This window comes from Sminthopsis crassicaudata, chromosome 1 (genome assembly GCF_048593235.1).
Source record: "Sminthopsis crassicaudata isolate SCR6 chromosome 1, ASM4859323v1, whole genome shotgun sequence".
NCBI classification, from domain to species: Eukaryota; Metazoa; Chordata; class Mammalia; order Dasyuromorphia; family Dasyuridae; genus Sminthopsis; species Sminthopsis crassicaudata.
Window position 1 is genome coordinate 590,067,128 of NC_133617.1, and position 60,948 is coordinate 590,128,075.

The 60,948-nt window shown below is 34.1% G+C and overlaps 1 protein-coding gene and 1 long non-coding RNA gene across 6 annotated transcripts; one reads left to right on the forward strand and one right to left on the reverse strand.

Moving 5' to 3' along the window:
• Window positions 1–2,052: 2,052 nt before the first annotated feature.
• Window positions 2,053–48,838, reverse strand: SREK1 (splicing regulatory glutamic acid and lysine rich protein 1). Of its 5 annotated transcripts, XM_074282378.1 has the most exons (13): window positions 48,472–48,831; window positions 39,668–39,801; window positions 34,121–34,244; window positions 33,720–33,835; window positions 28,743–28,907; window positions 28,437–28,615; window positions 24,786–24,916; window positions 23,811–23,925; window positions 20,761–20,880; window positions 19,119–19,445; window positions 10,690–10,785; window positions 7,708–7,852; window positions 2,053–6,754 (listed from the first exon to the last, which is right to left on the reverse strand). In XM_074282378.1, the coding sequence occupies exons 4-13, from the start codon at window positions 33,780–33,782 to the stop codon at window positions 6,602–6,604; spliced, it is 1,494 nt and encodes a 497-aa protein (XP_074138479.1). In that variant the 5' UTR covers window positions 33,783–33,835; window positions 34,121–34,244; window positions 39,668–39,801; window positions 48,472–48,831; the 3' UTR covers window positions 2,053–6,601. The 5 variants fall into 5 exon arrangements, with proteins under 5 accessions (XP_074138479.1, XP_074138476.1, XP_074138475.1 ...); XM_074282375.1 differs by lacking the exon at window positions 34,121–34,244 and having other exon boundaries at window positions 7,708–7,849; window positions 48,472–48,838; XM_074282374.1 differs by lacking the exon at window positions 34,121–34,244 and having other exon boundaries at window positions 48,472–48,838.
• LOC141551097 (uncharacterized) lies at window positions 47,743–50,506 on the forward strand. The gene is made up of 2 exons (XR_012484780.1): window positions 47,743–48,288; window positions 48,510–50,506. It is a non-coding gene; the product is annotated as an uncharacterized LOC141551097 (long non-coding RNA).
• The last annotated feature ends 10,442 nt before the right edge of the window (window positions 50,507–60,948 follow it).

A 60,948-nucleotide genomic window follows, 5' to 3' on the forward strand; every position in this document is an offset into this window, starting at 1 on the left:
AGTCAAGCATTTAATAGGAGAAAATTAGTAGAAAGCTATTTCCTAGAAGAATAAAGTACTATACATTTCTTTAACTTAAATTTGAAAGAAAAAAAAAAAAAAGCAAACACAATAGAGGGAAGAAAAAATACAAAACAGCATCTTTGGTGACAAAATAAATCTGACTTGGATATAAAACTTCATACTACTTTGACATTAGCAGCCAAATGAGAACTTCCCTCATATTGTGAAATGCAGTAACATATGAAGACAATATGTTCTGAAGAGATGAGATTTATATACTTTCCAAGAAATCAGTCCTTCAGGGTTTTGGTTTCCCCCCAAAATGAGTGATTTTTAAAATAAATTTTGCAGCACTTACATCTTTTTTTTTTTAAATCCCTATAATTTAGACAATTATGGATTATCATACTAATAATTGTCTCTCACATTCTCCCTATTCTTTTGCAGAGCTAAGAGGACGGGATATGAACACTGCATATATTTTTAGATTATTTTGATGTATTTTGTTGTTGATCTTTTTAAAATATTTTTTTGATTTGGAATTGCTCTCTTGAAGGCAAGGAAGAAGTTAATTATAAGTAAAAACAAAAGATCTCAATAACCATTTTAAAAAATACATCTTTAGGACAATGCTAATTGAGATAACCTGTTTGGAAGCTCAGGAACATGCAGCAATAACATTGAAGGAGAATGCTAAACCTTCCAAAGAGTAATAGTGAACTTATTAACCGTCATCTCTACCCCAATGGTCAATTATAGGCCTTTTCTATCTCAATTCCCAGTGTTCAATTGTATCTATGAAGATGAGGTATATCTAGCTCTCTTCATCTAATTCTAGTATCACAGACTGTTAAGATACTTTAGGTGTGAATTATTTTTCCTCCTAATATCAATATTTCACTCAAGAATACAATCATCCGTTCAGTGATTCAAATTCATAATGTATTGTCTCTGGTTTTCCATTCTGCCTCATCTTTCATTCAATCAATTTCCAAGATATATCAATTCTATCTTCACAATCTCATCTCTCCCTATTATTCTCTTCCAGTACATGGTAGCTCTTATAGTTTAAATGTTCATCACCTATCACATGGACAATTGCAATAGCTTCTCAATTAAATTTTTTTAGGGTTAATTTTGTAGTAGTCCTCATGTATTCTATTTCAAACTGGTCTAGTTCTTAGCCCCCAAAATAGAATATTGTCTCTTCTCTTTGCTTTTATAAAGTAGACTAGAATCCCATCTGCACCTTTGCCCGAGTACCCTAATTCCATTTTCAAAGTTCAAGTATTACTTCCTATATGAAGTCTTTCTTGATCCCTCTGTTAATGCCGCCCCCATCTCTAAAATTACTTTTTAAATTATTTTGGATTTCTCTATGTACATGTTGCTGACTTCCTGTGGAATTTTTCATTTTTGTCATTCTACTTCCAGCACTGAAAATGGTCCCTGACAAAGCAGACACAATACTTGTTGAATTGAAAATGACTGACTAGGAATGAGGATTTGAGATGAAGCAGAGATTTAGATTCAGTCTCTTAACCACATGTAAGTGAAAAAAAAGAATTAAGGTGGAGAAAACATTGACTTCCATTAATGCCACCCCATGGCCACCTGTCTAAATGTTTTAAGTTTAAAATAATAAACTAAAATCAATTAAATATGCAACTTGAGTTAATAAGTGAGGCAAAAAATTAGAATACTGTATTTCTGATAAAATATTCCATCAGCCACTGTTAAAAAATAAATGTTCTTTTCATCATAAAAATGTGCCATTTAGTAAAAAAAAGTTTAGCCAAAAAAACGATTTAATTAGCTGGATAATGAGTATAGTTCTTGCCTGTAAAAACAAAAATTTATGTAGTAAATCACTGTTGTGCAAACTATTAGCACTTATATAATGGAGCTATAATATACTTCTGTCATGGAATAAAGATGGTCCAACACTCAACAGCATCAAAAGTAATTTCATGGAAGAGATACTGCTTTCATGTGGTAAGATGATCCATGGACTATGAAAGTAAGAATAAATGTCACAAAGTGATAAGATTTTAGGAATTTAATTTTATTAAAAATATAGCAACATAATAGCAGCATCATTGGACATATCTTTACTAGTACCATTTAATATTGGCTCTACCCACAAATATATACCACCCATGTAGCACATTATTTCTTTAGATGTTTAAATTTTAATCTCTCTGCTTTATAACCAAGAGAATCATGTAACAAGCATTAACACAACTAAATGAGATCAAAATGTGGGATATTATTTAACTATTCAACTGAATTGATTGTATAAGCTACATAGTAAGAGCTAACAAAAAAGTAAACTGCTACAAAAATTAAGAAATTCTTGAGCAGATCCTTCTCTGCTTTACTCCCAGCAGTTAATTATCCACTGGTAGCCTAAAACTGGTGCAAACCAACTTCATTAGTTCTAGATTCTCCAAGTGATTTTCAAGAGTTTGAATTTACACATCCAAAGCTGGAAGTAACTGTTTATGCTTTAAAGCTGCCTTAGAGCTAGCCTGGAGGGACCTAAAAACAATAAGAATATAAGTTCTTCCATTCTTATATAAGTGCCTCAGAAGAAAAATGCATGCAAGGTCATTCAAAATTTGGCAGTTTTTAATTTGAAAATTTATCAAGGTAAGGCGACATTTAAAATATCAGAAGCTAAAATCTATTTAAAAGTCATACAAGTATCATTTAAGACTGATATAAATTGGTAATAGAAATAAAATTCTAGAGCAGAGAATTAAATTAAAATAGAATGACTTCTTATGAGTTAAATTCAATCTAACTGAACACAAAACAAAAAGTATGGTTAGTTTAGTGGCTTCTGCCTTAAAAATTGTTTTAATTCTAAAGCAAGGGCACTTCACCAAAGAAATTATTTTTTGAAAAGATAACTCATTGAGCAGCCCAGGATTAAGAGGACCCATTTCTGCCCCTAAAGGACCAGTAAGGCAGGTTGAGGCACATTTGTTGAATATGTTAGGAACATTTACTCATTTGTGCTGAAGGTGCCTCTCTCCAGAGCTGTCAATTCAGCACCTTTTCAAGAACATTACATAATTTTTGAAGTGTGAAAACAATTTGATTTTAAATTTTCAGATGTTAATTTAGCAGATGTGCATGAAATAGACCCCTTTGAGCTGGTTCCACAAAAAATAACAATTACTGAATGGAAGGGTAGTGCAAAATAAAACTATGGAAATATAGCAAACATTTTGATAAACTTAATCCTATTTGAGATCTCACAGAACTAGAACCATGTTAATGGTACTAAAATTATGAAAGATAAAATTTTTTAAATTTATGGTTTTGGTTTTTAAAAACACCATAAAATGGCTTCGTTTCAACTACTAATTCAGCTGCTAAGACAAGAATTAATTCATACACACAAATACTTCAGTAGACTAAAAAAAAACAAAAAAAAAAAAAAAAAAACAACCTTGCTATTTAATTTCCACAGAAATAATTCATTAATTTATAAGTTCCTTCATTTGAAGATTAAAACCCTAGATTTGTGTGACTGTTGTTTATTCTACTCTAAAAAGACAGGTAACAGTCTGGAAAAAAAAAAAAAAAAAAAAAAAAAACATTAGATACTGATATTTCTGGAAATGGTTAGCACCACAGAAGAATATCTATTATCAAAAGGTATCTTAGATTATTGGTTATTTTAAAATACATGCTGAAATCCAAGACTTTAATATTCCCATCAATAGCAAAGTACTTTAGCTTCTCCAAGAATTGAATTCTGTAACCCAGGGGGAAAAAAGTAAACTACCCAGAAACTATTTACTATGAAGTTAATTTGCATTAGATAAAACAAATTGTACTAGTTGAAACAAGGTACACATTTTTTTTAAAGTTGAGAGACCCAGTTTATTTATTAAACCAAACTAAGAATGGACTAACTTGTTGCTTATCTGTTCAGTATGTAACACTGTTGAATAACGATTGCCAAAAGGAAAGGGCATGTGTTACCTACTATGGTCCCAGAAAAGAATAAACTGTTTATTTAAGCTAAAAGGAAATCTACAAATTAGAGGTATAAAATCTCAAAAAGGTTCTCTCTAAACTCTAAATTCAAAATATTCCTGTCAAATGAGAAGCAAAAGAATGAGGTGATAAAATAGAAAACCAAGTCTTTAAGCAAAGTAAATTAAAATGTAATAGTATAGTAATGTTGAAATGGAAAATACATGTTTTTTAGGACAATAGTGCTATCTTTGAATCTGGAAACCCTTGTTATCAATCAGACTTTCTCACATCATTTAAGAAAATCCCACATTATAATCTAATTTAATTTCCTAGAGCTCTTGGTCAGGTATATAAATCATTTGCTATTCATTTTCCAATTTAAAAAATCAGTACCTTTGATTAAGATTATTTTAAAGGTAAATATCAAGAAAAACCAGCAGCAGCAGCAGAAACCAAATTAATTTTAACTAACACAAGGTTCATTTAATTGAGATCAGAGTTCAACCAAAAAACAGAGCCTTAAATGACTGTTTTATAGACAGTCTAAAAGCATGCACTTTTCAAATGAAAGATGTCTCTACTAAACCAAGTAGAATTAGGGCAGGATTATACTAATATGTTTTTCTGAATGCATAAACAAAAACTTCCCCTCTAAAACACTTGGTTTTATTAGTGAAATGGTATTAAGGATAACAAGGATTCAAACAATTTTTGTTCTACACTACTTACATATCATAAATAAGACAGTTGTTGCAAAACACACAATCCTCTGGTCTTTCCATCCACACAAATTACTCTTTTGAGAATAAGCTGTTTTACCAGCCAACTGAATGTGGCTGAAGCATTAAAAATGACCATCTATACTTTACATAGTAAAGCATTTTACAAAGTTTAATGTACACAGTGGCAAAAAACTATAATTCTGAACATGTGAAGAGTGATTAAGCAGCTTCATAATCAAACCAGGATTCATTACTTGAAATATGGATAACTTTCCATTCTCCACAAAAACTTTAGTTTCAATTGTAATTAACCATTAAAGGAAAATCAAATGTAAAGCAGGTAAGGAGCACACTATTCAACTTTCTAAATTTACAGAACTTCCCATGAGGTAAGGCAACTGAGTAAATTTGATTGTATTATGTTGCATTAAAATAATTATACTTGATTTAGTATTAAGAGCTAATTAAAAGATATGACTTCTTGGGAAAATCTAACAATGATGTAAGGAATTCTGAAAGCATGAGTTGAGCTTTTTGGAAAAAATCTTCATAAATGTCATTCTCCTACATAAGTGCTTTCTTACAAAAAGCTGACCCCAAGAATGACTAATGACTTGTTGTTTAAACTCAAGTAAATTTAACCCTTTGGGGGGAAAAAAAAAGCCATACATACCTTTACCCCTTTCAGGTACAGTTTTTGCACATCACATAACCAGCATTAGAGAAAATGATTGCGAGGTAATGATTAAGGCCATCCAATGTAGAGAATTAAAGGGCTTCCTTTGATTTAGGCAAAATAAGAACATGCTTCACTTTCAGCTAAGAGAGTATAAAACTGATGGTCCCCAAACTATATTTTTGTTTCATGCTATAAACCTGTCCTAAAGTCCTAATCCTCTTTCTTGTATTAGGTGAACTAAGAAGCTGTTCTTCCATACTACTTGCACATTTCTCTATGGGGGTGGGTGGAATAGCTATCTAGGTTCAGTATGAACTGAGAATGACTAGCACATATAAAATACTAGAAAACACTAGAAGGCACTAAAGCTTCAGCTTGTGCTCCCATAGCCTGTTTTGAAAACCAGGTTTCCTTTTGTTAAGAACACCTATGCCATTTGCAGCTGACCAGACACAAAAATAAAATTCAAAATATTAATAAAAGTTAAAAGATATGCTCACTTTGGGGAGGGGGGAAATAAGCATATTAGTATTCAACATGGTTGCTTCTCCTTTTTTTGGAATGGAACAGTTAGCATGCATCTCTAAACTACTTTTTAAAAAAAATCCACACATTTAAGCAATTTTAATCTGGATAAAATTTTAGATAAAGAACTGGTATCCCAAATTGTGAGCAAATGAAAACCTATTAGTAGGTATTTAACACGATCACTGTAAAACCGTGAAGTAATGTCTTATTTCATTTATGGGGTATATTTATATATTTTGCACCATTTTCAAGCACATCATCAAACAATATATATTGAAATTAAAACAAAAAAGCAAAATACAAAATTCAATAACTAGCAGTATTGAACAGCTTCCAATGCATTATCTTCCATTTTTCTGATCATCACAGATACAGATCTTTGTAACAGTTCTTGGCAAACACTAACAAAATCTTTTCACAAGTAGGTCAGCCATCATGGAAATGCATGGATTTTAGATGAGTCAGTTTGAGTAACATCCCTTGTTTTCATAATGTCCATGCTTGGTTTCCTTTCTCTGTAACAAGATGACCATAAAGTCATCTGACAACTGTAAGAGCTGTTCATACATATCTATATTTGACTGGACTGCTTTGCTGTTGGCTTCTTAATGAGAGAATTAAAAGCTTTGGATTCCACTCTACAGCTGAGTGTAGTGGTACACATTTATTGGCCCTATACCGTTTCTGCCTTGGCAGTAAGGTTTTCTTCATTTGGTTGGCAATTTCCATTCTGCTGTACTTTGTTTTCATCAGTCTTTGGAGCTTCCTTGTCATCGTCTATTTTTTCACTTCCTATATCTGGTACTTCCTTATTGTGCTCTTTGTCCTAGAGAGAATGTTAAAGACACAGACATGTATTTTCAAGATTATCTATTTTTGTCATTTTAATACAAAGTTTTTACAAATTAATTAAAAAGGGATTTTTTTCAAACAACTGCAAAGCTACTGCAAAAGCATGTTAGTTTCCTATCTTAATAAGAGCCTCTTGAGATGAAAAACCTTACACTGACATGATTTTAAAATGCAACCATATTTTACCAATATTCTCAGTTAATATATTTCCAAAATACCTTACAAATTTAGGAAAAGTTTAGTCAACTGGCAGAATGTGGCTTAACAAATGACATTTCTAATTCAACTAACTAGATTTTTATTTTACATTACTAAATCAATTATGTACTTATTTTTCATCAGGATGACTAAATTGACTGAAGCAAATATACATTTTTAAACAAAACCAAGTAAAAATAAAGACCCCTAAATAAAAAAACCTTTTAGCATTTATATTTGCTCAAAAATGTTTTATTTCTATGTCTATCACCTTCTTAAAATGAGGCAGCTAGGTGACTCAGTTAACAGTGTCAAGGCCTAGAGTCAGGAAGACCTGAGTTGAAATCTGGCTTCAAACACATCTGTGTGGTGTGACTTCAGGTAAGTCACTTAATTCTGCCTCAATTTACTCAACTATAAAATGAGTTGGAAAAAGAAATGGCAAAGCACTCTAGTATCATTGCCAAGAAAAGCCCAAATGGGATCATGAAGAGTTGGACACAACTAAAAACAAACAGCAATCATTTTAAAATACAGTTTGCAAATTTAACTTCAGATGTTATTCAATTCAACAAACACTTATTAAGCAACTTAGTATGCAAAGTTCATTTTATCTGCACTCTTCCAGAAGCTATTTTTCAAACTGCCAAGAAAACAATTTTGTGGACTAAGTTATAGACATTAACTATTCAATAATTTACTTATAAATATTGGGTGATTATCATTTACCTTCAATGTACTTGTGTTTTTTTCCAATTTGTCCTTCACGTCTTTGTCTTTAAAGCTCTTTTTCTTAGATGTTGAACGTTCTCTCTCTCTTCTTTCTATGTTTTGGTCTTTTTCTTTTTCCTTCTTTTTATCCTTCTTATTTCTGCTTAAGAATGTGATCAAAAACATTAATTTCTAAAAATGATGAAATGATATTTTTGTACATTCTTACAAAATTCCACAAAATGCTAATTGCACCTATAAAGTCATTATTTTTTTAAAAAAATCTTAATGTCTTATTGGTCATATAAGTAAATGTTTAAAACAAATTAATGTATTATTAATTTTAGTAAGTCTAAAAAATAATCACTTTTCTAGATTTGTAATACAGCATACTCAAAAATACTCAAGTATTTTTTATCCTACTGGAAAAAATATGCTCAGACAAGGAAAAAATAATAATAATGTATTAGGCAGAAGCTATGAAAGCACCTTTCAGGGCTTAAGCATTATCAACATAACACAAACTTCAGAGTTAAGCTCAAAAGTCACCTTTTGAAAGAAAAACTTCATCACTATAATCTCAAGACTGGACAGAAGTCCAACAAGCCTCTAAGGACAAATGAATAATGGGAAAAAATTAAATGCCAAATTACTTGTGTGAGCCCCTATGCTTCAAAAACACTGTTCCTTTTTTAACTGATTTGTTCTAATGTTTTCATTTACTTGACTTCAAACAGAAAAAAATTTTAGATATCCTATCTTTCTTTAGAAATGATAATCTTTTTAGGGACAATATCCTTTCATAGTTTAATTCACACAGCATAGAGTTAACAAATCTAAGCAAAATAACTGGAGAAAAATAAGAAGAATCTATATATATATATATATATATATATATATATATTTGAAAATGCTCCTTGTGAGTTAAGTACAAATACAAATCCAAGAAATAAACAAATAGTTCCTACACATCAACAAAAATTTAACTAAAACATGATGAGTAAAATTTTCAAACAGTCCTGAGTTTAAAATGAAATTATCTGCAGCACTGTTTATACTCTAATCAATGCAATGACTAAACTTGATTGTAAGAGACTGATAATATAGGAAAATATGCCTCCCTTTCCCTCAACAGGCAGATGGGTAGGCTACACATAGAGAAAGAGATATATACATTGTCAGATGTGGCCAATTAGTTGTTTTTTTTTTTTTTTTTTTTTTTTTTTTTTTTTTTTTTTGCTTAAAAATACTTTGTTACAAGACAGACTTTGGTTGGTAAAGTCATTGTGAAATGACAAACAAAAAACATCAATAAAACACTTTTAAAGCAGTCATAAGCATAAGACTGTGAGTCGGGGGGCAGCTAGGTGGTATAGTGGATAGAGCACCAGCCCTGAAGTCAGGAGGAACTGAGTTCAAATCTGGTCTCAGACACTTAAGACTTCCTAGTTGTGTGACCCTGGACACAAATCACTTAATCCCGCTTGCCTCAGCAAAAAAAAAAAAAAAAAAAAGACTGAGTCCTTAGGTTGGAATTCTATACCTGAACCTGCCACTAATAATCTTCAAATTTATATCCTATCAATCTATTTATTACCCTTGTAATGATACCATTAGAATAAAATAAAAAACAATTTGAAAGCACCAAAGGAGACATATAATGATTTCATTAGAGAAAAAAGTAAATCTTATATTATTGCTAGTCAGTGAATTATCTCATCAAAAGAAAGATTTGTATTCTCCTTCATTTTCTTTTAAGTCCCACTTAAAATCTTACTTTCAACAAGAAGCCTTTCTCAATTTCCTTTAACGCTAATATCTTTTCCTCTGTGATTATCTCCAATTGGACTATATGTGCATCTGTGTGTGTATACACACACACACACACACACACACACACACACTCATACATCACACTTGTTTCTACCTGTTTATAGTCCTTGATTAGACTGTAAACTCCTTGAGAGTAAGGTCTGATTGTTTTTGTTTTTTTTAATCTTTCCTTTCTATTTCCAGAGCTTAAAACAGTATATAGCATATAGTAAAAAAATAAACACACATTGACTATTCAAAGCATAGTAAAACACTATTTATTGGTAGAGGAAAGTATGAATTGGCCACCTCTCCTGGATAACTTGAAATTAGGTTAAAAACAACTGAACTGCTAATAACCTTTGACTCAGTACTGGGTTATCTCCCCAGGTAGATAAAAGACAGAAAAGAAGTTCCAAAATTTATAAAATTCTAGCAACGAAAAACTGGAAACAAACTAGTTTGTACAATGGAGAATGGCCGAAGAACTTGGAATATGAATGTAAGTAGATAGTAAGAAGAGATGTGAAGTTTTGAAGTGAAGAAGTCCAGGTTCAACTCCTGCCTTTGCCACATAAACTGTATGACAAGTCATTAAACCTTTCTGAGCCCCAGGCAACTTTACTCAAGTTATTAATAAGATGCTGATCTGTATCAGCGATACAACCAGTTTTCCTACATTAATGAAAATATCTGGACCCATCTACCCTTTCCCTGCACGGAACAAGATTAATTATAAGAAATTCAGAGAAACACAGAAGATCTAAATGAACTAATATAACTTGTTGCAAAGTGAGATGAGAACCAGAAGAATTATATATAAAATGATTCCAACAATGCAAATTACAATATCACTAAAAAATAAGTCAAACTTTGAATCTGACAAGAAGTCAAAACTTTTTTGAATTCAAAAAATCATCTAGAGAACAGAGAACAAAACATTTTCCTTCTCCTTTTCACAGAAGCAAGGTAATATGACAGAATATTATGTTAGACATTGGCTACTGTGCTTAATCTTTGTTCCAAAGAGGGCTCAACCTGGGGGTGGAATAAACATCCAGAAGTGACTATTGTTTAAAAAAAAAAAAAAAAGATATCAATAAAACTTTTTTTAAAAAAATCAATTAAATCCACAAATTTCACCCTTACACTCTTCTAGTCTAAATATTCGTTATTATATAAACTTACCTCCGGGGTGATGGAGATCGAGAAGACTTCCTTTTTAGGTTTTTTGATGTTTTTGGTGATTTAGAAGGACTTCTGCTCTTCCTCCTACGTCTTTCTCTGAAAATTTTAAGATTTAGGTATTTTTAAATTAGCAAATAATGCCATTTAAAATTTTGAAAAATTTGATCTGAGGATGTTATATGTACTCTCTAACTTGTTATATATAATAAATTAAACAGATTTATGCCACTGAGAACAATGGAAATAAGGAAATCAAACTTCTAAGTTTATATTCAGTAAAGAAAAATTATCTCCCCCCCCCCCATCACCATTTGGTCTTTTAAAGTAAGAAATTATTCTTCTTGCCTAGAATGTGTTACTATTAAATAATCTCTTATATATACTTTAGCTTCTTGCTGCCCCCACTGTGGAACACTACCTTGTAACAGACAAAATAAGCTTTAATTTCTAAGTTAATTGGAGGGGAGAAAAAAAATTACACACTGAACTTGAAAATTTTTCTTAAATTTTTTCTTAATATCAAGATTGTTTCTGACTTTCTTTACCCCTCCTTATAATTGTTCTAGTAATGGTCAAAAATCAATTAGTAGTGGCATAAGTGTTATTAAAACACGATCAAAATTTAACTTCTAAAGGAGACAAGGTCTATGAATCTACTGTGAAAGAGTCCTAATTTCACCAAAGACTCAATTTTTTCAAAAGCCTAATACCTTTCTCTCTAAATCCTTTTCTTACTGAAAATGAAATAATTTTTACACAAATTTAAAGTCATTCTCAGCAGAGAAACACTGAGTGCTATTTTAACAGCATAAATATTTGTGAATAAAGACCCAATTTATTAGGTTTATATGACTAGATCCCAAAAGACCCAAATTTTAAATTTATTTTCTAACTGTGCTTTGTTTATTAGATCAGTAGCACATTGGTCTATGGGACAAGAAATATGTCTGTTATAGTTGCGTATGTAGAATCATGCACATAGGGATGAATAAATATCATGTGCTGATGGCAGTAAACATAAAATTATTTATACTCAATGGAGTTGTTTTATTCATTGTTATCACTTAGATTCCCCTTTATTGTACTTCTATCAATGAATTACATATTAAATAATTTATAGAATAGCAAGAGACATCTAATTAGTAAATTTTTTTTTTCCTGAGGCAATTAGGATTAAGTGACTTGCCCTGGGACACATAGCTAGGAAAAATGATAAGATATGAAGAAAAGATTGAAATCAAAAGTATTCAAAAGCAATTTTAGGAGCTTAAAATTTAAAATTCTACAATATTAAGCCACCAAGAACTGATGTGGCTAATATTTTTTAGTCCTAATGGTTTTCTGAGACATGATTGTGACAAAACCATTCATTTGTTATCTATTATTAAACGCCTAAGTCCTAAGTAACATGTTTCAAGCAAAACAAGGCAAAAATATTCCTGCCATCTTAGAAAAACTTAAAATCTGAGAAATAAGAGCAAAACAAAATTAAACCAAGAGCCTTGAGGACAGAGACCACATCTTAATTATTTTTATGTTTTCTCCAATGTCTAATAAACAAAAGAAGAAAAGGAAAAGGCTCAAAAGAAAAAAAGTGATAAATCAAATTATAAGAACAGGCAAGAGGAAAAAAAAAAAAAAATCAGGAAAAGTTTCATGAAATAGGTGATCTATTTATCCTTAGCCCTAAAAGCTAGTCAGAATTCCAAGAGACAAGGGGCAGTGAGTGAGGGAAGAAATAATTCAGAACATGAATATAAGGACAGTCAGAAAATTATTTAATTGGAGCAGCTAGGTGGTGCAGTGGATAGAGCACTAGTCCTGAATTCAGGAGGACCTGGGTTCAAATGTGGTCTCAAGACACTTTAACACTCCCTAGCTGTGCAGCCCTTGGCAAGTCACTTACTCCCAACTGCCTCAGCAAAATAAAAAAGAAAAGAGGAAAAAAAAGAAAAAAGAAAAAAAGAAAATGACATAATTTTGTTTAAAAACACTTTCAAATAGATACTACTTAATATAGTAAGTACTAAGACCCTGGAAAGCAGGCTAGAGCCAAAGCTTAAGCTTCAATGATATTAAGCTAAGGAATTTTAAATCACATAGGCAATAAAGAACCATAAGCTTCTAAACAAAGCAGTGAAAGAGACTTAAAAAGAGTCCTGAGTAGGGGTAGGTTTTTGGAGATAATTCTTTAGAATTAGAATAAACAGAGTTTGACAACTGATGGTTTATGAGATTCGAAGAAAGAAGTCAAAGATGTTTCAAAAGTTTTGAGCCCTATGACTAGAATTTTACTTTGAAAACAAAAAAAGATATCAGAAAAATATGGACTTTAGCACAAAGAAGATAAGTTTGAGATTTGAGTCAGAAATGTGAGACTAGTTCTCAGGAGTGACTAGAGTATCAGGAAACACTTGAACTAAACAAATATAGATGACTAGAGAATTAGCTACATAAAAGGTTTATGTGGGAAGTGTCTAAGGGTGCTGAAAGAGAAAACAAAATGAAATCACTAAACTGTTAGGGACAGGACTATGATTAATTCTTACATTTCTGGGGAGTAAAAAAGGTAACAAAGAAGCCAACAGTAAGAAGAGAGAACCAAGATTAAACAGTGTGTCACAGAAGGCAAGGGAAAAGACTGTTTCAAAACACAAGATCTAGAGAAAGACCATTATGCTTTCCTCCCCATTTTATTTAATATTATTTTTTCCCATTTACACATAAAAACAACACATTCTTTTTTTCCCCTTCAGATTTTGAGTTCCAAATTCTCCCCTTCAGATTTTGAGTTCCAAATTCTCTCCCTCCCTCCCCTCTTCCCCCACTAAGAAGGCAAGCAATTTGACATAGATTATACATGAGCAATCATGCAAAACATGTTCACCTAAGTCAACCTCTGAAAGAAAACACAAAAAACAAATATCTCTGATCTGCATTCAGTTTCTTCCAGTTCTCTGTCTGGAAACAGACAGCACCCTTCATCCTAAATCCTCCAAAATTTGTCTTGGATTATTGAATTGCTGTTACTGAGTACAAGATTCTGGTTTTGCTCATTTCACTTTGCTTCAGTTTATTTAAGTCTTTTCATGTTTTCCTGAAAGCATCTTGCTCATCATTTTAAAAAAACACAATAGTATTCCACTACAATCATACATAGCCATTCCCAGTTGGACATCCCCTCAATTTCCAATTCTTTGACACCACTAAAAAGAGTCACTATAAATACTTTTGTTCCTATAGGTCCTTTATCTTTGATTATTTTTCTCTTTGGGAAACAGACCTAGTGGTGTTATTGCTTAGTCAAAGGGTACACATGGTTTTATAGTCCTTTGGACATAGTTCCAAACTGCTGACCAGAATGGTTGAATCAGTCACAATTTCACCAATAGTACATTAGTGTTTTAATTTTCCTATATCACCTCTACTTGTTATTTTCCTCTTGTCATACTGGGCCATCTAACAGGTGTGATGCAGTTTTAAGTTGCATTCTCATCAATGATTTAGAGAACTTTTTTCGTGACTACAAATAGTTCTGATTACTTTGAAAATTACCTATTCATATCCTCTGAAATGGCTCTTGTTTCTATAAATTAGACTCAGTTTTCTATGTTTGAGAAATAAAGAAACTCACTGTAAAAATTTTCACAATAATGATTAGTTTTTCCTATTTATCCTATTCTCTTTCGCCCTTTCCATTCTCAAATGTTTTGCTTCTGACTTTTACTTCCCCCAAAATCAGTTCTCACCATCACCCTCTTATCCCTTCCTAACTTCCTATGGATTAAGAGATTTGTACACTTAACTGAATGTGTATATTATTCCTTCTTTGAGCCAATTCCAGAGAGAGTAAGGTTCATGCACTTCCTTCTCCTTTTCCCAATTTTTCTTTCTCATCTCTTAATTTTATTTTTTTAGATATTCATACCATCACATTCAATTTACTCCTAATTGCCCTAATAATGAAAACATTTTTAAAGAAATATTATTTTCAAGTGTAAACTGTTAGCTTTTTTTGTTTTTCTCCCCAGGTTATTTTTACCTTCTGAATCCAATTCTTCCTTTGCAACAACAACAAAATTCGGTTCTGCACATATATATTGTACCTAGGATATACTATAACATATTTAATATGTATGGGAATGCCTGCCATCTAGGGGAGGGGGTGGAGGGAAGGAAGGGAAATTTTGGAACAGAAGGGAGTCAAAAAATGTTATAATTATAAAATTAATTTAAAAAAATTTTTTTAAATATTATTTTCCCCATAGGAATATAAATAGCTTAACCTTATCAAATCTCTTGTGTTTTTTCTATTTATGCTTCTTTTGCATCTTGTATTTGAAAATCAAATGTTTTCAGCTCATCTTTTCATCAAAAATGTTTGAAAGTTCTCTATTTAAATGAATGTCTATTTTCCCCCCGAAAGGTTTAAACTCAAGTTTAGCTCTTTTGTCTTTCAGAATCTCATATTCCAAGCCAAGGATCCTTTAATGCAGAAGCTGCTAAATCTTACATAATCTTACTTGTGGCTCCACAATATTTTAACTGTTTCTTCTTGGCTGCCTGTAATATTTCCTGCTTGATTTGAAAGGGCTAAAATTTGGTTATAATACTTATGGAAGTTTTCATTTTGTGACTCTTTCAGGAAGTAATCGATGGATTCTTTCAAATATCAAGGGCGGTTTTCCTTGATAATTTCTTGAAAGATGATATGTAGACTTTTCTTTTGAATATGAATTTTAGTAGCGCAATAATTTTTAAATTAACTTTTCTGGACCTATTTTCCAAGTCAGTTTGCTTTTCCAATGAGATATTTCACATTTTATTATCTTTTGTCTGTGTCTTGATTTTTCACAGAGTCATTAGCTTCCTCTTGCCCAATTTTAACTTTTAAGGAATTATTTTCTTCAGTATGCTTTTTTTAAAGGTATTGTTTTCTGCAGCATTTCTGTGCCACCTTTTACCAAGCAGTTTTTTCCCATAATTTTCTTGAATTACTCTTTCCAATTTTTCCCCTACTTTTCTTACTTGATTTTTAAAATCCTTTTTGAACTCGCATTGCCTGAGTCCAATTCCTATTTTTCTGAGGCTTTGGATATAGAAATTTTGATTTTGTTACCATGGTAATTTTTTTTCTGTTTGCTCATTTTCTCAACTTATTTCTTGATTTTTAACTCTATGCTAAAGTGTGGCTCTGCTTTTAGGATGAAGATTGTAATGTGCAGCTGTTTTTCAGAGGTAATTCTAGGAACCTGTAAGTTTTTGGCTCTTCCAAGGTAGTACATTTAAAGAGAACTATGTTTACTACTCTCTTATACTTAATGCACTGATTTGTAAGTGATCACAGACACTCTCTTTAACCCTAAGCTATGACTAAGGTTTCTGCTCCACTGTTAGTACAGCAAATTCTGTTGTGCTAGTGTTCCTTTCCCACATTGAGACTAAGACTCAGGATTGCAATCCAGATCTAAGTTTAGGCAATACACCAGAGTCCTGCCCCTAGAACCAGGAAAGGGACCCCTGTAGATCTCTGTCTGAATCACTGCTTCTAGTGTGCTTAAGTCTAGTCTGTACTGGCGCAGCCTGCACTAGACTATACTCCTCTCTCACCCTGATTTAACAGAACTTTACTGCCAACCTTATGGAAAATTGTTTTATTCCATCTTTTTGAGGAATTTGTTTAGAGTCATTATTTAATTTAAAAGTATTTGGAGGAGTTTGGAGGCAAGTTCAGGCAGTTCACCAGTTTTAATGCACCATTTTGGTTGCCACTTTTCCATTATACCTTTTTAAATTAGATCACTATTAATGTTTAAGACTGCACCTTCGGCAAAAAGAAACAAAAACCAGATTAAAATCGGCTTAAGAAGGACATTTAGGGCAATAAAACTATCAAAATGTTTTGCTTCATTATTTATTCTAAGACACCCTATCACTTTAAAATAGAAAGTTTGTATAAGGGTAAAGAACTAATAGTAAAGCAGAAGATATGGTTTAAGTCCTGCTTCTAATAGAGTCACAACTTCTCAGTGCTTTAGGAAGCTCTTTTACAACCTAGATCAGTAAAGGGACTCTCCTATACCAATGAAATCTAAAGACACTGTAATCTCCCTCTCCCCATTTCTGACAGTGATCTTGCCTGTCACTTTAAACTTTGTTTCTGTAAGAGTTTAAGAGTGCTGAGAATATGGACTCCTGAATAGAAGCTTACTAATCAGCCTTAAAATTACATAGAAATATGTCAAATAAAAAGGGTAAGAGCTCTTCTCCACTGAAAAGTAGATGGAAAAAGTCTTCTCTTTCTGCTTAATTGGAAAAATGAACATGAACAGAAAGGAAATTGGGAGACCATAACATTTTCTTCCCAAATTCTTTCTGGCTCCACATCCAAGCAATTCCACCTTGAGGTCTCCAAGATAGGATGAAATAGAACTAAAAACAGAAGAGGAAGAGAGATGCCACACATCCATACCCACAAAAAAACAAAACAAAAACAAAAAAACAAGCTACGTTTCAAATAAACTCAATGAGCAAAGAGGTAGTTACTGAATTAAATTTTAGAGTTCTAATATTAGTTCTAACCACTACACAATTGTTTCAGAATAAACCTTAACCTATATTCAATGTTTTACAGTTTACAAATTACCTTGAAAAAGAGCTCTCATAATTCCTTTCTATTATATAATATTGCCTTTCCTTAAGAAATGGTTGTTACTTTAAAAAAGTTCTCCTCCATAAACAAAAACACCCAAAAAATCTGCTAAACTCAGATCAAAGGCACTAATTTGATACAAGCGGATGATAACACATCATTTGCTCCCTTTTAATATTCTAAAGTATTAAAATGTTGCATAAACAATCAGATTAGGTCACTTTGAATTGCTTTTCTCTGTTATTGAGGGAGGAGGAAATAAAAGTATCAAGAAATGACTAAGGAGTTAAAAAAAAAAAAAAGGTATTTTTTTTGATAGTATTAAACTAAATAAAGGAATTGTCACATAAAATGTTATCCTTTAATCCCTCTCTACTCAGATCAATGATTGTAGCGCTGTGCTGCCACCTAATGGTGGCATCCCCAAACAGCAGCAATTCTCAGGCCACCCTTTGACACTAGGTCAGTATACCAAAGAGATCAAAAAAAAAAAAAAAAAAAAAAAAAAGACCTCTACATACAGAAATATTTATAGCTCTTTTTTGTAATGATAAAGAATTGGAAACTGAGGAAATTCCCAAATGGAAAATAGCAAACAAGTTGTGGCATATGATTGTGAAATACTCCTGAAGAAATGAGGAGCAGGATGCTCAGAAAAACCTGTTAAGATTTACATAAATTGATACAAAGTGAAGTGAGCAGAACCTGGAAAATACTGTACACAATAACAGAAATATTATGATAATCAACTGTGAATTGGTATTCTCAGCAATACAATGCAAAACAATTCTGAAGGACTTATGATGAAAAAATGCTTTTTATCTCCAGAGAAAAAATGACAGTTTTAATGCAGACTGAAACATACTTTTTTTACTTACTTTTTCTAGATTTGGAGGGGATTTTCTCTTTGGTCTGTATTTTCTTTCACAACATGGCTAATATGGAACAATGTTTTTTGCATGACTGCTCATGTATAGTCTAGATCAAATTGTTTTCCTTTTCAGGGAGAGGGAAGGGAAAGGAGGGAGGGAAAGAATACGGAACTCGATTTTAAAAATAAAAAAAACAAAGGTTAAATATTGTTTTTACATGCAATTGGAAAAATATAATTTTTTTAAAAAGTAAATGATGCCTTAATGCCCAAAGAACAAAAGCAGCATAATGAAATAACAAGTGGTTCTTCCCAAAGAAGTTCTGAATGAGTTTTTAAATTCCTATCTATGATGCTAACTAATAATATGCCATGGAAAATTCAATTCACCCCTAAAAGCTTCCACTATAAAATGACAGAGCTGTATTGGATGACCTTCTAATATTCCTTCTACTTATAGTATTTTACAATTTTATGAACTGTATGAGAAAGATGAATCAAAATCATCTATTCATTTTGATCTATACCAGAAACAATTTTGAAAAGCAAATACCATTTAACTTTTTTAGGGGAAATTAATCTAAGCAATAACATTCTCATTTACAAAATCAATTCTATGTTCTATCTTCTAATAAGTAGTAAGAAAAAATTCTTATAGACCTGCTAAAACTAACCTAAATTACCTCTTTCTTCATCGGTCTAAATATACCATAGAAGTGGGATTATCTGCTACCTCACCAAATAATAGTAAAGGATGCCTCCTTTCTTAAGAGTCTTTCCTGGAATTAAGTTTACACTAATTATTTCAACTTGTACAAAATTAACTTTATGAGGTAAAAACTATGTATAATTGATCATTAACATAATTGAGAAAAATCCCAGCAAAAATTTTAAATGTAAGCAAACCTGCTGGAACTACGAGATCTTCTTGATGCATTATAACTTCTGGGAGGTGTTCTGGATTTCTTATCCTTCTTTCTTTTTTCATCTATCTCTCTGGCTCTCTCCTTTTCTCGTTCTCTCTCTCTGTCCTGTTCCTTTTCTTTGTCTCGCTCCTTTTCCTGCTCTTTTTCTTGATCTTTTTCCCGATCTCTCTCTCTCTCCTTCTCTCGATCTCTTTCTTTATTTTTACTCCGTTCCTTTTCCCTTTCTCTGTCTCTATCCCTTTCTTTTTCTCTCAGTCTTTCTTTTTCCTTGATCTTTTCTCGATTTTCTTTTTCTTTTTTCTTGTCCCTGTTATTAAAAAAAAAAAAAAACAGAAAAGGGAAAAAAAAAATCACCACAGAAATATCTAACAAAAAGGTATTTGGTACTCCTTTTAACCAGATTAATGTCTAAAAAATTAAAGCATTAATCTACCGCATTATATAACTAGACATGCAATCATCAACAAAATGCAACATAATTCAAATGAATTTAAAAAGCTAAGGAACAAAAGCAAATTTTGCAGAAATCATTTTGGTGGTATCATAAGTGATGCTGAAATTAGTTAAAATAGAGTAAGAATTTTTGGGTGTTGTTCCCCCCCTCCCGAATAGAATTTAAAATTTTGGGGAGAAATAGAGAGGTTTTCAATGTGAATTAAGCTAAATTGAACTGAACAAAGACAACAAATGAGCAAGCAGTATGTGCTGAGAAAGAACTGCCTATTTACAGAAGACAAATCTAAAGAATATAATTTTTTTAAAAGCACTTAGTTAGGAAATGAGATCTGGCCAGGATAAACACAAAGGGGATGGGGGGAAGCATGTATGCTTGGGGAAGCAATTGGTTATACATACATATACATACACACACACACACACACACACACACACACACACCTATGTATGTACAGTTATATGTATACACACACACACACCTATGTATGTACAGTTATATGTATACACACACACACACACACACACACACACACACACACACACACACATCAAGAATAATTAGCTATAGATGGAGCTTAACATTAAAAAACTGTCCTGATTTGAGGACTATTGTGGGTAGGAACTTAGTTAACAAAACAATGTATCCAAACTATCAAAGTACATACTTTTGTTTCACTTCACAAATCAAAGAAAAATGTGTTACTACTTTTAATTATTAAATTTATTTATTATGTTGTAAAATAATGTTGTCATTAAAAAAAAAAAAAAAAAAACAACCAACCAGAAGCCACCTCCCAAAACCAACAGTGCAAGTCCATTTATAATAAGCAAAAAAACACATATTCTTGTTGATGGAAGGTAAATCCAATTTTTGTGTAGAACTATTTCAACTTTCACTTAAGGAAAACAAAACAATAATTTTGTCAAGAGTCTTATTAGTTTGTTATGAGATCTTTCCCTAGGAAGATTAGAATGAATTCTGAGGAAAATTATAACAATGAAAAAAATAAGACATGTTAATTAATAAAAGGATTTCATTTAATTTTTTTATTATTTTAAGTCTGCTGAAAGTAACCTCACAAAGTTAAGTAAATTGCAACTTTTTAAAATATTCTGAGGCTCTCACACTTTCTGAGAAAAAAATGTGATCCATAATTCAAACTTACCGCGAACGTGAACGAGTCCGTGACTTCCGTCTCTCCTTAGACTTGGAACGTTTTTTGTAGGGACTCTTGGACCTACGCCTATCTTTCTGTCTTGAACGTGACCTGTTATGGGACCTGCTCCTACAATGAGAAAAAAATAACAAGATACTTAGACCCCATTCAAAACAACTCAGGAAGTTGGAAAAAGGAGGTTTTATTGCCTCTTCTAATTAATTAAAAAATGTTTATGCTCAAGAAATGAATTATCTTTCATCATATTTTCCACTCATAAACAAAACATTTATCAATTCTGCTTTTACTTAACAATGATAAAAATCATCCTAAAAAATTATTCTAAATTTTAAATCAAGCTACAAACTTAAATAACACTAATTTAATTTGCTTTCTGAAGTTTTAAAATTCAAAATTTAAACAGAGGGGAAAAAAAAATCAAACTACATTAGCATAAGGTGATTTTATAGCACTAATCACAATGATCAAGCGTCTTCAAAATTAGTATAATATCTCAATGTTTAAAAGTTAGCACTCAATATTATATAAAATTGGTGATTTTGAAAATAATTAAAATTTCAAACCGGACTTCATATAATTTTACATAATTTATAATTTTAATTATAAGTACATATAATTATACTTTATAATTTTATATAATCATATAAAATGAGATAAATATGTAAAATGCTTTGCAAATTTTAAATCCTAATATAAGTGTTAATGATCTAACAAGCGAATTAAAAAACTTATGCTTTCAGAAATATATTGATATTGAATTTACAGTTATAAATTATATACATATGTCTAACTTATATAATTTTGTGTCTTCTCAGTGAATTTGAAATTGAACTCTGGAAAATGCTAAGTTAGTAAAGAAATATTTATGCAAATTTTCAACTGGTCAAAATTACTTCAAAAAAATTTTGAGTATCTTCCTATCACTTCATGATCAATATTTAAAGTTCAAAACTTAAATTATTCCATAGTTTATTTTCATGTTGTTACTGACAACTGTCCATGATGTCAACATTCTTTTAAACTTTCTTTTAACTAACAGATTGATAATAAGCATTAAGGCAAAGCTGTACCTTTTGTCTAGTCTGCAATTATTTTTGAAAATCACAAGAAAGCAAAATAGATATATGCTTTATTAAATTTATATTTAAAAGTCAATGAATATTAAAACTATTTGTGAAAACCTAAAAGAAAAAATTTTAAAATATTTTACTACATCTTAAACTTGACTGCTTCTAACTCGACATACTTGTCAAATGATTGTAATATTAATAAAATGACTCAATTAAATTTAAAAGATAACTAATTGCAAAGTCTACCATACATATCTTTAATTCCAATTTAGTAACAAAGTAATGCATAAATACTATAGCTTCAAAAAAGCTAAAATCAAGAATCATTTCATCTAGCAATGATAAAGGAAAATTACATTAAGATGTACATTTTAAAGTAAATCTAAATACAACTGAAAATTAGCACTTAAGACAAGCTCCTATTTCTTTAAAAGACTAACCAACCCTACTGATTACTATATCCTATTTCTCAACTCATCTCCGACAGAGATGATGCAGTATAAGAACAATTGTGGCAGTTTTAGGGAAAAGGGGAAGAGTCCCCTTAAAGAATCCATATGGGAAAAAAAGTGAGAAAAGCAAGAAAAACCCAGAAAACTTCAAAAGACCTGTGCTATTTCCCAGCAGAAACCAGGATTTCTTTACTGTAGTAGCAGTACAAAAGAAAATATTAAAGATGAATTGCCTCAAAGAGTAAGACATACACTTTTTTGCAAATGGCCAATGTCTTATTTATTTTGCTTGACTATCTAGGCAAATACTATAGGGATTTCCCCCCCCAATTATGTGAAGGAAAGGGAGGAGAGAGAAAATTATTTTGTTAATTGGAAAAAAACCAATAAGAACAATCCCTACCCAATCCAATGATCAATTCAGAAATGCTTGTCATGCAAGGAAAAGGGAACATAAGGCAAAAAAAAAAAAAAAAAAAAAAAATTAAAAAAATAGGACTTCAAAGAAAAGTACATGAACTGATACAGTGTAAAGTGAGAAGAACCAGAACATTATACACAGTAAAAGCAATAATGTACAATGAAGAACTGAATGACTTAGCTATTCTCAGCAATACAATGCTGCAAAACAATCTCAAAGGACTCATAATGAAAAATACAATCTGCCAACAAAGAAAAATACTGATGGACTCTGAATACAGACCAAAACATACTATTTTTCAATTTCTTTCCTTTTTTTGAGGGGGAAAGAAAGAGGGATTCTTCCACAAAATGATCAATATGTAAATATATGTTATATGACTGCACATATATAACCTATATCAGAGTGCTTACCCGTTTCAAGGGCAGGAAAAGGGAGGAATAGATAGAATTTGGAAAAGAAAGGAAGAAAAGAGAGAGGGAAAAACAAAAACAAAAGAAAGGGGACAAGTTGGGATCATAAGTAGTAAAAATTCCAAAAGGAACTCATTCTCTCTTTCCATGACAAAGGATAAAATTGAGCTACTGAACTTTACAAAAGTATTCTCACATTTTTTCACTTTTATTAGTAGAAACATTTTAATTTCTTTGACCTGACATACTTTAAGTGAGAAAACAACAGCATTTATCACTGAAGCTAAGTTTAGATCAAGTAACTTAAACCATGTCATTTTCTTTAAATTATTCCTCATTCAGAACAGAAAAGACAATTTTGAAAATGAGTCATTTATTTACATTCACAAAAGCATCCTCAGGGATGCTATCTCTTAATATGACTCTAGTTTCAAAAGGAAATAGACAACTTTCAGGAAAACCTGTGCTTTAAAATAACTCATTTTTATTAAATCAAAGCTTTAAAAAACTAACATTACTTTAGAATGAAAGTAAAATAAATACAGGTGCAATTTTATCTATTAACCACAATAATAGATACAATAATTAAATATCATCTAAACATCAATCTGAGCATTAGGCTGCTCAACTTTGACATTTGGACCAAACACTTGAGTTTTAAATTAAGAATTCAAAATCTCACCTGTGTTTTGACGGTGATCTTTTCCTTCTAGAATGTGATTTTGAGCTAGACCTGGATTTTGAACGAGTATGGGAACGAGATCTGCCGCCTTTTCTTTCACTGCTCTTTCCAGACTCTGAGAGGAAAAAACCACTTTGCAGTGTAAGCTCAGAACAATTAAAGATCCCAGTTAATACTCAGGCACAAGTGGAATGTACCACACATAATGCAAGGGGCCTACTCTCTGTACATCCTCCTTCTTTGCAATTATCCTTCAGAAACATCCAAGAAAGTCATTGCATATACTCGTTGAGTGCAGCCATCCTGCAGCAGTACATATAAACCAGATGATTATAAACAGCTGTGCATAAGGAATGATCTGATGCTGCCATAATGCACGTGATTACAACATGTCAATCTCACTATCTCAAAAGGAATTCTGAAGTCTTTTCTGATGTTTTTTCTTTTTCTACAATAGGAGACACAATTTTCAGAGCATTTGAAAATATGTTCAAACTGAACGTTTTCAGAATGCTTTTTTTCCCCCAGTTAACAGAGCCCAGGTTTTAATATGGTAATATTTTTCTAAATAATATTAAATACCTGAGTCTGTTAGGATTGTTGACTACTATGCTCTATATTTTCAGTTCAAATTTAAAAGAACATTAATCTGCTTAATGACAAACTGGCATAAAACATTTACCTTTTGTAGCTTCAAAATAATTTTTTAAATATAGTATTTTAAACCAACTATTTAGTGAGCACTAATTTTACTATTAAAATATAAAGCTGAATACTTTAGTTTTATGTACCTCAATACTTATTTTAAGAGAAAAAAATAACATTCATTAAAAGCAACTGTCTGATTTTGAAAACCATGTCTTTGAACATCAGTTTCCTCACCTAAGTGATGATTTTAGATTTCTAAGGTCCCTGCCAGCTCTAAAATCCTATCACTTCTGATACAGAATCTAAGTAACCACTCAATGAACCTACCTGGTTCAATAGCTGCTGAAATAAATGATTGGGCTTCTCGTACTCTCTTCATGACTTCTTCTAGTTCCTTAGCAGCAGCCTGAGGAGTCATCTCAGGGGGTTTTACTATTGCATTGTTGGAGTGATTTATTCTAAATTAAAATACCAGAACATATACCCTTAAAAACTTAAACCAAATTATTTATGTGGTAAACATACACAACAAAAAACACTTGAGGGCCAATGAATAATAAAACCAAATCTTTCTAACATCCAACTAATAAAGTCTTCCTTCCTCAATCACTTGTTACTGATGAAGCCAAAATGGCGAAAAGATCTGAGACATGGTTTTAAAAGGATGGTGACAATGAACCACAAAATTTTAAGTCAATATAAAGATGAACTGTTTCTGATCCTAGCGTTTAAGATTTGGTTTTTTCCCTACACCATCTCATAATTAATTAGCACTGAAAAACTAATCAGTTTAAAAAAATAAATAAATAAATAAATAAAATCAGGGACACCTAATAAACAGACCTAAAAGGTCACAGTATTTACCTAATGTCTACATAAAGCTAAGGTGTACCTTGCCTCCCACATCTTCCCTTCCTTTCAAATGTGTCCCTCTCCCTACTTCCTTCTATCTCTTAAACCACCATCCTCCTCCCAGTTATATTTACAAACTTCTGTCATTTGACTTATTCCTCTCCCTGAACATTACAAATCTTCTTGATCCTATCCTTTCAGTCTCTCACATCCATCCATCCTTTCTAGTCATAGTGCTACCACCCTAAAACAAACCCTCATTAACTGCTAACCAAAGCTATTAATATCCCCTAAAACTCATTTCTCTAACTCTTGTCTCCCCCAATCCATCCTCCATAAAACCACCAAACGAACCTTCCTAATGCCAAGTTCAAAAATTAAATTTCTCATTGCCAGTAGAATAAAATAAAAATGCTTTTTCCTGATATTAGTAACACTCTAAAAATCTGGTTCAAATCTTCCAATCTTATTTCAAACTACTTGTCTTCAAACACTCTATGATCATCAATCATACGCTTCCAAATTGCCAAACGAATTTTTCAGTCTCTTTTGTAGGTTCATCTTCTTAACACTCACATCTCACACTCTATGTCTAGATGTATTTCAGGTCACTTTCCTAAGCCCTATTCTTTCTCCATCTTCTTTTAGTGTATATAGTGTTAACAAACAAAAAGTGCTTAACAAATGGGCATTTGATTGAGCTCATCAGCTTTCAAAGATTCAAATATATATACTCTATGCAATATTCCCAAATCTACATATTCAGGCCATGTCTCTCACCTGAATTTTCAACTGCTTCCAAACATCTTTACCTGGATTCCATAAAAATCTCATATCCATCCCGACCAAATCAGAAGTCATTATTTCTTCCCTAAATACTCCTAATTCTAACTTCCTTCTTTCTGTCAAGGGACTCTGCTAGTCATACAGATTCTCAAACTGTGAGTCATCCTAAACTCTAATATCCAATCAGTTCCCAAGTTAATCTTGTGAACTCTCACTTCTGTTTCCTTCTCTCACATCACCATAAGCATTCTAGTCCAGGTCCTCATCCCTCCCATCTAACAATAGCATGGCCTCCTCTCTCTATTAAGTCTCTCCTTTTTATTACTTATCCTTTCAGACAAGCTGCCAAATTGATATTTCCAAAGCTCAGATCTGACTGTATCATCCACCTACTCATAAGGCTTCTGAAGTTCTCCTATTTGATCTTTAAAGCCCTTCACAATCTTCTTTATAAGCTGATTATACATGCCTCCAAGTCACACTCTCTACATTCCAATCAAATTTGCTTTCTATTGTGCTGTTCCTTTATATGCATTATTCTATCTACCACCTCCATGCTTTTCATAGGCTGTTCTCCATACTTGGAAAGCACTGCTCCTTTACTTCAGATTCCTAATTCCCAAGTTCTTTAAAATTATATCTCATGTATTACTACTAAGGCCTTTTCGGATTCTATAGCATGCTGTTTTCTAGTCACCTTTATGCTATCTCTTTGCTTTTGAGCAGGCTTTTCAGCTCCTGCCCTTAGGTCCTATTTGCTCTGGATTGGCAAGAGTTCTCCTCAAATAGACCCAGAGCCCTATATTGAATGGTGCTCTCCAGCTATGTGAGTATATGAGTGCTCTGCCCACCCTCCCTTTCCACCTCTACCTCAGAACAATCACAGGCTCTACAGTTCTATTCACCATCCCTATAACTTCCCAATCCAAAAAAATCCCTCCTTCCAAAACATGCTGTCTTTGAAGGCAGAAAGTGTCTTTTATAATTCTAGAGAACCTGGTATGTAATAAGCTCTTAATAAATGTTTTTCCAATCATTCATATTCTGTATTTCTAGGGACATGTTGCAAACTCTTCAAGGGTAAGTACCCAGCACCTAGCACAGTGCCTTGACTGAATAGACCTACTACCAACTATCTATTCATCTAACAGAAACTTGACAAATGGATAATTACAAGCACCTAAGCAATTCAATAATTTGTATAATAACTTTTTTCAATATATTTTTTTTACTGAAGGCAATAGGGCTTAAATGAGTTATCTATAATTACATAGTAAGTGTTTGAAGTCATATTTTGAATCCACTGTGCTACCTACCTGCTCTTTTGGGTCTGAATAACCTAAATCACTATTTTCAATGACACAGATATAATCTGTTTGTGGTACAAACTGTTGAATTTGTCCTAAAAAAAAAAAAAAACCTCCTTTAATTACTTGATGTGCAGGAAGATGGTGAAGTACATAAGCATGCTGAGCCTGGAGTCAAGACTTAGTTTCCCGACTTTAAATCTGGCTTCAGACACTAGCTGTGTTTCTGGGCAAGTCATTTAAATCTTTTACTAGGCCAAGAAAACTGCAAACAGAGTCACGGAGAGTCAGATACTAAAATAACTGAACAGCAACAATCACTTGATTTTTTTCCTTTTTATGTTCTCATTATAACAACTCAATTTAGTAAAGGTCCTAGAAATAATCTCAAATGATTCCTCTGAACTCCCAAATGGTACATATTTTTTTTTAAAGTGTGACACAAAATCTGGCTTCAGACACATAACAATTCCTAGCTGTATGACCCTGGGCAAGTCACTTAAATCCCAATTGCCTTAGCAAAAAAATAGCTAGATAGATAGGTAAAAATGAAAGTGTGGCACAATGGGGCAGGGAGGTAGCACAGTGAATACAGCTGAAGTCTCCTGAAGTCAGGAGGACCTGAGTTTAAATCTGATCTCAGATCTTAACATTTCTTAGCTAATGTGACCCTGGGCAAGTTACTTAACCCCAAATGCATCAGGGGAAAAAAAAGTGTGACACAATGAGCATCTGTAAAATGTGTTGAAAATGCTGTGTGGGGTTCTGTATTTTCATATTAAACTAATGTTAAATAAAAGTCTGTAATATAAACAATGGCAACTGACTGGACATCAAAATCTAGAATGGCCTCTAGTTTGAGAACTTGGATAACTCAAAGATTGCTGAAATCCTTGACAGAGAAATAGGTAATAGATAAACATAAATTTCATTCCTCTTTAAATGCCAATTGCTAAAAAAATAAATAAAAAACATTTAACAAAACCAAGAGTAATATAAGACCATTATAATTTCTTCTTTTAGAATTTCTTACTTCAGTGGCCTGTCTCCAAACATTACTCCATTAAAAGCAAGAGCCCTCGGTACAGAATTCTGATCTGCAAATTCCACAAAAGCAAATCGAGTTGGCTGAGTCTCATCACCTGCCATACGAACAAACTTTACTTCTCCAACTTGTTTAAAAAATTCAAGTAGCTGATCAGCTGTGGTTGTCTAAAAAGACACAAATAAATCATCATAAATCTTTGATCTAAAGGGAAAAAAAAAATCAGATAAGACATCAATAGCAATTAAGAAAAAAAATAGTTACTACTACTCAGTTTCTTCTTTAATGTCTTACCTGGGAATTCAAGTTTCCAACATAAACAGTCCTCCTAATTTCATCAATTTTGGAAGGATCCACATTTCCCATAAGAGGTGGCTGTGGTATCTCTCCAAGTGTTGCAAGGTTAGGATCTAGTGCTGCTGCTGGTATCGCTCCCAAGCTGCTAAGTGAGACACTAAGCTGTTTACGGGGAGGGGGGGGGGGGAAGAAGGGGGGGGAAGTAATTTTATTATTAAATGTTAGTTAACAAGCATTTTTAAAGTACTCACTATGTGTCAGGCATTTTGCTTAATGCTTAGGATAAAAAGAAAAGTGTTTGTCTTCAAATTGCTCATATTCTGAAGGGACTGTGTGCAAATAACACAAATAAAAAATGTATGTAGCATAAATGGAAGATAAACTCAGATGACAAATAGCAGTAAGAATCAGAAAATTCTTTCTGATCAAGGTGGGATGAATCTAAAAGAAGTCAGAGAAACTAAGACATTCAAGTAGAGGTAAGGGAGGAGAATGGTGAAAGCACAAGGAATATATACAAAAGTGTTCTGTGAAAACTGTTAAGCAAATAGATCTAAGTGAAACGTAGAATACATGGAGAATTGTAAAAAATAAAAAGCCTGAAAAGTAGGAAGTTCTACCTGTCAAAGAGATTTTATATTTGATCTTGGAATATTCCCTTATGCCAAAAAGAAGTTAAGTAATGCCAAGAAGTCTTAACTTTAGTCCATGTATGTTGTTGAAGGAAAATAGTCAATTAGGAGAATCATAATATAAAACTTCAGTAAAATAATATTTGTGATTCTGTTGGTGTATACATATTTTCCCATCAATGAAAATCAAAAACAACGTCCTATTTAATGGATTATTTTTGAGTTGCCTTAGTAGCATCTCTAAGGCCTGTTGGCCAAGAATTCTCTCTCTCTCACACACACACACACACACACACACACACACACACACACACAGACACACACACAAAATCATCGCCCAATCTAGGCCTTTAGAAACCTTAGTCCAAAATAATGTATCACTGAGCCTGTTCACAGCATATTAGTGGTTTCTAAAAATTAAAATTACTACTATTTATGACTTTTCTCATTACTAGCAATTTATAAGGACTTTAAAAAAAACCTATCAATCAACCAGCAATTATTTATAAAAATACCTATTATGTACACCAAACATTGTGTTAGGCATTGGGGATACAAGAATAAGAAATGACACTGTCCCTATACAAAGAACATATTCTAACGGAGAGAAAACAAATACATTATGAAAATGTGAAGCATAAAGTAGTTAAATATAAGGTAGTTTAGTGGGGAGAACACTATCAGGTGGAATCAAGGCAAGTTTAATTAAAATAGGGGTGTGAGGATCCATGAGGCAGAAGGAAGGAGAACATATTTAGGCCACATGGTACAGGAGAGTACAAAGGTATGCTCAAGGCACATGGTATATAGAAAGAACAGAAAAAAGACCAATAGGCTACCAAACTGATCAAGCATTGATCTAACAGTGTCTCTATTCAGCCTGTATCCCAAAGAGATCATTAAAAAAGGAAAAGGAACCATATATGCAAAAATGTTTGTGTGGCAGCCCCCCCCCTTTTTTTTATTGAAGCTTTTTATTTTCAAAATATATGCATGGATAATTTTTTTAACATTGACCCTTGCAAAATTTTGTGTTCCAATTTTCCTCTCCTGCCCCTCCACAATGGCAAGTAATCTAATATAAATATAAAACATGGTAAAAATATATATTAAATCCAATATATGCATACATATTTATACAATTATCTTGCTGCACAAGAAAAATCAGATCAAAAAGGAAAGACAATGACTCAGAAAACAAGAGGAGGGGAAAATGTTGAAAAATTACCCTTGCATATATTTTGAAAATAAAAAGCTTTAATATTAAAAAAAAGAAAGTAATGGAATAAATATTATTGTTCTATAAGAAACAATAAGCAGGATGATTTCAGAAAGGACAGAAGGACTTGCATGAACTGATGCTAAATGAAGTAAGTAGAATCAAGAGAACAATGTACACAGCAACAGCAAGATTATGTTATGATCAACTGTGACAGACTTGGCTCTTTTCAACAATTCAGGTCAATTCCAATAGACTTGTGATGGAGAGAGCCATCTGCATCCAGACAGAGAACTTTGGGGACTGAATATGGATCACAACATAGTATTTTCACCTTTTTTGTTGTTGTTTACTTGGGGTTTTTTCCCTCTCAATTTTTCCCCTTTTTGATCTGATTTTTCTTATGCAGCATGGAAATATGTTTAGAAGAACTGCACCTGTTTAACTTATATTGGATTACTTGCTTTCTGGGAATGGGATGGGGAGGGAAAAATTTTTGAAACACAAAATTTTACCAGGAGTGAATGTTGGAAAATATCTTTGCATGTATTTTGAAAATAAAAAGCTATTATTAAAAAGAAAAAAGAAAGAAAAAGAAAAAAGAAAGCAGGCCAGTTTAGCAGGGATGCAGAGTGTAAGAGGAGGAATAACGCCCAATGAAGCTGGAAAAGTACTGTGGAAACAAGGATGCATATGGTTTGAAAAAATCAAAAGAGGAGTTGATAATTAACCCTAGAGGCAAAAAGGGAGCCAATGGAGTTGATGGAATAAGGAAGTAATATGTTTAGATCTACACTTAAGGAAACTCTCTTGGACAACTATATATAGAATCAATGGGAACAGGAAGAAATTTAGGACTAGGAAACCAATTAAGAGCCTGCTTAAGTCAAAAGATAGTAAGGGCCTTAACAGGTAGGATGTGAATTAGGAGAGAGCAGCAGCATGAAAATCAGAGAGAAAAGATTACCTAGGAGAAGAGAATGGTCGGCACTGTCAAAGGCCATTACCTCTGACAATTAAGAGGTCATTGGTAATTTGGGACAGAACAGTTCCTTTCAAGTGATGAGAATGAAAGCTAGACTGCAAAAGGCTAAGGCATGAGTTAGAAGAAAGAAACTTTTTCAGTGTTAGGCTGGGAAAGGAAGGAGAGCTATATAGAATAGCTTGAGGATGGTTGAATATAGGGAAGATTTTTTTAAGAAATCTTTTTAAGACAAGGATATTTGACTAGAGAAGGAAACAGCTAATAGAGATGAATATTGAAGGAGGGACAACTTAGGCTCCAACTTGCTGGAGAAGACGGGAAGGTTTGGATTAAAGTATACAAAGAAGGATTTTCCTTGGCAAAGATAAAAGCCATTCTTCTGTCAGAGACTGGGGGTTATCTAATATGAATCAAATGTGATGAATTCAAAGTGATCTTTAAGAATTGGGAAGTTTTTGGGAAAAGATCTGAGTTATAAAGGACTTCATTATATCCAATATGGATTTATACTTCAACCGCTGCTTTAAAATACCTAATAAATAGCAATCAGTGTCTCTTTAAAGACTTTTAATATGAGGGAGCCAACTTCTAAAGGCAATACAACACCCCACTTTTATAAAGCTCAATTTAACTTTTCTTAACACAAAAACCTAACCTGCTCCCTTTACTTTTTCTACCCACTATTTCTGATTCTATGAGTCCATACAGAACAAGTATAATTTCACCTTTATAAGAGCCCTTCAAATACTTGGAAAACAGCCATCACATTCTCAAGTATTCTCCAGGCCAAACATTCCAGATTCAAAATTCAGATTTAACAGATATCTCAGAGGTCATTTTTTCCACTCCCCTCATTTTATAAATTAAGAAATTTAGACTGAGTGAACTACATGGTTCCAGAACACATAAGACAGAATTTGAACCCAGGTCCTCTGAATCCAGAGTCAAGGTTCTTTCCATTGTACTATGCTGTCTTCCTTAATTTCTTCCAACTAATCTTCATGATATATAAGGTCTTTTGCTATCCTTCTCTGGATGTTCTCATATTTATTAATATCCATCAGTCCTGAACTTTTTGCTTTGGTTATCACATTTGTTGGTACAGAGGCATTAGAACCATTTGTAAAAAACCTAGGTCACATGTCCTAAGTCAAGGGAAATCTACCCAGATTCCTTGGGAAATCAAAACAAGTATATATATATATATATATATATATATATATATATATATATATATATATATATATATATATATATGTCTCAGAACCGAATATGCAAACACTTTGCTCTTTTAAAAACCAGAAAGTGAAGGGTAAAGGGAATAAGCAAAGACAAAAGAGAAAATTATAACTTTCCCTTCCAAGTTTATTAAATGAACAAAAACTACTCATCTACATAGAATCATAAATGATTTCATTCTGTAGTGGGGTTTTGGGGGGGAAAGTATCCTTAAACTATGGAGTTTTTAACCATTTCCAACTTGGGGGGGGGTTAAATAAATTAAAATAGCTTCTATTTAATTGGTTCAGAGAAAAAGGGGAGAGAGGAAGATGAAAAATAGAGATTCTATTTAACTGAAAAATTCAATCAACCAGAATTACCATTCCACACTATGAAAATTAAGTTATTATAATTTAAGTTTCATAAATTGTACCTTGATTTTCCAATAAATGAACATTTAAAGCAATATTTTCAATACTATTTCAATCCCAATTTTTTGAAATTGTGATTTGTGATTCTACAGAGTATCCAGAACCAAATGTGGGAGTCACAAAACTATGATTTATTATTAATATATGTTTGATTTGTATATCTATTTTACATATCTACATACCTGGGGTTACATAAAAATTTCAAGCAAAAAGGGATCATGAGTGGAAAAAATTTAAGAAGTTCTGATTGAAATGCTTCAATAATAGATAATCCTGAAAGTATCCTGCTCAGGTGTTAAGAGGACAAAAAAATTTCAATAGCAGAATTTACTGGTTGTTTATCTTTCAAATTTATATTAAAAAAAAAAAGTTCTACTGAAAGTCAATTTTTTTTATGTCAGTCTCAGTTGTTTACAAATTTGACTAATTACATTCATTTAAAAATAGTTGTGAGCTCAAAATTCTAAAATGATTAATATTACTTACTGTAGTCAAGGGATTTGGAGTTGGTATAGGAAGCAATCCTGCACCAGGCATTAGACTTGTCATAGTTGGAGCAGGAGCCAATAAAGAAAGGGCTTTGGATTCTTCTGGAATTTTACCTGGAGAGGCAAGTTTCACACATTACAGAGAGCAGAAACACCACGTAAACTTTAGTCTATGATTTTACAATTACCCTTGCACTTAAAAAATAATAATAATAAATGAATCTATCTATCAGATCCTTAAAAAGAAATAAATAAGAACTTAAGTCTTTCCTTTACCCTGCTCTACTAGGAAAAATAAAAGTGATCAAAACTTCAAAGACTAGCAATCTCATAAATGGAATATTATTTTAAAAACTGAATAATGTAGACAATTATTTAACACTTTGAGCTATGGGTCACCTGTACTGGAAACTTAATGTTCATGAACCAAACGATATCAAGCATGGACGCTTTCCCAGGACGGTGTTTTCGCGGTGATCGAAAGTTGTGTTACACATGACAACCGTTCGTGTTGGCTGCATCACTAATAGCACACAGAACATCAGATACAGAAAAGAAGAACATTTTTTAAAGTTTAATCCCCAGAAATGGCAAATAACCAAATTAGTAAAAAAATAAAATAAAAAATAAATAAGAAAAAAAAAAAAAAAGAAAGAGAAAAAAGAAAAAAATAAGGAAAAAAGGGAAAAAAAAGAAAAAAGAAAAAGAAAAAAAGAAAAAAGAATAAACAAATGTGCGAATTGAAATCTGTTCCTAAACCAATGCCCCTTTCCTATCATTTAAACTATCTCTTTGTGATGCAAACAGTGATGATGCCCAGATAGATTCCATGTTTATTTCAAAGGGGAGGAGGGAGAGTGTTCTGTAAATATCAAATTTCAAAGGAGGATAAGAATATACTCAAACATTTAATTAATACAAACATGACTTCTGTGACATGTTAAATGCCTCAGAGAATCAATTTCTAGATGTTGCCCTTGAATAATTTTGGTAAAAAATTATGTGAGTGGAGCAATTAGAAAAGAAAATATATCTGGCCTTCAAGAAATCCCTTAATACTTATATTTTAAATCTCATTTAAATTATACTTGCTTGAAAAGAGACAATTAATAATCATTGTATCTTGCTACAAATAGTCCCAACAACTACTGTCAATAAGAGAAGTAACAATTAACTAATTTCCTACATATTTAGAGGGGAAGAAAAACTAAATTCAATGACTTGATTTCAAAATTCCAAACTTCCTTTTAATCCAACATCCAGAAAATGTCTAAAACCAATCACAATTTAAGGACAATGATTTACTTATCTAATCAATGTTGTTCATTTTAATGAATAATATTGCTAACCTAAAAATCATTTCATTTTTAAAATCTATATTTCAGACTTAAAATTCTGTAAATATTTTAAAGGTACTATTCATACATATTCATAAACTATTCATACACATATTCATATGTGGCATAGTGGGACTTGTACTTATTAACTCCAATATAGGCTTTCTAATTGGGAGACTTTTAATTCACAAAAACACATCCCAGAGTGAAATATAACTGGTATAGCAAATCTTCAAAAGCACCATGCTGGATTTTAATATTCAATATTCAAAATAATCAAATGTACAAGGAAAATCTGAGTAATATCAGAATCTAAATACTTTCTCTAACCTCAGCTGGGATTCAAAAAGGAAAGTTTAAACAAACAAACAAACAAAAAAAAATACTTTGCCTAGTTATAAGTGTTGAACAAAAGTTAACTATTAGACTCAGATTTGTTGTTACAGCCAAATCCTCAATGAAGTATTAGTTTCCTAAATTTTGAGGCAAGTTATGCTACTTAATTTGACTACCATAACAAAAATCATACGTAATACTACATTATTTGAGTACAAGCTCATACACATGCAGTTTTAACATGCCAAATCTAAAATGTAAGGTGCTCTGACAACTTCAATTATTTATAATTTATCCTACGTTTATTAGCTATTAATGTTAGCAAATTTATGTAGCCACACTCCTTCTGTAGTATCTAACTATGGATTATAGCATGATTTTTAAGTCTTGAAATCTGAACAGTTCCTGAATGGTTAATCTTCATCCTTGAATTCAGAACATATTATCACTGCTATGATAGTCATATACAAAGACAAATTCTAATTCCTTCGTTGTCCATTTAGTGCCTCAATATGACACTCATTTAATAAGATATCCTATAGAAGAAAGTATGCTCAAGCTATTTGGGGGGAGGGGCTGCAGAGGGAATACAGTGGAAGGAGAGAACACTTCAGCACATCAAATCAGTAAATCAGTGAAGTTTTAGAAAATTTTTCATTTATACTTTGACTACTGCCTCTCAGCAAATAAATCAAAATGCACAGAAACCAAACAATATGCTTGGAAGTGTTTTTCTCATTCTGTCGCTTGAAAATGTTAATTAAGCTTCATTGCTTAATTATTAAGAAATAGTCCTATTAAATTTATCCTCAAAATTCTTATGTATAAGTGCTTAGGTGTATAAAAGTGCAATGTAAATGATGTCTCTCTTAATCTATATATATTAAAGACAATAGTTAGGAAAGGCAATATATACTCTTCTTCCTATGCCTCAGAATCTGTTTACACAAACTAAAACACTACAGATATGAAGAATTTTCAACAACCAACCAACCAACCAACCAACCAACCAACTACACACACACACACACACACACACACACACACACACACACACACACACAAAACCCCTCCCCAATTCCCCCCCAAAATTTAAAAGCTTTCCCCCTCAAGAAGCATTCCCCAAGTAGACAGCTAAAAGTCTTCCTAGTTAAAGAAAATAAGAATTTATCCTGTAATGGTTAATTATCAAAAGTGAAGGTCTCTTTACCCCAGCTTTTATATATATATGTGCTGTATTATAAAATGCTTCATATTATAAAAAATGAGTTGCTATTATATCCTTGATGATTCTAATATGCTTAAAATTTCAAGAAAACAAAAGCAGAAACTATAAATTAGCTTTTTTTCTAAAAGATGAGGTTAGTCTTAGAAAGCAGTCTGAAAAAGTTTCACTGACATTAGAAAGTATTCAAAAGTATATTTACTGTATTAGTACTGTTTTAGTACAGAGCTTACTAAAACAGTTTATATGTGCCAATTAAGATCTAAGCTAAGTATCACAGCACTAAAACTTAAGTTTTTGATACAAAATTTGGCCTTAATTCTAAATTATAAATTGAAAACTTGCAAATATACTACCTTCCTTTCATATACAACTTTGAAACAAAATGTTATGAAATCTTAATGGAATACCATTTATAAAGAACTGGAATATCAGTTCACAAGTTAAAGTGAGAGATTTAACAAAACAAAAACAAAAACAAAAAAGGGACAAAATAAAGTAAAAGAAATCAAATTAAAGTAAAACAATAAAAAACAGAGACAGGGCGTCCATCTTCAGCGGGTCAGACTCCGATCTCATTTCCCCCATGAAGGTTTCACTTGACGGCAGGTTTAGTGGCATGGCAAACAATGCCTAACTCAGGCAAGTGTAAACAGGTCTGCCTTGGCCAGTCTAGTCATCTAATAATGCACAAATATCACATAGAGAAAACATACAAAACCAAATTAATAGTCAAAATCCATCTACCAGAAAATGTGGACATAAAGTTATGATTGATGGTTATGTGGCATCTTTATGTTTCAACCTTTTCTTTTTCTAAGTGTAACATTTAAAGAGAAATCTGGGGAGGCACGCAGGAGAAAAAAAAAATCACATTTGGACAGAGTAATGAAGCTATATTTTTAAATGGCATTTTCTGACTAGTAACACTAATGGTTAATATGTAATGTTACACATCGAACATTATTTCCACAACTGAGATTTCTCCCACATAATGCACCAAATACACTAAAGCAGCAGGTTAAAATTAACAGAAAAACACTTTCTATAAACTTCTACTAGGGTTCTCTCTTTTCTGTTACAATGTTATTTCTAAAGTATGTGAAAACAAATGCTGCCAATACTGTTGTTTAATGATGTCCAGAATCTTCCATTTTACAAAATTCAATTAAAATTCTTTCCTTTTGATTTATTCTTTATTAACATGCTATTTTTAGCACAATCATAAGGCATTACTTAGTGTGCACTGTAAAATCTGATACATGTACTGTAAACTTCTAAATGGTCTGCATGTAAACCATTCTCTTACTATATTAAATCTTTAATTACTCTTTGAAATAAAAAGTGTATCTAATTATTTTCTAATATTTCAACTATCCATGGGAAGGTTTATTATCTTTTAAGAATTCATACTTACTTGTAACTAAAATACAATTTTAAAATGCTATCTCAAAATTGTAAAATATATTTACATAATTACAATTTGATTTTTAGTCTTTATTGACTATCACCCCTAAAAAAGGAATTAAGACAACTCAAAGTTAAAATTGCCCAAGTATTAAGTTATAAGCTCTGCAAGGATGAAATATACAATATACCAAAGTAACACTGGTAATGCAATAGGTGAAATGTTCTCCTTTGATTCAGCAGTAAATTAACATAAGACCCTCTGCTACCAATGGTACAGTCTTTCAAGTGCAGTTGTGCTTCTGGACATTTAATCTTAGTTGCTTGTTGGTCAACTTCCAAGGAGAGATGTCTTCTATGGGAATTCTTCTCCATGAAGTTCCTACTTGGTATGGTGTATTTGTTACCTCTCTCCCAGCCTTGCAGAAGCAAAAAATTATCATCCTTTCCCCAACTATTATAAACTGAATACCCTCACTGATCAAACTATAAGAAATAGTACACAAATAATTAATTGTATTCCCTTCTTTGTGAAGAACATACATTTTTAAAACTCATAAAAAAAAAAAAAAAAAAAATCCAGAATGTTCTATCCTGGGACATCAACACCACCAGAACTGTCCTCACTGGATTGGACTTTTAATGTTAATAATGTCCCAAAATAATGCATCCTGAATTGTATACAAAAATCTAAAGTGTAATCTAATCTGTTTTTTAAGAATAACTTTCTTTTTAGAAAGTCAAATTTATTCATATAATATGAATTTGCTAATGAAAGTATTCATTAACTATCTCAGGAATTTAATTTAAAATTTTCAATCATTCCTAGATGTTAGAAGGCAAAATCTTCCAGCAAAGAAATTATTTTAAAGTGATAGGAGGTATAATTTTTAATGTAAATATTAACTGCTTAATCCTGAAGTATTCATGTTTCAACAGCATGGACTATTATAAATGACTTGAAGAGACTAAATATGCTATTACTTAAAAAAATCAATACTGATAATTATTTGTTCTTAAGAAAATGTAAGGCACTTAACCTTAATGAATAGTAACCTTAAGGCCTTTAGCCTCTTTCTGTTGAGATTTCTTAGAAAATATTTTTTAACTTCAAAAAAAGCCTGTGAAAGTAAAAAATAAATTTGTTTTATATAAAATCAGTATCAATAATGTGAAATTAAGATCAATAATTTTAATGAAATTAATTTTATTTTTATCATTAACACAAACACCATTATTTAGATAACCCCAAATTGGCAAACTGTGCCCACTCTGTTTTGTCTCAAAGGGAAAAACTATTAGAACTAGATGTTCAGGACAAACTCCCAAACACTGAGATGTTTAAATAAATGATAACCCTTGTTAAGATCATAATCCTTTTAGAATACACTCTGTAATTTGTACTTGTCACAAAAAATTTTAATATATATGTATGGCTAAAAACAAGAAAATCAATGATTTAATTTTAATCATGTATTTTACTACTAAAATGAAAACTTTTTTTTTCCATTTCCAAATTCATTTTTTGTTTTTAAAACACACAAAACAGAGTACCAGCTACTTGCCAATTTCTGGGAAAACTAAAGGCCATCAAACAAAAAGGACAGACTGAAATTACAGAAAAACATCTAAAATACCAACCTTCTGCACAGGGTACAACTATCAGAGCTCTGTCAATAAAAACCGTGTTAGTTAGATGCTGGGCCACACCAACACTCGATGGGTCACGAAACTTAACATAACATACTTTGGAGGAAAAAGCAAGAGGTGCGTTGCTGCAAGATAAAAAGAAAAACAATCAGTCTTATTATAAACTTATTTAAATCCTTGTTTCTCCTTTTAAAAAGGAAAATTAAAAAATCTTACATGACAAATCACTTAAATTTTTATCTCACTTAAGGTAAATTACTATAACATGCTTGACCAAACTTTGCAGGCAGTTCAACAGACATCCACTATTTTAATATATTAAATCAGATCAACTAACTAGTTTGCAATGGACACAGCCCAGTGCTTTGTCTGAATGATGTTTGAAAACAAATATTTGATCTAGAGATAGTGAAGCTAGGTAGTTAAGCATGTATGGTCTTACAATGACACAAAATCTCTCCAGTGCAACCTAAACCAGAATAAAATATAAATGGGAATACCTAAATATCTAACAAAATAAATAAAAAATATTTTTAAAATTAAATTAATGTACCACTTGAAGGTATCCTTTAAGATGAGAAGTCCCCTTTTTTGTCTGAATGACACAACTGCTATATACTACTAATAATCCCAAAATCATTCTCCTCCCCTGACATTCAGATGCCAAGTATTTTTAATCATATTTTTTCAGTCCTCTTCTCTCTATTCATAAAGCCAACTCTTTAGTGTAGACTTCATTAATTCTAATAACCTCCAAAAGATAGTCCTATACGTGTTCTCCACGACTGCTTAAATAAAATAATTAGAACACAGATGTATCCACATCACTTCTTTGCTCAAAAAAATGTCTAATAGCTATCCATGCCTATGAAATAAAACAGAAAAGCTGCCATCTGGCCTTTTAAGGGTCTCCACCTATAATCTTGCTCTACACATCTTTATTTCGTGAATTTTACATTCTAGTCAAACTGGTCTACTAGCTATTACTCCAACAACATTCCATCACCATCCTACTCTCCTAATTCTCTAATAGTTCCTAATCTCCTTAAAGGAGACCTTTCCAAGAGTATAAATATGCTTTAATATTCATCCCACCCACCCCCCAAACATGCAAATACTTAGAATATAAGGTGGATGAAACCAAGAGGGAATTTAATTTTTATCTTTTTTAATCATAGTACTCAACAAAGTACTTGGCATACCATAAACAAGGCCTCCAAAAGTGATTAAAGGAAATCAGGTTGTTACCTTATACAAATCTTGGATACCTTTTCTAAAGCCTAATTTGCTACACTGTCTAATAAGCAAGGTGACCACAGTTTCAAGAGGACAGGAATTCTATTATTCTGTCACTTGTTAAGGGGTAGTCCCAACCATATAAGTCAAGTATATGTGAGCAACAGTTTCATATTATCTATATTACCACTTGGCTAAATATAGTCACTATCCCACAATTTGGTGACAATTTTTTAAAGTATGTATACATATGAAGTTTAGAAATTCTTATTACAACATACTTTCATCCAAAGAAAACATACTGCAAGCCCCATGGATCAACATAATTATAAACAAATTACTTTTATAAATATCATTTTAGAGGTTAAGACCTTTGATATCATTTAATACAACATGTAACAAAGCCATTTAGAAATTTTGAAGAAAAAAACATTGTCTCTCAAGCCTTTTACTCTAATATGTAGTAAATGCTACTGTGTTGATGGAGGTTAAAATTTATGTTAAATATTTAAAAAAGAAAGTATATGTTATATGGAATGGTTCAATGGGAGAGGATATCTAGAGGACCATGATGTAAGAAACAAAACTTATTTGTTGTTGTATTCATTGTAAATAAATAAATAAAACCTAATTTTTTTTTAAACCAACATTACAATTAATTTAATTATTTTTACAGCTAGTAAGGTTCACAGTGGAAAAATAATTGTCTCTTAGAACAGAGGAATAAAATTGGCCCAAAATGTAATTGGGAAATGATTAACAAAATAAATACAATAATGTTCATGTGTGGTTTTCTAAGTCAATACACAGCCATCAGTGATACATTTTGATTTTACATCACAGGCCTACAACAACCTTATCTCTGTCCCATCCTATCCAATCTTCAGTCAGCTCTTCCTAGGATATCTATACCCTAAGATTCCATCTTAGTATCCATTATCTTGCTCTTTTCTCCCTTCTCCTTAATCCAACAAATGATTCAGGCATCAATTCCTGACTTTGGTCCTACATGACAAAATAGTCATGATGTCTTTGCTGTTATACTTCTTTACTATAAAACCTTTCAATCAAGTATTAAAAATAAGATGGTAATGCCAATCCAAGTGTTCAGAGAAAAAAAATGTGGCACACCAAGGGCTTACAACAGAACATCACGGATATAAACTTATGTATTACAACTACATACAGTGAAAATTACTGGTTAAATATGAGCATTGGTTTGGAGAGTGCTTTGCCATTCTATTAAGGTATGTCACATAATCTTTATGTCCTATAGTTTTAAAGAATTATTAGGTAAAAGTATATATGAAAGTATCTGAAATTTTCAAAGAATGTAAATCTAACTTTTAACATTCAGAATTTTTTTAAGGTTGGGAGTTTGTCCTCCTGAACATCTAGTTCTAATATTTTTTCCATTAAATTAAGAATTTAATTTAATAATTTTTATTTATACTTATTTATTTTTAATGAGGGAGAATTTATATGAACAGATCTACATTAAAAAAAAAAAAATCAGCCTAAAGAAAGTCTCCCGATTGTATCTGACATGTTTAGAATATTTATTTTTTATTACAATCTAAAGGACTATCATTTTCAACTATATTTCATACAAGAAGGAATAGTACAACTTCTTTTAAAGTTAACCTTTTTACCCCCAGTCTTTTTTTTACTTAAAGCTTTTTATCTTTAAAATCTATACATGGATAATTTTCAACATTCACCTCTACAAAACTCCGTGTTCTAATTTTTTTCCCTCTCTTCCCTTCACCCCTTCCCATAGTCAGCAAGTGATCCAATATAAATTAAATCTTAAATAGCATTTTGCAACAATGTTTCACAGAAAGTACTTTGGGTTCCCCAGAAAAAAATTTGTTAAAATTGATTTTTTTTTAACTTAGAAATCTCATTCAGTAAGAGATATTTAAGCTAAGAGGCAAAAAATTTAGTGCAGAGACTACCAAAAAAATATAAATAACAGCAATTAAGAAATGAAAAATAACTAATTCTCTTGGAACTTAAATTAAGATATTATCCAAAATTCCTGAAAAGTGATCAGTGAAAATCAGTGAATTTTTCAAAGGTGGTCAATTTTGTTAACAACCAAAATTTTCAAAAGAATCAAAAATTTACTTTAGAAGCATAACAGCTAAAACCATAGAACCACAGTGAATATCAACATCAACTGAGTACTATGAAAAAAATCTATTTTAAGAAAATGTTAAAAAGTTTTTTCCCCACACTTAGACTAACAACAATTTGCAGAACTCAATGCAATACTAGTTTCACTTCTTGTGTTACCTGAACAATAAAAAAGAACCAGCAGGTCAAAAATACAACTCAGCTGTTGAATTTTTAATGTACTTTTTTATAAGATTCAATATGTTATGAAAATTATTTTTTAAAAATAAAAATAAGAGTATCCTGTTCACTAAGACCTGGGACTTTTTTAAAGGGCTAATTAAAATGACAATAGGAGCTTAGAAATTCCTTTAAAATTAAAAAAAACAAAACAAAACAAAATCAAACACCAGAATCTCAATCCATATTATGAAAAAAATCTGGATCTTTACATTGCTGAAAGAAAAAACCTTTTTTCTTTCAAAGATACGTATCATAATTTCCAACTTTATTTTTCTAATGAGCAGAACTAGGAGATCATTATACACTTCAACAACAATACTCTATGAGGATGTATTCTGATGGAAGTGGGTATCTTCAACAAAGAGAAGATCTAATTCAGATCCAATTGATCAAAAAAATTCTCCACACTATTGTATCTAGGATATCTATAACATATTTAACATGTATGGGAATGCCTGCCATCTAGGGGAGGGGGTGGAGGGAAGGAGGGGAAAATTCAGAACAGAAGTGAGTGCAAGGGATAATGTTGTAAAAAATTACCCATGCATATGTACTGTCAAAAAAAAAAAAAGTTATAATTAGAAAATTAAAAAACAAAAAAATGTATTTTTAAATTCAGAACCATAGTTCTGTCAAGGCATGAATAATGAGAAAATATAGTTTAATTAATGTTCTAAAATAGATGCTCTAAATCCACAATATAATATTTGAAGTGTCATGATGAAAATATTTATCCATCCCAGCAGGCAAAACTTACCCAAAACAAATTTACCCAAAACAACAACAATTATAACAGCTAGTTGTTATATTCATTTTTACCGTCTGGTTATACAGTTTAAGAATGGAAAACATTATATCTCTTTTCAAAGAAAATGCAAAAAAAAGAAGTATTTCAATTTGTACAAAATATTTCAAGCCTTATAAAATGACCCATTCTAGTGAATTTGCAACTATACCCAAAGAGTTGTAAAACTTATATATACCTTGTGAATCAACAATATTACTATTTATATTCCAAAAACATCCCTAAAAAGGGGAGAGGACCTATTTGCACAAAAAATAATTACAGCAGTTCTTTTAATAGTGGCTAAGAATTGGAAATTGAAGTGATACTCTTCAATTGGGGAACAGCTAAACAATCTGTGATTTATGATTGTAATGGAGTAGTAGTGTGCTTTATGAAATGACAATGATCTGTGAAAAAAACCTACAAAGACTTAAAAGAACTGATTCATAGTGTACACTACAAGAACACTATATACAATAGCAATATTGTTTAATGAAAAACTATGAATGACTTTAGCTATTTTCAGCAACACAATGATCTGAAAATCCCAAACGACTAATAATGCATACTATCTGCCTCCAGTGAAAGAACTGACATTCTTTGAATACATACTGAAGCATGCTATGTTCACTTTTTTTTTCCCTTTTATTTGACTCTTTCTTGTACAAAATGACACGTGGAAATGTTTTATATGGAAAAAAAAAAAAACCAACTTATGATGATTTATTTATGCTGATTAATTTTTAGTTGTATTTAATGAGAGGGAGAATTTCAGTTTTTACTTCCATGGGCTAATGTTATTTCTATTCATTCGTTATATTTTTACAGAAGATATTTTTAATAGAAAGATTTTTGCTGGAATGTGCCCATTACCTCGTTTGGTGTGAAACCATAAACACAAATAAGTGATTTAATATTTACATTAAGATTACTAGATACCTATGTTTTTTTAAATCTCACTCACACATACACATCTAATTTAATTCAAATAAATATCAAATGCCTTCTCTACTTAGAATACCATATATATATATATATATATATATATATACACATGTGTGAATATTAGTTTGTAAATTTTACGTGTTATATATTTCTATGTATCTAAACAGCTGGGCCTGTCAAGAAGAGTTAAATTCAAATTCATTCACTGACTATCTAATGGACCCTTAAGCAAGTTACTTACCCAGTTTGCCTGTTTCTTCCACTATAAAACTGAGATACTAATAATAGCACCTATACCACAGAGTTGTTTTGAGGACCAAATGAATCAGTACTTGTAAAAGTGTTTAAGACAGTGCTTATTCCCTTTTTATTCCCTTCCCCCAAAAGGAGGCTAAGGAAGCCAAACATTAAAAAGTTATATGTTACCTCAAGGAGCTTTTAATCAAACAGAGACATAAGTATACAGATAATGATAACATGTTATGAGTTAAGCATATAAAAGAAACAGGTAATGACAGTAATGAGGGTTTTCTAACAGTTAATTCATGTACTAGATGGCTATTGATTTTCATGCAAATAATTCATAAACAGGGGGCCTAAATGGTTTCCATCTTACTCTGTAGAAGTAAATATGGAACTTTTACTATCAATACATACTTTAGAGAATATCAAATTACTTTTGTGTAAGGAAAAAAAAAATATCTAAGAACATGTTGAGTTTATCTTACAGTACAACTACAGCATAGTAATATATAGTATATAGTCTATTTAAAGGCAAATTTTTCTATATATAAGCTTTTTCTAATCGTGTTATAATGGAAAGCCAGTGAGTTTTCAGGTCAACTTCTTCCTTCACATTGTCCATTTTGTGCAATTCTGTAGTGTAAGAACTACAATTAGTAAGGTAGAGTTTAGAGCACCAGGCCTGAAGTCAGGACCTGAGTTCAAATTTGATCTCAGACACTTAACACATCCTAGCTGTATGACCCTAGGCAAGTCACTTAACCTCAATTGCCTCAGGAAAAACAAAAACTACATTAATGAAGAATGTTAAATGTAAATATGAATAAAGTATTTGCACAGGAGCATCAGATTTTTTTTTTTTTAATACCTAAGTGTATAAAAGATCAAAGAGTAAGCATGAAACATTCAAGGATGAAAGGATTAGGTTTAGCTGGAAGAATCAAGAAAAGCAACACAAAGGCTGTGGCATTTGAATTGTCTTTTCAAGGATTTCAACTGCTAAAAGAATGGTAGGAATTCATTTCAAATGATAACTTATATAAATACTAAGGTACAAAAGAGAATATAAAATCAAGAAATCACTAGAAAGGTAGTCTAGCTAAGGCACAGTGTAAATTTGTGTTAGTATTTTAAGTAGGGGTGTACCTTTCTTAACTATGTATTCTTAGAAAGATTACTTTGGCAATAATGTTAAAATGGCTTAAGAAAAAAAAATTACAAAAACCTCAGCTTGACATTTAAAGCTTATCACAATAGGACTTCTACCTTTCCTTCAAGTTTTATTCAATATTTCAAGCACTTAGGATTCTATTCAAACTGACCTGCTAATTGTTTCTCAACACATGAAATTCCAATTTCTGCTTTAGCACACATCTGCAATGTACTCCTTATAATTTCCACTCTTGCAGAATCCCTAGTGTCCTTTCAAACACAATTCAAATGCCAACTCCAGTAGAAACTTTTCAAGAAAAGCAGTTATGATGAATTTCAAAAATGGCTTCACCACTTATTCCCTGAAAGAATTCCTTCACTTCCTTTCTAAGGTCCTTCCAATTCTACATTTTCCTGTCCTGTAATTTCCATCACCACCAGGGATGTAAATACAAAGGGATAATAAGTTACTTTGTGTACTTATCTATGTTCTTGTATTTCTCCTATGTCCTTGATGACAAAGATTGTTTCTTTTTCTTTTGGTCTACATAGAGATATTGTTGGAAGCATAATGTCTTGATTTGGACAGGAAAGGACAAAATAGAAATATGGACATGAGTTGCAAGTCTAGTACTACAATCCATCTTCATAAAAAAAAAAAAAAAAAAAAAAAATCTTGGGTTCTACCCTTCCCCCATTTCCTGGCAGCTAACAGACCAGTGAAAATTATATCTCCTTCCACAAAGATAAGGGATAAAATTCACAGGGAAATTAAGTATTTAGCCCAGGGTCACAAAGAGAGATAATGGGATTTAAACCCGGCTCTACCAGATTTTTAAGCACTAATCAATCCACTTTTAAAATATTTAGGTAAAAACACTGAATTGACTGAGCCAACTTTATGTAGGATCTAAGACCCTCAAATGCCTTTATTACAAAATTATATGTTAATAAGCATCATATGCTTACTTTTTCAATGGGTGAGAAGAGAGAATGATGGGAGGGGAAGAATTTGGAACTCAAAAAAAATTTTACATGTTAAAAATAAATAAATGAACTCCTGGGGGAAAGGGGATAATATGTTTAAGCAATTAGAAGCAATTAATAGTTACTTTGTAACAGCAAAAACTGAAAAGAACATGCTACAGACGAATAACTTGTTTTTTGTTTAATTACTTTCCACCTTTTTTATAGGCATACGGAATGTCTTGCTGGATAGAAGGTTTATATAGAAATTAAGTGTTTTGGTTTAAAGAAAAAAAAAAAAAAGGCATGGCTTTGAGTGAAATATACCATACAAAGACCAGAAATTTTTTAAGTTTCTTGATACCAATCAATCATACCCTAATCTCATTTATGAGGACATAAAATGAGGAATTTGGAGTCTGGAAATTCCATGAGAGCCAAAACTCAAAATAGGTTTCCGGGGAAATGGCAAGGGGCGGCCAAGACTAAGAACCCGGGTCACAGAACCTGGAAGAAGCCTCACTCCTGACTCCACCCGGCGCTGGGCCGAGGGCAGCTGGCGGAGCTCACTCAAGGCAGGGGAGAAGGCAGCCAGGCCCAGGTTACCCCCCACGCCTCCGAGGGGGTCCAACCCCGTGCTTTCGGACCTCCGCGAGAAAGCTAATCCCAGGCTTTCGCCATGAGGGCCCGGTTTAGGCCCGTCCGCGGCCATTTTAGATTCAGGCAAAAATAAAAAAAATCATATATATACACACACACACACATACACACTCACACACACCAACCCCCACCCCAGACCGGGAAGGAACACAGGCTTAAGGACAAAGCCCTTCTTCTGACACTATCGACAAATGTCTTTAGTCCGACCAACATCGCAACACCCACAATTCCGCTACAACGCTTCAACTTGGGTGAGTACAAGGTAGGAAATGGGAAAAGGAGGGGGAATCCGCCGACGGACAGGGGTCCCGGTGCCCTGATCCAACATGGCGGCGGCGGCAGCCCGGAGATCACGTGGGCCGACGCGCGCCCCAGACCCCCCCATCCCGCGGTCTCTATGGCGCCCGCGCCCCGCGCCCCTCCCCCAGCAGAGCCAGGCACTTACTCCGGGGGGTAAAGCCGCAGCTCTTCGATTTCTCCCAGGAAGGTGAACAAGGTCCGCATCTGCTCGCTGGTCACCGCCGACGACAAGTTAGTCACCTGAATCACAGCCGTGTTGGTCAGGCCGAAGCCCAGGCCCAAGGTGAAACCGCCGCCGCTATTCATCCCGATCCCGGTGCTCGTCGTCTTCCCGCAGCCCCAACGTCTACTACGCCGCGTCGCCGCCGCCGACGAGAGCCGAGGAAGAGCGGAGAGGAGGCGCGGCAGTGAGCGCGCTCCCGACCGCGGAGTGGCGGCGCCGGGCAGGTCTAGCCACCCTGCTCACAACTCCCCTGCTCCTCCGGGCTGCGCGCGCCCTGGGCTCGCCGCCCCCTCCGCGCGTGCGGAAGCGTCGCCCCGGCAACCCGGACTAGGGGGTGGGGGGCTCACCTGGGGCGCACCTCCCCCGCGGACCTCGTGAGCCGGAGAAGTGCGTCACGGCCGTGGGCTCTCAGCCTCCTACTCGGGGGTTTGAAGCAGGGTATTTAATGCAAATAAATCAAACCCTCAGAGTGCTGTTGAAGTGGGCTGGGGTTTTGCCCCGGCTTTATTTTTACGGGCAGATTCTGATCCAATGTATAATCACCGTGTATTTTAAGCCACTCCCAGTGACAGGCGCCTGAGCTGGGGATGCAAAGAAGGGATACCCTGCCCTCAAAGAGCTTACATTCTGTTGGTGGGGGAGGGGAGAGGTCGGCATGGACCCACATATATCATACAATATAATATAAGATTGGGGAAGGACATTAATAGCTGGGGGATTCGAGTCAATTAGAGTTCTCAACCTGAGCCCTGTGAACTTAATTTTAAAATATTCATTTCAATATATATATTGAATATGCTATAATGATACACATTTATGCAGTATAAACTTTCCCGCGACTACCCACACATATACCCTTACTCCTTTCCTCGAGCCAGACACCATCTCCCAGCTGGGCGGGTTTTCCCCACCGACTGTCTCCAATGCTGGAGATGCCCTCTTCTTCCCGGCCTCCCGCCTTCCTGGGCGTTCCTTATCGCTCCCAGATACAATCAATCAGGCTTTGCCTTTCTTTGTAACCTCGGGAGAAGGGCTTGGTGGTTCAGTTCCTTCTGACTTTCCAGGAACCCGTTTGTAGTTTTCTCGTCTAAGATACCGGAGTGTTTGCCATTTCCTTTTTTCAGCTCATTTGACAAATGAGGAAATTGAGGAGACTCCGGGTCACATAGATAATAAATATCTGACACTCTGATTCTCTTGGATTAGTCACCTACTAATACGTCCTCAGCCAAGGTCTATTTAGTCTTTGTTGGGCTCAGATCGAATGTAAACAAATAGTAATCTTTTCTACTAGGACCAGAAACCCTGAGGGTCTTCCCCTCCCAGATTTAGTTAGTTGTTTTGACTAGGTGAAAGTAAAGATTCTTTGCCTCAATTGCCAACCAGCCCTAATCACTAAGAGTGTGGATTCTGTCAAAGTGAGCCCTATTGACCTTAGCTTTAAAAAGCCCAAATCTCCCATTTCATCCAGAGCCAACTCCAGTTGTCCTAGATCTGGCCATTGGACCTATAGTGAGACTGGTGACCTTGCACAGTCCCCCCTTACTTAAATCCAATTCAGTTGTCTGTCATGGCATCAGCTCCCTAATGTCATGGTTCTCTTCAAGAACAAAGAACAAATGTCTGCCTGACTCCGAGTCCAACTATGCAGTATTCACTTAGGAGCCTGCAGATGAGGGCAGAGTGCATTCCAAGCCAAGGGGGGGAAAATCTGCCAGTGCCTTTGTGAGGAAAAGCAAGGGCAAGTGGAGCGTAAGGCTGAAGCTGGTGTAGGAATATTTAGGAACGGGCAAAAGAGGGGCAGCTAGGTGGCGCAGTGGATAGAGCACCAGCCCTGAATTCAGGAGGATACGAGTTCAAATCTGATCTCAGACACTTAACACTCCCTAGCTGTGTGACCCTGGACAAGTCACTTAACCCCAGCCTCAAAAAAAAAAAAAAAAAAAAAAGCAAAGAAGCACAGATGGGAAGGCACCAGCTTTAAATGAGGAAAAGAAGAACCTTTCCCCCCCCCCACAAGGACACCTATTCTCAGGTACCCAAATTCACTTTATGAGTTGTATAGAGTTCTGTTTGCTTGTTTAGCAATCTAGCCACTGTAACATTTTTATGGGCATATTTTTGAAATCCAAACTGCTTAAAAATGAACTTTTAAAAAATTATTGTTTAGCAATCTAGCCACTGTAACATTTTTATGGGCATATTTTTGAAATCCAAACTGCTTAAAAATGAACTTTTAAAAAATTATCTATGTTTACATTCTGGGCACTAACCAATTAAAATAGCCATATTCATAGGGTACAAAATAGGATCAAGTACAAGAAAAATTAAAGTGACAGATCTTTCTCTAGGAATTCACTAAATAAGACACTATAACTCAAACATCTTGTTCGCTGGGATGGTAAGGGAAGGAAGGTAAAAGATGTTCAAATGATACTCCCTTGGGCTTGTTGTTTTTGGCTGCAATGCTTGATTCCCAGTTCTTAGCTTCAGATTCCACAGATAATTTGTAACAATCTGTTGGCATTCATGCATACAGTTCCTGAAGCAAGCAGAGTAAAAAAGTGCCCATGAGCAAACACAAAAGAGAAAAAGCAAAGGATAAGATATATTAAAAGAACTAATGAACATGGGGGATGGGATTGGAGTAATACTACTTTGCTTACAGGAACCTTTCCATTTCCTCTTTCCTGCTGTCCTGGCACAATTCTTGAAGTGAAGGAAACTCATTTGTCTAGTCTTAAAGAAAGAAATGTATGTACCTGGCCAGGCAAGAAGAAGAAATGGGATGGGGCAATCACCCATGAGTGAAGCCAATATTTAAGAAGCTATAGGACACTCTTGAAATTGATCTAACTGGATAAAAAAAAAAATACTCCTTTAGCCCCTCTTGATTAGAGTAAATGGAACTACCCTTCTGGAGCTTTTGTTCTGCCTGCCATTATGGAGTACTTGCAAGAACTTTACAGGTCTGAGGCTGGGAAAGCACATTCATTGCACTGGTAATCATTTGGATTAAAGCTCTGGAGAGTTGTTGTTTGAAATAAAGTAGACACAAGGCAAAGGGGAGCTTTTTTTTGGCTGAGTCATGCTTTTTGATTGCATATTCCAAACCAGTAATCTGGACCAAAGCTTCTTAAACTGCTGGTCGATCCCATTTGGGGTCAAGTTAACTGAATGTGGAGTTGTGAATTATTTGGCAACAATAAAAACAAATATTTCACCAATATTTAATTCTTTATGTAAACATAAGCAAGTACATCCATCTCAATAGTATACAAATTTGCTATAGCCTTTAATAAATGGCCAAATTGTATGTATAAATTTCTTTTTAATTTATTATCAGTAAATGTTTGATTTGTATACCCCTTTAATGTATCTATATGTTTAGGCTCAAAAGTAGAAGTTTAAGAAACCCTGCTCTAGGCTTAAGAGCATCTCCACTTTAGTCACAGAATGGAAGAAGCCAAGGGTAATGAGCTTTTCGTTTTGATATTCAGATTGCCTACCTCCAGAGTACCCTCTGGCGTTAGATAGTGTGAATAACAGGTGAAGCTGAATGACTTCCTTCCATTCACTCAAGTTCCTCCTGACTATTATACTGAATAAAACCAAATACTCACAAATCCCAACAGTCTAATTCCAATTATCCCTTCTGTTCATTTAGACTTCCCCTTCACTGACACCTTTACTTTCAAACATAGATATCTATGTGGATAAAGATTAGTATTTAACCTAATCCATCTCTAATTCTTACTACTTTGATTCTGTGACTCTAAGACAAAAGAAAAAAAAAAAAAAAAGCAAGAGCCACAGATGGTATTTTAAAGAGAAAAGGAAAGAAGGATTTAGATTATTAAAACGTTTTCTACTTAATTCAAAAAGACTATGTATGAACAATTCTTTGAAAGAGCATAAGTAGAAGGGAAAGTGCATGGCAAATTTAGATGGCCAATTTTTTTTTCATCTGAAGTTTTAGGAAGCCATTAAGTAGCAGCTGCTATAGAAAAATTTAGCAAATATAGGAGTCTGTCTTTAAAACAACTCAACCACATACAAAAATCTTAACTACCAAATAGATGAGAACAATTTTCATGTTATAACGGAATTCTTCACTATACTGTTAGATTCCTTTAAATACTAAACTTTTGATGTGTAGATAAAATGACGTTTATTTGCAAATCATTTCTGTAGAGCAATATATAATTATATTTACATTTTAATGATATAGCAGAACCAGGAGAACAATTTATACGATGAACACAATAAATAAAGAAAAGCAGCTATAAAAAAAAAAAAAATACTATCTCCTATTCAATATAATGACCAGCCATGACTTCAAAAGACAAAGGATGGAGTATGTTATCTACCTTCATATCATAGGATAATCATAGAAAAAGGACTAGCAATGTAGTACTGAATGAAACATATATTTTCAGACATAACTAATTTCCTCTTCTTGACTGATTATATTTGTTTTAAAGTGGGACATCTGAGACAGTGGGTAATGATAGAGATGCAAAAGGAAAGAAAGAAAAAGTCATCAATAAAACATTTAAAATACATAGAAGAAAACTAGAAAGTTTAAAAGGGAACACAATCAGAGCAGTTTTGATGAGGAAATCCTAAAACTTTTAAAACCTCTTTGGAATCTGCCTCAGGGACTCTGCTCCACCCCCAAGCACAGTTTCCTCCTTAAAACCCATTGATTTCTATTCAAATTCTAACCTTGGCTGAAGCTCAAGCAGGAAGCCAACCTGGGACTTCTTCCACAGGCCTCTTCAGATGGTCCAAACCCCCCCTATTAAAATGGCTAAACTGGAGTCCACTCTTTGCAGAAGTCCCAAACATGATATCTTTACGCCGGCCATGTCAAGGATTTCTGTCCACTGATGTCAACCCTAGCTCTGGTGTCTTTCTACCTTTTAACCTTACTTCTAAACCCCACAATAAACCTCTATTATCAATCTAGGTTTTTGGGTCTGTACATTCCTTTACAGAGGACTCTTGCGCCACTAGTAGACCTCAATTAACTCTGTATCATTGCACCGAATCCAAAGGGGTTGCAGGGGAGCTCTGTTTGACTCCCTGTACCCGGAACCTGCCACTAGACCACAATTAAACCTAATTTCATCAGTTTTATTATTCCCATGTTATCTTTAATAAACACTTTCAAAAATAGTAACAGAAACTCACAATTGCATGCATAATCTCCTTTTTATGTGTTAAAATGTTCATTTTAAATGATTCTTTTAAATTCTTAATAAAATTAATTTCAAAACCAAGAGAACTTTTTGTTTAGCAATATGTAAATGGCAGGATATGTTTTTGAAATAGGGAGTTATAGAATATTTGAGTTGAGCCTAGGTCATATAGTCCAGTCCTTTATCTGTACATCCCCTTCCCAGCATTTCCTACAAGTAGCTCATCCATTGAGGGACTAGTTCTCATTCCATTTTCAGGTAAGTGCAATTGTTACAAAGTTCTTCCTTTAATAATAATAATAATAATAATTAGCATTTATATAATACTTGAATTTTCACAAAAAGCTTTATAAAGATCTCATTTTATCTTCACAATAAGCCTATTATTTTTTCTTCACATTGTGTGGTACGGAAATGGTGAAGGGTCACCATTTAATAAAAAAAAAGCTGGAGAGAGCTCTAGAGAAAAGCAAAGTTTATTGTACATTCTCGCGAGAAGGGCGTCCCACTCTTCGAGTAGACTATCGAAGAGAGGAAGCGCCTCCTGTGGGCAGGACAGCACCTTTAATCCCTAACGCAAAACGCCCCCTCTCACCACTGACCCTCATCCTCATTGGCTGAGAGTCTTACATTCTAAACGCGAGATCTACCCATGAAATTGAACTTGACCAATAAGTACATAGTTGCCCATATTTGGATGAAATAGGGAGATATCATAGGAGGGGAAGGCAATGTCCTTTACTTGAACTTCAAAGTCCTTCAGGCCTACTAGAACTCTGAAGTAGATGAAGCCTTACTCGATTTTCGCAACTGTCTTGAGAGATCTCACCTTATCTCATTCAGTCCCTCCTCTTATTTGTACATTGAGATCTCTTCAAATTTTTGTAACATAACCTCACATTCCCTATCAAATTCCTCGTTTCCTTCTGGTTCTTGTTGCCACTGTTTTACTGGCTCCCATCCTTGTCCTTTTAATACCCTCAATCTAACAGACCCCTCAGCTTTTTCCTCTAGCCTAACCATTCCAGATAATGAATTTCGGACAATTCTGGTTATTAATCTGATCAAACAGGGGATGCAGATAGGGAGTAATATAACACCACTAAGAGCTATAAGGCCAAACCAAAGGAGCTGCTTCCACCAGCTTTCCCCAAACCAGGACCACCAAGAAGTATTGAACAGTGAGGTTCAAGTCTGTACAGGAACATGAGCAAGCTTCCTAATGTTCTTAGTGATTTCTTTCACTAGATTACCATTGTTATCAATCTTTATACAACATGTGGATAAATTTAGTCTAGCACAAACTCTCCCTTCCTCAGCCAACAAATAATCCAGCACAAGTCTATGTTGTAAAACAGCCTCTCTGGTTTGAGTAGCTTCATCAGCCAAAAGATGTAGTGCCTCAGCTGTCTGATTGGTGATAATCTCTACAACTGCCTGAAGCCTAATTATCCTGTTCAACATGTATATTGGAGTTCTATATCCCCAACTTCCATCTTGAGCCCAGGTCGCTGGCCCATACTCTGACTATTCTTTCTGGAGGCCAGGCCTCACCCCAACCATTTGCATCTCCAGTCCAAGTGATGGAGGTATCTAAACTCCGTTTCTCCCTTCCCAAATTATCATACAACTGAATCCCTAAATATTGGTTTGCCTGTTCGGGAAGAAAGAAAACTTTTGGCCTTATTAGTCCAATATAACAATTCCCTGTCCAATTAAGAGGCAGATGAGTATAGGCAGTTAAACCACAGATCCAATAATGACCCTTTAGAGCAGGTTGTTCCCTTGGAAATATGTCTGAGCTATTCCTTGTAAAAGGGTAATATTGTTGGTCTCTCGTCCCTAGGGGGCTCCCCCCACAAAGGGGTCATACTGGCATTTCCATAAACCTTGCTCTTTTCTCCAACTACAATTGGCAACTGGCCACTGGCCTGTTAGATTAGAGGTACTCCAAAATGTGGAAAACAGAGTCCCATGTTGCCCGGGTGTCCCTGGGGTGACATTATACCAACCCCATTGGTAACTGTACCCAATGTATATGTTCCTTTTCCTCTTATTCTCTTTTATACATCTCAATACATCCCATTCTACTTCATTACACTCAGCAGTAGTGACTTGTTGATAGCAATATCCCTGCTCTCCTATTTCTGGGAGAACATCCAAGGTACAGTCTTTCTAGTCCTTCCCACACTTCAATTGAGGATTCCTCCCCGTATCCCGCCAATATTTAGACATTTTTGTACAATCAATTGTCTTTGGCCTCAGGTCTGTTCTCGAATAGGTCCACTCACATACACTAATTCCCAGCTTCAAACCTTGTCCTGTCTGATTTAAGCAGTATTTCCCTTTCCTATCTTCTGTCAATGACCACTGATGTTTCTCTTCTCAAATCTGGAAACCGGTCCCATTATGAATTTGGGATCTGTTGCTAAGGATCCAGGCTGGGCTTAAGGGGACAGGTACCCATGGCCATTGGTTCAATTGTTGGGATCCACCACAGATCCAACAATTTGATAAGTTAAATGTCTTCCCTATATTCTGCATGAGCAGGAGAAATTGGTTCTCATCTCTAGAAGGTCATAAGGAAATAGATAAAACCAAAGCTTAGGGAGAGCCTCATAATGTTCAACTATTATAACCCCGTGAAGTTAAGGTGAACTTCCCAAAGGAAAATATATCAAATCACAAACAGGCAAAGAGACCCAGAGTAAGAAAAGAGAAGTCATACAGTTACAATGCACTGGATTCAGAATCAGTGTTCCCATTCAGTGGAGGTCCCCTCCTCTTATGTAATTGGAGGTCTCCCCTGTCTTCAACTGTCCACTCTGATAAAGGTGGCGCCACAGGTCCTTTTGTCCTGGTGTGGTGTGTCCAGCCTCGTTCCTGGGTGCGAATCGCAGTATCTGAAGTCAGTATCACTTGGTAGGGTCCGTCCCAACACGGAGTCAGCTTCTCGTACTTCCAGGAACGGATCAGCATCCAATCACCAACCTGAATTCTATGAACAGGGAAACCTAGAAGTCTGAGCTATTAGCCCTTTTTGTTGAAGTCCTTGCAAATGTTCCAGCAATGATTTCACATATCTCTTAACAAACAAATCCTTAGTTTCTAAAATAGGGTCCCAGTCTCCCTTAGGATAAGCCTGGAAAGCATGACCATACAATAATTCATAAGGTGAAAGCCCAATATCTCTACGTGGCTTGGTCCTGATTCTAACCAGAGCGAGAGGAAGGCATTTCGTCCAAGGTAGTTGGGTCTCTAAAGATAACTTAGTCAGCTGCCGTTTTATTTCTTGGTTCATCCTTTCTACTTTCCCAGAAGAGGGAGGATGACAAGGGGTATGGAGATCCCAAGTGATTTCTAAGGCCCTAATCAGATTCTGCAATACCTGGGCAGAAAAATGTGTTCCCTGACCCGAGTCTATCCTCTCCACCATTCCGTACCTAGGAATAATTTGTTCTAATAAGACCTTACTTACTGTCGAGGCAGTTGCTCGGCCTGACGGGAATGCCTCCACCCATGAGGTCAGATGGTCCACTATGACCAGCAAGAACTCGACCCACTGGTGGCAGCTCAGTAAAGTCCACCTGGATGCTTTGGAATAGTCTGATTCCAGGAGGTGGTCCCCCTTTTGGAAGCTGGCGTTGGGCAGCCCTGTTAGTCCTTCGACAAACAAGACCACCGTCCACCAGTTGTCGAGCCATAGTATATAGGCCGGGGGAAACATACCTTGTCAGTATAGCATCACACAGGTTTTGGACATCCCAATGGCTGCCCTGGTGCAGTTGCTGAAGGACTTGCCTCATACTTGCTTTGGTCAGTACCTCTCTGCCCGTCAGGTAAGAGCCATCGTCCTTCCGAGTTCTCAACTGCTCCGAGAGTTGAGGCTTTCTCTTTTTCCTCCTGAGTAAAACTAGGAGAGGGTAGACTAGGGGGAAGTACAGGTATCAAAGCCATTATATGAGAGATTTCCTGATCTCCGGCTCCCTTGGCCTCCCGGTCTGCTAATCTATTTCCCCTTTCCTCAAAAGAATTTCCCATCTGATGTCCCTTTACATGTATTACTGCTATATTCCTAGGAGTCAGAATATTTTCTAGTATCTCTCTGACTAGTGTATGATGAACCAGTTCTTTACCTTTACTGTTTACATATCCTCTTTCCTCCCAAATCCTCCCAAATACATGCACCACACCCCAGGCATATTTAGAATCAGTATATATATTCCCATCTTGGTCACACAATAATTTTAACGCTTGATTTAAAGCATACAATTCACAGCAATTCACAAGTATGAGCAGACCAATGGGCAGGTAGACTGCCCTTGGTAACAGTGGAAGTTCTAACAAACCCATTTCTTTTCCCATTTACCATCCTAGAAGAACCATACATAAATTCTAAACAAATATTTATCATAACCTTATTGTTGATAACAATAAGGAATTTGTCCCAATGAGTTTATATCCAAGTAGATCTTTCATAAGTGAACATTATTCATACAAATCAGTTTGTTTTTAAAAACACCCAATGCAAATACAATCATACAGAATGTCTAATTCCACACAAGAGAATTCAAGAAGTTTTGATAATAGATTCCCATTAACTTGTAATGGGAGAGACATTCTGCTATTCTGAAACATAAGGTCTTATCAAGTATTCTGATAAAGAGGCAGCAGGGGGGGAGGTTTGCAGAACTAAGAGGCAGGGAAACTGAGGCAGGACTGAGTCAGGACAATAATTCAAAGTTAAAACATAAGCCAGCCAATCATAGTCTAGCAAATTTTCAGCTAGAGTCCCCTGTAAAGGCCTTTTGTCTCCGCAGCCTTCTCCAAACCCAGCATCTGCTAAAATCAGGTGTGTCTAGCTAGTGGACAGGTAAAGAGCTTTTTCAACTTTTTGCAGCCTCTCCCTTATCTGTAGAGACAAGAGAGCGAGACAAAAGGAGACCTTTCGTCAATCGCAGCAATTCTTAAAAGAATTGTGCCGAGCATAGAGCTCTAACAACGATCCAGGCCAGAAGCAGCCTGGATGTCCGGTGCAAAAAAAGAAAAAAAATCTTTTACCTTTTCCAGAGTTCCGTTCAGTACCCAAATTATGTCTATTTTCGAGGTCCTTCATCAGGGAAACAAAATGATGAGGTAAGCAAAGAGTAAGTAGTTTCCAATTAGGCCTGAACTGAAATAAGACATCAGTTTTTCCCAATTTTCTGACCAGTTGAAATCTCAGTTTCCCTTCCCCCCCTGTTTACAGAAATTATCAGATTATACACAGACTAGTAAATTTCCCAAAATAGCAATAGTCATACAGTTTTATACAGCAATAGTTCTGTTCTCCAGGGGACAAAAAGGAAGCAGGATTAAAATTATGATCTTGGATTATGGAGCATTCTTTTCTAATAGTATTGCCTCATGTTTCAACACTATGGAATCTGTGAGCCATCTCCCTGCCCTCTAGATTTAATATTGTTCTAACTTGAATACCCCTTCATTTCATCTTCTCTGCATATTAAATAGGGGATTGAGTGTCAAAAGTTCTTTCCCCACCATGATCATGCAAGACATGAAAAACGCATCTGAATATAGATCTATAGTCAGGAACTTGGGATTGGGGTTCCAGAGATTGCCAGCTTCGTCTCAAAAAGAAAGGCAAAGTGGGAGCGGTCCTAGCAATGTATATCTCACTGGCCACTTGGCTCTGATTACAAACATAAGAGGAAAAACCAGGGGCATGATTTAAGGCAGTTTTACTTCAGGTAGCTGTCCTAATTTTTAACCATCCCACCTCCAGATGGTGGAGTTTAACGACCTCTGCAAACAGTTATACCTGAATTCAAAACTCCAAGTAAATATTAGCTTCAGTCCCAAAAGATTTTATCTAAATGTAGGCTGTTCCTTTAAACAGTAGAAATAATTAATATCTAAATCAGCAAGGAGGTGCAGTTATTAAAAACAAAAAAACCCCACTATACTTAATGGGAGGGACCTCTCCACGTGGTCACCCTTCCCCCACACCACCATGCTTCCTGACCCAATATATCATAGCTCCATTTAAACTATTAATTACTTTTACAAATCAATCTTTCCTGTCCCGCCTTTAAGTAAATATATATGTATATATTTTTAAACTTTACACTTCAATGTTTGCACGTAACTGACCCAAATTTCATAAAACTTAATACATGCCCAAGAGAGCTGACAAATACTTAAGGCATAGCTCAGTTACAAATTACCCAATACCTCTAGCAAACATACCATCTAAGTAGGGAGATACAACCACAACCTCCCCTAAGTAAGCTACCAGCATTGTTTTAAAAACCTATGTTTTAACTTAAAATCCCAAACACAGCTTTAAATTCCCAATAATATAAAACTACTTTGCTATCATATTTAAAACAATGAACTCCACTAAATAGCGGTTTCTTTCCCCCAGCCCACGTGGCCCTGCTGCAGTCAGGACACGTGGGAGGAAGAGGAAGGAAGCCACCATCTTCACTGGCTCAATCCCACATACTTCCCCATGTACAGGGTTTCTGATCCCAAATGGGATTTACTAACAGCTATTTCTGGTCAGCTGAAACGACCCCTGCTTCAAAAGACCTAGTTCTCCTCCCTGCCCGAAGGCCCCTGGAAGGGCTAATGGAATTAAATCCTCTCAGGTCCTTCCTTTCAGGTACCATTTAATCCTTTTGGCACCACCAGTCTGCAACAAAACAACAATACCTTATCATCTTTTTTCTTGCTTTTTATTTTTCCTCATATTTTGGCAGTTTGTTCCAATTACTTAATTTATCTCCCAAGGGAATATCTACCGGTATTTTCTGATATTTTTCTCATTTCTCTCCGCGAGGGCTGGCTGGGACTAGGCCACACCCATTGAATTTGGAAGGAGTTTAACAGACTCCTAAACGCCCAAACACGCTAACTGTCACCAGTTAACCCAGTCACCCAGGAAGGCCTAGCTCTCTTCCTGTCTACCGTCTACAGCCCCCTCCAGAACCTATAACTAGACTCAAGGGGCTTCACAGGACGCTTACCTCCACTGGGTTGCTGCGCAACAAATTACTTGACTGATCTGTCCTCCACCAACCGGTTGGGATTTTCACCGCGGAGTTTCCGTTGCTTTTCTCTGAGTTTCTCCACTTCGGGTCCACTCTACGTCAGGGAGCAAGGAGAAGCCCCTGGAAGCTGGCGGGCTGCC

Coding starts and splice junctions, on each gene's coding strand:
- SREK1 (XM_074282374.1), bottom strand. CDS start 48,632: ATGAATAGCGGCGGCGGTTTCACCTTGGGCCTGGGCTTCGGCCTGACC. Junction 33,836..39,667: donor AGTTGTACCCTGTGCAGAAG/GTTGGTATTTTA, acceptor TTGCCTCTCCAG/GTAAAATTCCAGAAGAATCC. Junction 10,786..19,118: donor AGATCTCGTAGTTCCAGCAG/GTTTGCTTACAT, acceptor TAAAATTTTCAG/AGAAAGACGTAGGAGGAAGA.